Source organism: Bactrocera neohumeralis, chromosome 5 (genome assembly GCF_024586455.1).
Source record: "Bactrocera neohumeralis isolate Rockhampton chromosome 5, APGP_CSIRO_Bneo_wtdbg2-racon-allhic-juicebox.fasta_v2, whole genome shotgun sequence".
Lineage (NCBI taxonomy): Eukaryota > Metazoa > Arthropoda > Insecta > Diptera > Tephritidae > Bactrocera > Bactrocera neohumeralis.
In genome coordinates, this window is record NC_065922.1 from 53,238,292 (window position 1) to 53,310,380 (window position 72,089).

General features: G+C 39.1%; 1 protein-coding gene across 1 annotated transcript; it reads left to right on the forward strand.

Annotated features, from left to right (window-relative positions):
- Positions 1–21,260: 21,260 nt before the first annotated feature.
- Positions 21,261–38,264, forward strand: LOC126759303 (uncharacterized). The gene is given in 2 exon segments (XM_050474038.1): positions 21,261–21,329; positions 37,731–38,264. Coding segments are annotated over 2 exon segments (603 nt in total).
- Positions 38,265–72,089: the final 33,825 nt, after the last annotated feature.

The following is a 72,089-nucleotide window of genomic DNA, read 5'->3' on the forward strand; positions in this document are numbered from 1 at the left end:
CGCTGAATTCTTTAGGTCCAATTACTCTCCAAAATCTCCACAAAATGTTCGGCATCAGCACAAGTTATGTCCGATTTCTGTCATTAATGCACCTACCATTACCAAAGCAGACGTTTTATATCAATTAAATATGTTAGAAAAACATACAATTATGGCCCAGATATGATTCCCTCATGCTTTCTTCGGAAATGCGCCAAATATATGTATGCATATACCAATCCTTAACAAAACTATTTAATTCATCTCTTATGCAAGGCTATTTCCATCCATATAGAAAAATTAATGTAGGGGTGGATTCGTATTTATTATAAGAAACGTGTTTATTTTACAAAAATGCTCTTATTTTATTTTACACAAAATGTTCTTAAAAATGTTTTAGTTTCGACTGGCACCGTGCTCGTCTGCGTATCGACTGACCGTCGTTTTCAAAGTCTTCGTTACCCGTTTCTTTGTCGCTACTCGTTGTCTGTTGCAGTCAGTGTTGCATGTTACTGTCCGTACGTTCGGCCACTTCTAGTCTGTCCTTTCTTCGTTCCCACATTAATTCTATTGAAAACTATAGGGGAATAGCAAAGTTGTCTGCAATACCTAAACTTTTTAAGCAATTATAACAGACGACATAACCTTCGGGATCTCTCCACTAATTTCTTGTTCTCAGCACGTTTTCGTAAAGGGAAATCTACAATAATCTAATTTGCTTGAATTTGTATCACATGTATCAACGTGCTTTAGGGAGAATAAGAATACTGATGTTATATATACAACTTTTAGTAAAGCTTTTGATAAAGTAAACCATTCAATTCTTTTCAACCAAAATTTCTAAAATGGGTTGCTTCTTATCTTAGTAATAGAATGCAACAAGTCACATTTAACGATACTTTTTCTGACATATTCAATGTTCCATCAGGCGTTCCTCAAGGTAGCCATCTTAGTCCAATTCTGTTCTTGTTATTTATTAATGACATATCATCTGTTGTTAAGTTTTCAAAGGTTTTATTATATGCTGACGATTTTTAAACGTATACTTCAAACCGCGAAAGATGTCAGTTGCAAACAGACTTAAACAACCTAATTTCTTGGTGTGTTAGTAATGACATGCCATTGAACCTTAAAAAATGCAAAACGATGTGCTTTTCACGTAGAGCTGTAGACCCTACCTCATACGCAATAAAAAAAACTTTAGGTTGGAGCAAGTACGCAGTTTTGTTGATCTGGGAGTAACTATGGACCCCAAACTCAATTTTAATCTTCACGCATCTTCCACGGTTTTTAAAGCTAAAGACGCTCTTAGTTTTGTTAAACGTTGATCTAAAGAATTTAGAGATCCGCTTACCACAAAAACTCGTTTTACATCTCTGGTGAGGCCTATATTAGAGTATGCTTCTGTGGTTTGGAACCCTAGTTACCAAGTCCATGCGGATAAGTTAGAGTCCGTTCAAAACCAATTTTTACTTTTTGCCTTAAATCATTTGCATTGGGATCACGATTTAAATCTTCCCCCTTACACTAACCGTTTAAAACTTAGAAATCTCCCGACACTCGCTAGTCGTAGGGAGATGCTTGGTATAATATTTCTTGTAAAACTCATGAATGGGTCAATCTGTAGCCCATATCTCTTATCTGATATTAATTTTAACGTTCCCGCTCGCTCTACCAAGCAGTTTAGACCCTTACTTTTAAAATTTTCTAGAACAAATTTTGAGTTAAACGAACCATTCCGCCGTATATGTCATGATTTCAATTCTCATTCCAGCACATTTGATCTAACAGACTCACTCTTTACCATTAAAAAATTATTTTATCTACTCACAACAAGTAACATAAACTTTAATCTAATTCTTAATTTTGGCTGTTGAATTTTTGTTTCTGTAGCTGAGCAACTTAAGATCGCAACGCTTAAAACTCTCTTGTTTTTTATGACTCGGCTAATTCCGCTCGTTCGCGGATTGCGCCCCTCGCGTCGTTTGCGCGGGAGGAGGGTAACCGTTGGGTATTATTATTATTTCAATGGTCCTCCCAATAAAATGGCGAAAAGAGCTAACTATGTGAACCAGTATAGAATAACAGGTTTTTGGGTTGTCCCACAAAAAGTTCTCAGTAATATTGGTTAATCAGAACCCCGTGAAAAGCAGTTTTATACCAGCATAATTAATAAAAAAAAACACTCATACTATCTGGATGAAAGCAAGCTCCCCAGCTTAAAAAGTATTTCATATAGCACCAGCTACGAGTAAACTAATACGAAGAAAACAAAATTTCATTATTAAGAAGCTTATGCATACAGCACTTAAAAAATTTAAAAATATATATGCACACTTCAATACCATATATGCCCCTAAATCAGTGCTCCTATTCGCATATGCGTTGTCAATTTCCAAACTTTCTATTATAAACTACGCCCCACCACACTAATAACACTAATATGAAAACTTAACACACACACACCGATGAATTTTCAAATAAATTGCGGCAAACGGCCGCCAAACCGCCGGTAACTAGTTTACCTGTGTGCGCCTGAATTTGAAGGCTCATTTAATTATTACAGGTCACTCATACGCCATGTACACCCAATACCGTGGAATTTCCTGAACTTAGCAAATGGCTTCCTGGCACACATAGCAACTGCACCACCACATATATTCGTGCGCGAGCGCATGTATATGTACACTAATGTATGTATGTATGTGTAGGGAACTCCCGCATATGCGCCGAAAGCTCGAGAAAGCTCGGGTCCTTGCGACTTGTAAAACATTTTGCACTTGAATTTGTATGCCGTTAATTGCCTTTCAGGCCACACATACACACACATAATTACGCATGTGTAGGTGCATGCGTCGTAACCTACTTTATGAAGTGCAGCGTGCAGCGTGCGGCATGTAGCATGCAGCGTGATTTATCGATTCTCACAGTGGCACCGTTAGCGCATAAAAACTTGAACGGCTGAGCGCCAAAAATAGTAAAAGCTAAGAATATAGTTAGTGACGGCACTTAAATGCGCGTGGCACGTAGCTTGTAAGGCATTAAAGTCATTTTGCGGCAATTATGTGGATAGGTTACTGCCTTGGCAAATGTTTGCGTATTAAATTTGGAATTTTAACACTTTAGTGAGATTCATTGAAATCATTTTTGGCATAGTTAATGGTATTTTAGAAGAGTGAAGCCTTTATAATTATGTGTGGTATGTTGATTACTGGTGAGTCTATAAAGTCTTTGACCCTTTTTAGTTTAAAAGACATTGAAGTCCGCGTGAGACGTCTTAGTACAATCACTACCAGGAATAGTCGGTGTTTTTTATCTACTCAGATTTTTTAAACTAGAAAAAGTTCGTATGTCGATAAATTTTGAGGCAGTAGAAGTGCTTACCTTTCATTGCAAACATAATTTCAAAACATAATAGAGAGAAGCCAATAAGTTTGAGTTGAATCGAGTCTCAAGCATCTCTTATATCGGGTGATTTTTTAAGAGCTTGATAACTTTAAAAAAAAAAAAAACGCATAAAATTTGCAACATCTCATCGGTTCTTTATTTGAACCGTTAGATTGGTTCATGACATTTACTTTTTGAAGATAATTTCATTTAAATGTTGACCGCGGCTGCGTCTTAGGTGGTCCATTCGGAAAGTCCAATTTTGGGCAACTTTTTCGAGCATTTCGGCCGGAATAGCCCGAATTTCTTCGGAAATGTTGTCTTCCAAAGCTGGAATAGTTGCTGGCTTATTTCTGTAGACTTTAGACTTGACGTAGCCCCACAAAAAATAGTCTAAAGGCGTTAAATCGCATGATCTTGGTGGCCAACTTACGGGTCCATTTCTTGAGATGAATTGTTCTCCGAAGTTTTCCCTCAAAATGGCCATAGAATCGCGAGCTGTGTGGCATGTAGCGCCATCTTGTTGAAACCACATGTCAACCAAGTTCAGTTCTTCCATTTTTGGCAACAAAAAGTTTGTTAGCATCGAACGATAGCGATCGCCATTCACCGTAACGTTGCGTCCAACAGCATCTTTGAAAAAATACGGTCCAATGATTCCACCAGCGTACAAACCACACCAAACAGTGCATTTTTCGGGATGCATGGGCAGTTGGCCACCAAGATCATGCGATTTAACGCCTTTAGACTATTTTTTGTGGGGCTACGTCAAGTCTAAAATCTACAGAAATAAGCCAGCAACTATTCCAGCTTTGGAAGACAACATTTCCGAAGAAATTCGGGCTATTCCGGCCGAAATGCTCGAAAAAGTTGCCCAAAATTGGACTTTCCGAATGGACCACCAAGACGCAGCCGCGGTCAACATTTAAATGAAATTATCTTCAAAAAGTAAATGTCATGAACCAATCTAACGTTTCAAATAAAGAACCGATGAGATTTTGCAAATTTTATGCGTTTTTTTTTTAAAAAAGTTATCAAGCTCTTAAAAAATCACCCGATATTATCTTTTCTGCACTCACTATGAAAGGACGATAGAGATACTCTGCAAGGTATCTGCTTTAAGATAAATCCTTGTGTTAAATATAACCTTTTTTAAGAACTCAAGGGACCTGTCCGGTCAAGTTATTGTCTATGCAAATAATTTTGCTGTCATGGTTAAAGGCGAAGTCCTAGATACCACTAACGAGTTAGCTCGAAGGTAACTCAATGTGGTAACTAGCTGGACGGTCGACATCAACCTGTCAAAAAGATGAAATACTTGACTCAGGTCTTGAGACTATTATGGAAGCCCAATGATGAAGGGGTGACGATGACTTTGGTTGCCTTATATTCTTGTTGTTGCCTGATATTGTTATCCCATCAAAAATTGTGCTTTAGGTTAACGAAACTGTGGTTGAGTCAGTAATAACCTTTAGTGTATTTGTCTGGTTAAAAGGGCTTGGAAAATCACACTCGCTAAACATCTAGAAATCTTCGAACGAGTCTTATTAGTATCACTATGCACCACGTGCAACACCGACGATGGCATCCCTAGACATAGCCTGCTGATGTATTGCTGTGAAGCGAAGGTTACTATCAGAATGCGGGAAAGCGGATAAGGGACAAGAGCTCAAGCAGAGACATTTCGACATCCTCTCTTTCTTCCACTGCATCGCTGATAACTTGGACCACTACGCCGCGGAAACCACTCCCAGCAGCATCTTCTTCACGCACACACCTCGAAAGGATATGTGGGTGCTGTTGCTGAAGAAGAAGTGCAAAGAACTTTTTCACGGATAAATCGTAGCTCAAGGTGAAGGTTGGAGGATGGATCCTTTATGGGGAACTCTCAATCAGCTTTTGTTTCAGACTGCTAGACCACTGTAGCATCATTCGTGCAGAGTCGAGGTAACGGCAGATGTACTTCTCCGAATTGCGACTTCATTTAATAAGGTATGCATCGGCTCTGATAGCAACGCTACTATAGAGGCCTTGAGCTCGCCGACAGTAAGGTCAAAGGTAGTTACTGGGTGCATAACGTCACTAGCAGTTGTATTAAGCTACTTCTATGTTAAATTTATTGTTGTAGCAGCAAAAAACATTTCTGGAGCAAATTCGAGGACTGGTGCCCAGTTGACGGTCCTTGGTTGGATAAAATTCTCAATGTGGTAACAAGCTGGACGTTACGGTTACCGACTGTCCTGAAAATGGATGTTATTCGCTATGTTAAACTTGTCTGTGTGCCTGATCGAAGCGGAATCGCCGGCAATTGTAAAGCCGATGAGCCTGCAAAAACATGCACTCAACTCCAAATTACATCAGGACGGTAAAGAGCAGAGGTTGTACTGTCTTCGCGCATGCTGGCGCTGGATCGATGGTGATCTGCCAGCAGCAATTGTGAGATTGCGAAAGCGTTCTGACCTACAATGGAACGTAAAAGTTCCATTGAACTGCTAGCTAATCATAACAAGACTCACATCGGTGCAACGATAGATGTTTTAACTGAACAGTGTTCTATTTGCATTAATATTTGCATACACGCTGTTAGGCTAAAGATTTCAGAAAACCCAATTTGTCATTGCTAAAATAAGAAAGGAGGATGGGGTCATGTGTAGAAGTTCACGCAAGTGAGGAAAGTTCTCTGATCGCCATTCACTTGGGAGTGGCCAGAAACGATTCTTTTACATATGACTCAAGCAGCTCACGACCAAGTATCGTCTTTGACCAAGTATCCTCTGGTTAGCCTAAGAACATCCGTTCGAAGGTGAGCTAAAGTGAGAAGGCGAAACATCCCCTGCATAGGGTTGTGCGCTGGGTTTGGGACCCGCCACGTAAAAAGCCTACCCCAATGAACAGTAACAACCAGCCTCGGATAAGAGACCCCCCTTTTGATGACGACCACGGCAAACGAAATAAGGACTACGATTTAAGGGCATGCACCTGGAATGTCCGGTCCCTTAATTGGGAAGGTGCCGCTGCCCAGCTGGTTGATGTCCTCGTGAAAATAAAGGCTGACATCACCGCCGTCCAAGAAATGCGATGGACGGGACAAGGACAAAGACGAGTAGGTCCTTGTGACATTTACTACAGTGGCCATATAAAGGAGCGCAAGTTTGGTGTGGGATTCGTGGTGGGAGAGAGACTCCGTCGCCGAGTACTATCATTCACTCCGGTGAATGAACGTCTAGCCACAATCCGCATCAAAGCGAGGTTCTTCAACATATCGCTGATCTGCGCCCACGCTCCGACGGATGAGAAGGACGATGTGACCAAAGATGCCTTTTATGAGTGCTTGGAACGCACTTATGAGAGATGCCCCCGCCACGATGTCAAAATCGTGCTTGGCGACTTTAACGCCAGGGTGGGCAAAGAAGGTATCTTTGGCACTATGGTCGGTAAATTCAGCCTCCACGAGGAAACATCCCCTAATGGGTTGAGGCTGATCGACTTCGCCGGGGCCCGAAATATGGTTATCTGTAGTACTAAATTCCAGCACAAAAAAATTCATCAAGCTACCTGGCTGTCTCCGGATCGAAAAACTACCATCCAGATCGATCATGTTGTGATAGACGGAAGACACGTCTCCAGTGTTTTAGATGTGCGTGCGCTCCGAGGTCCTAACATCGACTCGGACCACTATCTTGTTGCAGCCAAGATTCGCACCCGACTCTGTGCAGCAAAAAACGCACGCCAACAAACACAAGGAAGGTTCCACGTCGAAAAGCTGCAATCACAACAGACTGCCGAACGATTTTCTACTCGGCTTGCACTCCTGCTCTCTGAGAGCACTCATCAACAACTCGGTATAAGGGAACTGTGGGACGGCATTTCAAACTCCTTACGTACAGCTGCATCCGAAACCCTTGGTTTTCGGAAAGTGCAAAAGAACAACTGGTACGACGAGGAGTGCCGCGCCGCAGCGGAGAGAAAACAGGCTGCCTACCTCGCAACGTTACGATCGACCACAACACGTGCGGGATGGGATAGATACCGAGAATTGAAGAGGGAAGCGAGACGCATCTGCAGACAGAAAAAGAAAGGGGCCGAAATGCGTGAGTATGAAGAGCTTGATAAGCTGGCCGACAGGGGTAATGCTCGAAAATTCTACGAAAAAATGCGGCGGCTTACAGAAGGTTTCAAGACCGGAGCATACTCTTGTAGAACCCCCAAAGGTGATCTAGTGACCGATGCCCAGAGCATACTTAAATTATGGAGGGAACACTTCTCCAGCCTGCTGAATGGCAGTGAATGCACAACGCCAGGAGAAGGCGAACCCGATTCCCCAATCGATGACGATGGAGCAGACGTCCCATTGCCCGACCATGAAGAAGTTCGAATAGCAATTACCCGCCTGAAGAACAACAAAGCGGCGGGGGCCGATGGATTACCGGCCGAGCTATTCAAACACGGCGGCGAAGAACTGATAAGGAGCATGCATCAGCTTCTTTGTAAAATATGGTCGGACGAAAGCATGCCCAACGATTGGAATTTAAGTGTGCTATGCCCAATCCATAAAAAAGGAGACCCCACAATCTGCGCCAACTACCGTGGGATTAGCCTCCTCAACATCGCATATAAGGTTCTATCGAGCGTATTGAGTGAAAGATTAAAGCCCACCGTCAACAAACTGATTGGACCTTATCAGTGTGGCTTCAGACCTGGAAAATCAACAACCGACCAGATATTCACCATGCGCCAAATCTTGGAAAAGACCCGTGAAAGGAGAATCGACACACACCACCTCTTCGTCGATTTCAAAGCTGCTTTCGACAGCACGAAAAGGAGCTGCCTCTATGCCGCGATGTCTGAATTTGGTATCCCCGCAAAACTAATACGGCTGTGTAAACTGACGCTGAGCAACACGAAGAGCTCCGTCAGAATCGGGAAGGACCTCTCCGAGCCGTTCGATACCAAACGAGGTTTCAGACAAGGCGATTCCCTATCGTGTGACTTTTTCAACCTGCTTCTGGAGAAAATAGTTCGAGCTGCAGAACTTAGTAGAGAAGGTACCATCTTTTATAAGAGTGTACAGCTTTTGGCGTATGCTGATGATATTGATATTATCGGCCTTAACACCCGCGCCGTTAGTTCTGCTTTCTCCAGACTAGACAAGGAAGCAAAACAAATGGGTCTGGCAGTGAACGAGGGCAAGACGAAATATCTCCTGTCATCAAACAAACAGTCGTCGCACTCGCGACTTGGCACTCACATCACTGTTGACAGTCATAACTTTGAAGTTGTAGATAATTTCGTCTATTTAGGAACCAGTATTAACACCACCAACAATGTCAGCCTGGAAATCCAACGCAGGATTGCTCTTGCCAACAGGTGCTACTTCGGACTGAGTAGGCAATTGAAAAGTAAAGTCCTCTCTCGACGAACAAAAGCCAAACTCTATAAGTCGCTCATAATTCCCGTCCTGCTATATGGTGCAGAGGCTTGGACGATGTCAACAACTGATGAGTCGTCGTTGCGAGTTTTCGAGAGAAAAGTTCTGCGAAAGATTTATGGTCCTTTGCGCGTTGGCCACGGCGAATATCGCATTCGATGGAACGATGAGCTGTACGAGATATACGACGACATTGACATAGTTCAGCGAATTAAAAGACAGCGGCTACGCTGGCTAGGTCATGTTGTCCGAATGGACGAAAACACTCCAGCTCTGAAAGTATTCGACGCAGTACGCGCCGGGGGAAGCAGAGGAAGAGGAAGACCTCCACTCCGTTGGAAGGACCAAGTGGAGAAGGACCTGGCTACGCTTGGAATATCCAATTAGCGCCACGTAGAGAAAAGAAGAAACGACTGGCGCGCTGTTGTTAACTCGGCTATAATCGCGTAAGCGGTGTCTACGCCAATTAAGAAGAAGAAACTAAGAAATATGAGGTGGAAACATCTATAGACTTTCGCCTTCATTGTCCAGCTTTGAAGTATCTCAGTTGCCATACTTTTTACAATTATCGACTCAGGCAGGCTTTAGGCATCTTATCGATATCTGACGGTCTTTTTGATCCATACCTGAGAGTTCTGGGCACCATAACGTATAGGCGTCTCTATCGTTCCATGTGAGATTATTCGTGGCCTCATATTTATCTAATCTAACCAAAGCTAACCAAAGCTGTCAATGAAGTATGCCAGCCAAATCGCGTTACGGCTGATTGATACATAGTAGCGCAAACTATTGACGTTATTTGATTATAAGAGTTTAGGGGCAATTTGCAGAGGCGCTCGAACAAATCAGTCATTTAAAAGTAAATCATAAATAATTGATATATTGGCTATTTAAGTGATAAATATATATACCTCTGAAGAACAATATTTCGACTAACAAGTTAACCTCATAGTCCAGACGGATTTATAGACGGATATGCATTAATAGCCTCAGCTCGTCACGCTGATCATGTACATATATATTTTCAATGATGTCCGATGTCCCTTTTCTGGTTGTTAGAAACTTCCTTACGAACTAATTTACCTTGTTCAGTGTAAAAATGCTATCTAGTTGCTTCAAATTAGCGAATAAGAAACGCTAGATTTCAATATTTACATTAGAGGTGAGGTTTTATGAGTCTTCCTTAACAAAGCACTAGTTTTTCACGAGATCTAATACATATATTCCATTTATGATGCTTAAAGTTCTCATATACTATGAAAGCGCTTTATAGATATTCAATAAAACCATAAATTCACACTAAGCTTGTGAAAGCGCGCTAAGCTACGTGACGTCCAATGCAATTCTAATAAACCTGGCGCGATTTAAAGTGCAACGGTGTCTATTTGCATAAACAAAATCCATATATATTGCTAAATACGCATTTGTGACGCCGTCATAAGCTTTAAACGCCATCGCGCTTTCGCATTTGCACGGTGTCTGCAGCACGAAATCGCAATAATATTGACTATCATCGACTATTTAGCTGTCAATCGCTGCTGCAGACATGTCGAAACTACAAGTCGGATATTGCATGCATTTTCCTAACTATTTTATTTGCCGTTATTATTATTTTTTATTCATACTAAACTTCAGCGCTGATCACATAGCATTCGCAGCAAATATTTCCAGACAAGCGCACGAGCATTTGCATGCAGAGCCCGACATGCCGAGGCGCTGCTGACTTCTGGCTGCTGGTTACGTGCCGACAACAAGGAATAGAAAATATTTTGAATAGTTGGTGCATTTCATGGCAGCTATGTGCCTGATAACGGTATGCCTGCAATATAGTTGCGCCGCCGAGCGCTAAGTGCACTCGGCCTGGAACTGGAGCTGGAGCCGGGTTCGCAAGAATGCGCTCAAATGCAGCAGAAATGGCTGCGAGATGCACACACGCATACACACATGTGTGTACATATGATTATCCGCCCGCGTATTAGTTTACAGATTGGCAGATTGCGCACCATTGGCAGTCATGCGCTTATTTAGGGGTAAACAACCGACATGCCGGCAATATGTGGATGCCACATAACTCGCACAAACAAGAAACAAAACTGCCGCACTGTGGCACATAACCGCGCGTCGACTATGGGTATCTGGGTAATGGCGGCAGTTGGATAGACAGCGAGACAGCCACACACAAGCAGCCGCGAGTTATTCGCCGAGTTGTAAGCTTTCGAAAAATTTTGTATCGAACTATGTTTCGAAATTCAGTCGTTGTTATTGTTATGGATTTCATGTCGCATTGCTCACCGGTTGTATGCATCACGTTGCAGTATCACGTCCGTAGTAAAAGAAACTTGCAAATGTATGCTCGTTTTCACTCACGAAAAAAATTCCAGGCTCCATGCAACTTGTTTGGCGTGTTTGAGTAGACTTTAAGTATAGACGCAACAAAAACAAATGCGTTAGTTGAGTTATTTATTTATTTTACTGATTACTGCACGTGAAAACCTGGTCAATATCTTACTCTCTAAGTGATATTAGAAAATAAAAAGTTTAAGAGAGAAAATATATAGGTTACCTTTTATGGAAACTAAGGACTAAGGACTTAAGTAATATGAATCTATCTTAAAATTAATAATTTTGCTTTATGGAAACTCTTAGAAACCTTTCATATTAAAACTCTTAAAAACTACAATGGAACCTGTCTTCAACACAAACCTAATATTTCTGAGAGAAATATTTGCTGATTGTTGGACGTTCTCTATCGTCTGAAAAATTGGTGAATGAGCCAAAATTTCCATTAAATACTTTCGGAAAACATTTATAATTTGAAAAAGGTATACTAAGTTTGCCACAAAATTTCTAACATCCGGAAGGAAACTTCCAAACTCCGAATGAGTAGATAAGGATAAATGATCATATGATGGCTTGAATCGATTTAACTACATCGGTCTGCCTGTCTGTCTGTACTTACACGAGCTAGTCCTTCAGTTTTGTGATGTCGTTCTTAAATTTCACATACCACCTTTTGCTGCTAATAAGCTGCCCATGTTTTGGAACCTCCAATATCGGAACACTATTGCAAATTGGTGTCATACAAACTGATATGGTGACCTGGATGTAATAAAATGACACCGTGATTGCTAGCGGTTTTCGCAGACACAACAACGAACAGTAACCCGACCAGACTTCGGACGTAACAAACTTCATAAACGCACTGACCGCCCTTTTCAGTGGAACCATGAACACCTGCACCGATTCTGTCCCAGTGAAGAGGATCAAACCAATCTAGAGTATCTCTTGCACAACTTCATTATACTGGATACTGTAGCAGGTTAAACTCCGACTTAACCAGAATTGACCTCAAAATACCAAATATTTAATCAGCATACAATTAGTCCGCGCATGACTCTAACCTCCTCTTTGCCTACCAGCGAACCGAATCTAACACCCCTCTTCCTATGGTCCGAACCCGTCGCTAGATTTCCAGAGTTCACCGTTACATGTCATCGGATGACAACTAACCGAAATCATACCACTAAAGCGAGGACTAGATAACTGCTACAAGAACAACAAAAACTGCTTAAGTAAACTCATGATGTGCATAAACTCCTAAGATCTGGCGTTGTTTCACTATTTCTGGAGAAGTAGTAGAGAATTTAACAACAAAGAAATACTTAGCAAAACTTTGATTTTCTTTCTCTGCATTAAAAACTAGATTTATACGGTTTGGAGTTTTCATTCTTTACTCGGAATAAGTTAAACTTCAGCTAATCTCCAACAAAAATGAACCGTTTGAAAATCATTTGCCAGTTTTCACCCTCTCGAACTACATTAACCTCGGTTTCATTGCCTCTTGACGCTGTAATTAGTTACTTACCTACTTAGAAACTAGTAAAACTTCACTGATATAAAATTTCGAAAAGTCCATCCGCTTGTACAAGAAGTTTGAGCCTTTCTCCTGTCACCAGTGCATAAGACTGGCTGCTAAGCGGAAGATACGCAAAGTTAACTGTGCAAAGCAAGAAAGGTAATTTGCCAAACACAGTCGTATTAGCCGAGCGAAAAGTTGTGAAAAAGACGAAAAAATTACGCTTAGCACCGTTTTTGGAAAACTTTCTGCTGTAACGCAAGCTAACTACCAGAACGACTAGATGCCTGACTTGAAACGTATCCGGCGCACGCACGCGCTCAGACAAGTGTCGCTTTAGCCGAGACTGACTAATGACAGTCAAAGCGATTGCAGCGCAACTCCGCTCCCTCCCGCCCCGAAAGCCCGAAGCCCGCCGGCCGCGCATTTACGGAAATTGCGTTAAATTTATAGGCAAAACTTTCTGAAGTCAAAACAAAATCCGAAAACTAACTTCGAGAATTTCGGCGTAGTGAGAATGTTAAAACTCTAAACTGACTAAATGCGCCCCGCGAAAACGGTCAAATCACGGCTGAGTAGCGCAATGACCGCGTTTATAGCCGCCCGCTACTCCCCCACTGCTCCAAATCAGTCCTTCGCCCGCTGCGTTAACGTCTGGCATATTGTGCGGCAAATTGGCGCTTCGACGCGAAACTTTGCCCATCCGAAAAAGTAGATAATCTCAATGGCAGCCAAGCGGCCTCTTCGTTACGCGTCAAATATTGCGTTTCAATTGCTCTCGAGCGCGGCTGAAATAGGCGCGCAGCAGAAATTCAAATAAACGAGGCATCAAATTAAGACTTACCCGTGTAAAAGACGCCTGAAGTTTGTTGAGACGCGAAGTTGCACCTTTTCACCTGCAAGTAATTGGAGAGCAATGAGTAAAGGTTTATACATAAGTAATTAAAATTTCAATTCTCTTTTCTTTATACCGTTATCTGGTAAAAGACCTTAGCAATTTATGATAGAATAAAATTAAAATAAAGCAAAACATTTATTGCTAAAATTGTAAACAGTTAATATTTGGGTTCAAGTGTCTACGGCGACTAGCACAAGTGAGAGTTAACTGTGATTTATCGATAAATAAAAGCGTTGCATTTGGCTTTTTTCACCTCGGCTGGCCTTCAATGGCAACGCATCAAAGCATTGTAATGTGAAGCCGTCTAAGATTGTTTTGTAGTATTAAAGCAAGTTCTTTTCGTTTAACTCAATTATCCGACACAAGCAAATCGAATTGCACATTTTGAACCTTTTTGTTGTCGCTTAAAATGCAGACAGCTGGCCGACGTCTGGCGCTCATATGGCATATTGACCGCAAGCAGTCGTCTGAAAGGTGTCTGTTCGATTGTGCGTTCAGTCTTACAGGGTTAGATGTTGAATAAATTTCGAATATTCATTTGCAATTCGATAGTTAGCCTTTGTGAGATAAATGTAGTACAAATATATTTGTAATAGAAGAGAAGAAAATATATAAAAAAACTTAGGGTTTAGTTGAGGTAAGGTAATCTCTTCTCAGCGGATGAAGATTTTAATTGGCGTAATACCACTGGCTCTTCTCCCAAGAAACAGCTTAACCAAAAGGGTAAACTTCACGAAGAAATTCAAGGTTACCATTAGCAGTAAGACTGAATGGAATGGTTCCACTCTCTAACTACTGTTAAGTAATAGTACAATCGAGTGGTACACCTACGGCTCGAAAACGTCGGCGGGAATTTGTGCAAGAGTCGCAAAACTACGCACCAAACTCTCCATACTTATGTGAAGTTTTCCAAGCATTTTCCAAGCGGAAGTCTTTGCCATAAGTCGGCGCGTGGAACAAACCTCCAACGCAACTATCACAATGCACGTATATTCATACTAAGCGACAGTCAAGCGGGACTTAAATTAATCTCTGCCTACGAGATCAAATCGCTTCATGTGCAGGGGTGTAGAGAACGTCTGCACAGTCTAAAAGAACGTAACCAAGTGCATCTTATCTGGGTGTCCGGTCACAAAGTTATAGTTGGGAACGAACTGACCGATGAACTCGCCTGAAACCTCAGTAGGTTTTAATATGTATGTAATTCACCTCCCTGGGGACAAACCCAGGCTACTTGTCGCATTCTACACTGACCACTGAAAGCTCAAGAAGCACTTATATAACATAGACCTAGCTTCTTGTGCAAATTTCCGGTTAAGTACCGTATAAACCGACAGTCATTGAACAAACCACATAATATTTTTTCATTGTGTTGTAAATGTCAAATTTTTTTTACCGAAAAGTAATGATTTGGAGGATGGAGTCTTGTGTAGAAGTTCACGCAAGTGAGAAAATTTCTCTGATCGACACTTGGGAGTGGCCAGAAACGATTCTTTTACATATGGCGCAAGCAATTAACGACTTCCGGTCTTTAACCAAGTATCCTCTGGGTAGCCAAAGAACATCCACTTGAAGGCGAGCTAAAGTGAGAAGACGAAACACCCCCTACACAGGGTTATGCGCTGGGTTTGGAACGCCGCCAATGAAAGTCAAAAAAATCTCCGCCTCCAACCGACTGGTGCGCTGTAATGAGTAGAAGAAAAGCAATATTTGTGGAAAGCATTGATTTTTTTGTTTTCATTTGAAGAAAAGTGCTGCAGATCAGTGATCAAGCTCTATCAGAAGTAACATGCAAAAGATGGTTTTAACGGATCCAACATAATGATTTTGATGTGAAAAATGAAGAACGTTGACAACCACCAAAAACGTTTGAAGACGCCGAACTGCAAGCAACAATAGATGAAGATAATACTCTGAGTCAAACGCAAACGACAGCCGTGTTAAACATTGCACAACAAACAATTTCAGACCGTGTGAAAGCTATGGGAAAGATTCAAAAGTGTGGAAAATGGATGCCACATGAACTGAATGAGAGACAAATGAAAAACCGAAAAGCACCTGTGAAATTTTGTTTCAAAGGCACGAAAGAAAATCAATTTTGCTTCGAATTGTCTCTAGCGATTAAAAATGGATTTATTTTAAGAATCCTAAAGGGAGAAAATCATGGGTTAATCCGAGACAACCATCAACATCGACTTCAGAAACAGATCGATTCGGTAAGAAGGCAATGCTTCGTGTTTGGCGGGATCAGAAGGGTGTGGTATATCATGAGCGTCTGAAACCTGATAAAACTGTTAATAATAATCGATACATACAACAATGGATTAATTTTAACCATGCTTTGATCGAAAAACGACCAGAATGGGTCAGAAGAGACGGGAAGGTAGTTTTGTTACAGGACAATGCACCTGCACACAAAGCAAAATCAGTACAGGACACAATCAAAATACTTGGCTGGGAGCTGCTACCTCATTCGCCAGACTTTGCCCCTTTCGATTACCATTTGTTTTCATCGATGGGACACGCATTTCCTGAGCAGCACTTTGATTCTCACCCAGATGTCAAAAATTGGCTGTCTGATTGGTTTGCTTCAAAAGGCGAACATTTCAATTGCCATTTCGTGAGAATACCTTGTCCAATCAAAAAGGTTTTCAATACAAGGACTTGAGTTCGATCGGTCAGATGCTATATGATATCGACGATTTTTACACTGAGCAGATTCTGTATGAGGAAAGAGCATGAAGAATTTCAGTTCGATGTCTCAAAAACTTAAGGATTAGCTCACTTATATACAGAGACAGACCTCGGTTAAGGTATAGTGATGACAAAATAGCAAGGAGTGTGATTTTTTACGCTTTCAGCATATTCGCCATATACGGGTTCCAACGACTTTCAGCTATAGTCGAAACATATAGTCATGATCTAAAGTAAAATAAACACTGTGTATTTTAGAAGATGACCAGGAAAATAATCAAAAAAAGAAATGCAAACAGAAACCCCAAATGCTTATTTGAATCTGCAAAACCCTACCACCGATCGAAACTCATAGAAAATATTAATGTTGAGAGTAGATGGAAGCAATTCAGCCAACTGTATGTAAATACTTTCGGCAACGAAAAGACAGACGACAAAATAAAGCTATCAGCCTTTTTAGACGTAACCGAGGCGAAGTTAATACCAGGCCCGCTCGGAGCGATCAGAAAAGAACTTTATTATATATTTATTTTGAAAAAGAGCAGATGGAATTAAATAACAAGCTGAAGGAAAACAAAGCAAATATGGTCAAGTATGACAGTAACCGAACCAAGAACCCATTAAATAGGTACAGAAATGGCAGTATGTACAGACTTACAGCTTTTAAAACGAGACACTGCAAGATGTAAGAGAATACAAAAACTGTTTTCCATTTTTATTGTGAATATCTATCACAAATTTGACACAAAATACTTAGAACACATCAGGCATCAAACCTTAAATGGCTGTCCACAAAAGGCAGGATATAAAATTGGTTTCATTGAGAGCACCAAATGATTTGAGCGCAACGATAGTACATTGAATAGTGCAGAAATAACACATTCAGCGCTCAATGAGCCCAGAGTGGCAGAACTCCTACCTACCTGCCTACCTAACTACATGGTTGTCTTTTACAAAGTTTAAGATGTTAGGATGGAAACTCATTTTCCACACTCCTTATGACATGTGTTACCATCACTATAGATAATGCAAAAAGACTAGAAAACGTTGGTTTTATTTTCAACTGAAAAAATTTCCAAAGCCGGAAAGTAAATAATCAAATCCACTTAAAATAATTTAGTATATATTTCATTATATTTCAAGTGACGCAATTTTTCAATTTTAGCAAGTAAATTCACAATGTAATTTTTAAAAGTGATAAGAAAATATTTTCGAAAGCATGCATTCGTCCATTCAACGAATTACCGTCTTTATTGGTGAAGTAAAAGCTCAAACGTAAATTGCATTGTCCCCACCGCAGTAAACCCACATGGAAGCACCCAAATCCATCCGCCAGCACACAAACAAAAATACACACATATACACACATGCTTATGAGCGAATATAGGGCTTGCAGCAGCTACCGCATGTAAGCAGAATTCCAATCGAGGAAATTCAATTTGCCGCTTGAAACTGTCCGTCCATGCGTCAGTGGGTTTATCCAATAGGTGCTGTAAACGTAGGGAATCCCAGCATATTGTCACACGAATGTCGCCAATATTGTAATTGTTTTGAGGATATTTGTCGAAAAGCAGCACAAAATGTTTTACATGTGTGTTCTCATATATTTAACAATGTATGTGTGCTTGTGTGTGTGGCAGAAAGCCAAATTGAGTGGAGAAGCATAAGCCAAAAATTTTTCGTTTTCAAGTTATCACCGATTGTATGGCTGTTTGTGTGTATGGGTGTGTATTGGTTTTGTATACATATGTGGGTATATATGTATGTGTGTCTATATGTATGTGTGTATTAACGCTTAAGTATGCCACGATGAGGGGATTCATGCCTTATGAAGCATATAATTTACAAAACACAAACACACACACACATATATATATTGGCAACGGATGTAAGAAATATTGCCGCCGGGGAGAAATGGAGTTGAAAACTGCTGAGCACCGAACGAAACGCCATGTGTATATGTGTGCGTGATGGTGTGAGTGACATGTACGCCTGCAGACATTTCGACAGACGGTGAATGTACACTTATACGATTACTGACAGGAAGGAGCTCACACGTTTTGTGGAAAACGAAAATTTTTCGGCGACAATCAAGTGGCTATAATAACAACAACAAGAACAACAACAATGTGGCGCACAACACACGACATGCCGTTGAATTGGCAACTTGAGTGGTTTGAGTGCTTCAGTGTGAGTGAGTAGCCATTTACACACACACACGCGCGCACATATACGCACACTAACAGCTGCATTTGTATAAGCGGCGGCAAACGATTTTCAAACTGTGTGACTTTTGCGTTTTTGTTGTCATTGATTTTTCGCCATTGATTGCATTATGCTTGCGCTGCCGCAGGGCAAGCCAAGGAACGCACATAGGCAACATACGCAATGACTGACTGAACTGTTTATATATCTGTAAATCGGAACATATGTAACGTTTAATATAAATGTATACAAGTATATGCTGCAGAGAAGTATAGAGCGATAGCGTTGTGCGGTCATGTGCTCAACCACAGCACACATACACACACGCAGCATTGATTTTTTGCATGTTTATGAATCAGGTGTGCCTGTGGGTCATTCCTGGAACAAAGAGGGTTAAGGAAGTGCCATAAATGTTTCTTCCACTTTGAAAATTACTGAAATGGAGAAGAAAATTTAAGGATTTCAGATAACAAACAGATTGGCATAACCCTTTGTACTTAATAATTATTATTTATTTTTGGGTCAAATTCCACTATAAAAGACTAAGAACATTATTCAATTGGTAGTAGAGTGAAAAAAAAATGTCTCAGTCCAATCAACGATTTTGTGAAATCCTTTGAAACTGTCGCCTTCCGCATGTAATCTCCGATTTAAACAATATGTTCCGAGATAATATGGCTGCCTTTGTATGGTAGCTATAAGGTATAGTGATCCGATTTAAAAATTTTCTTCGAAGACTATACATAGTGTTGCCTTAGGTAATAATTCACGCCGAATTTTGTGAAGATATCTCATGGAATAAAAGCATTTTCATACAAACACTTGATTCCGACTGTGCAGTTTGTATGGCAGCTATATGCTATAGTAATCCGATCTGAACAATTTCTTCAGAGATTGTACCATTGCTTTTGGTATTAGTCTATGCCAAATTTTATTAAGATATCTTCTCAAATAAAAAAGCTTTCCATATAAGGACTTAAGTTGGATCATTCAGTTTGTATGGCAGCTATATGCTATAATGGTACAATATCTTCGACTGCATAGCTGATAACTTGAACCACTGCGCCGCAAAGCCTCTCATCATCTTCTCCTCGCACATATGTACCTCTGAGAGATATGTAGTTTCAGTGGAGTTGCTGGAGAAGTGGCGCAGTGGACTTTGTAAGGGATGGATTGGAACTCAAGAGGAAAGTTGGACTCTTGTTTCAGACAGTGAGCTTAAAGCTAGTCACGGGATCCAATTAGCAATAGCTTTAAGCTACTTTCATATAATACTTGTCTAGGTTCCTTGCCACAGTGGAATCGTCGGCCAATTCATTCCATCAGGATGCGAACGAGCAGGAGTTCTCCTATCTGCGTGCCATCGGGTGCTGGGTCTATGAGCTCTGCGAGAGCTTAACAACATTGAACAGAAATCAGCACAGGCGTCTCTAGCTGTTCAATTATTCGCAGCCTCACGATAAATCAGCCTATTTACCTCACCTTAAGTAGTGAGAGAAAATAAATTTGGCTTTCTATAAATGAGATACGCGAGCATAATAAATTAGGTGTCCCGGCTTTCTAATGAAACAAAAAGGAATAGATTTCGAATCAATGTCCACGTAAAAAAATGCCTTGAGTTCTTATACACATTAGGTGCGCACAGATTTAACTAGATTTTCAAAACAAATAAAAAAAAATTTAACACAATAGGCTCATACCATTCATGTTCAATAAAGGAAATAAATAAATAAATCAAATATTCTGCTTTTTATATGAAAAAAAATCTTTAACATAGATAATAGTACCCGTCTAAGCTGAACTCGTAAAAAAATTTTGATTTCTATTAAGAAAAAATTTCGAAATTCTAATAAATTTTCATCCAACTCACTGCACTGTGCGACTACTTGACCAACTCCACAATTTAAGGGATCAAATCAAAGTTGTTTGCATCAAACTTCTTAAAAAAAACTTCTTATACCCCCAAAATACAATAGATTGTTGCTTTTAGGCATTCAATGGACGCCGTGACGTATGAGAAATGTACCAGATCGAATTTGGTTTCCGTAACATGCGTAACTACTTTAGATGATATTTCTGACCGCTTTTCAGTGGAAACATTCGGTGAAAATGTGAAAAGGCCCATGCCATAAACACACATTCGAAGAAGCAAAAGCAACAACGCATTGAAATGTTTAAAGTTAAGGCAAAGTGTGCTGATACTGAAATTTGTTAGAAACCACAAAATGTTGAGGTGAGAGGTGCCTGCAATTGACACTATATACACAATATAGAATTCAACATAAACTCTTATATAAGCCAGAGAAAAAAGAACAACGTTGAGGTTGATTTGGTCGAGAGCTTTTGTGACGACGCACCAAATCAACCCACCAAGGAACTGAATATGATGACAGCTGTAGACTTAGCAAAACAAGGGCGATGTTTGGTAACACTGTGGAACATTTTTGGGATTATTGTCTGGGGGGTGAGACGTAGTTTTTTTTTTTTTTTTTTGCCAGAATGTTACAACTAAGCGAAAAAACATCAAGATAAGGGAAAAATTTAAAAGGCCATAAAAAACAACTGACACGAACGCCAAGCCCTTTGAGGGTTTTACTATACTGACCTACTACCATCACCCTGAGTTGAAATTTCTCACCCCCCAGAATAGCTGTTGTACTGTGTAATTTGAATTTATGAATTTTCGCATAATGCGTCAAAGCTATAGCGGAACATGGCCGACCTCGAAATGCATCTTTGCTAGAGATTCCAGATTATATTTTGCCACACCTCCATTAGCAACTAAGAGCTTTAGAGATTCTAACAAGAAGAAAATGGCGCGAGATAAGTCACATATTGAAAATGAATTTTGTGGTTGTCAGGAGAATGGCAACCATCATATGGTAAGATGCTAAATTAGAAAGAGCATTGTGAGATGGAAAACCCACATATAAAGCAATTTTATAAAGCTTCTTAGCACAAAACAGTTCTCAGCATTTTTTATGGTTCTTATAATATTATTTACTGAGCAACCATTTTCGTATTATTTGAAAAAAAAAAATCATAATACAGAACATCATACAGGAAATATGTTTCAACAGCAAGACAAGAGAGTAAACTTGCCTGAGCATGGGCTGTAAACTAGAGAGTACGCTTTAAATTTATGTGCAGAATGTGTCATGGCGTTCCAAAGGACAAAAATAACAATACTACACTATACTATTCTTCACCACTTCCATTTTCCAGGAACTAAAAATTGTGCAAAATTTTATTTGAAACCAGTTAAAAAGGATACAAAAGAAGCTTCATATATGGGTACCACACGTGTTAACACAATTTAATCAGCAAATCATTTCTGAATCACAAAAAAATCGATCAATATAGCGTAGTCACTGGTGATGAAAATTGGATCACTTACAACAAATTCCACGGAAAATGGTCGTGGTCGAATCGCTGTGATCTGATGGTCAGAAAGGTTTTCTATAATCGGTGGATTGCCGAGGAAATATCCACTTTTAGTTCGTACCTGTATTGTCAACAATTAGAAAGTTTGTAGAAAAAATCGACCAGGTAGGCCTATGAAAATGGATTGTCACAATTTATTTTCAAACAGGACTATGGGTTTCTATGAGAATGACTTATGAAATTACCATCAAAATGACAAAATTTTATCAAAAAAAAAAGTGAACAATCTAATAGATTCTTATAATGGATTTCTTTTAACGGCCTCTTATACTAAGCACAACCTTAAATTTTTTCGAAACTCTATACAATTGTAAACAACTCAAACCTCTTTCCTAATGGAGATGTATGTAGCTACGCTAACCCAAATTACCTAGATTAGATTAAGTTAGGTTGTAGGGTTGTTCCAAAACCGATGGATCTTTGTAGGACTTCGATAATTGTCTTTGGTCTTATTGAAAAAGATTGATCAAGGGTTTTGAGAACCCCACAAATGTATTAAGGTGGTTACTATTAACCCAGTCACTTCGATAGGTAATTCAAAGGTATTTCTAACTAGATATTTCAATCTTAGTCCGGTAAAAAAACCGGGAATTAAAGAAGAAAGTGATAAGATGTTTCCACCAAGTCTTGATTCATACAGCTTTGGCAAATCGTCCCATGAAATATTTAGTCGCACAACGTGTGTCCAGTCAGAACTCTTACAATTGCGGCGAAATTTACTTTGCTAAATGCAAGAAGTTCGATTTATTTTGAACCAGAAAAATCTCGCAGTCGCAGCAGTTCTGGTTGTTGACCAGCACTTGCTGAGCTCACTGGAAATCCAACACTAAGACATCGGAAAGCCGATGCGCCTCCAATAGGATTGAAGTAAGAGTGCTCCCCCAGTAAGCACATCAGATTTGTAGCTTCCGGTGATTCTACTGTGACCGCACAAAAGAAGTTATTGCTTATGAGGTCATGCACTTCTTGACTACTTTTGAGCACACATCCATAACGCTCAAAGTACAACTATTTAAAGGACGCTGCACTTCGGAGCAGTATATCTGCCGATACATTGATGGCAATCACCTACGCTTGAAAGACGCTATAGTGATCTGGTAGCTTGAAACTGAAGAGTTCCGCGACCGAAAAAGATTCTGCTGCAACTTTGACTCTGGCTCAAAGTCCCAAAATGGGACCAATTTAAAATACACCTTATAAATAATATTACACATTGTTTTTTAAGGGTATTAATTTAAGGTGGACCACATTTATCAATCACCTGTAACCTCCTTTAGTATTTCTTGACAATTGATTTTAAATTGGTTTTTAAAAATAAGTAAAAATCGATTAATATAAGTGCGACCATCCCAAAACCAGATTATGTCCAAGACTTCGACAATAATCGACGAGCTTCTTTCCTATAATGTTATATTGGTTGAAAATTACTTAATTCTTCAGATATTATACTTTCAGAACAAAATTAAAAAATCCCTGCAATTTAAAAATAGTAAAATTACCGAAAATTTAAGAAGCGAAATACCAGATCTCAATCAAGCTTCCTTAAATTTAAATTTTCGAGCTTTAACTTTGTTAAAAGAAACCAAGCATATATTCACCCCATAAAACTTCAGTACTACGAAAAAAGAGTGAGTTAAGCTAGCTTTGCCAAAGCCCTACTTTTGGCTTATGCATTTTTAATACACACTATCAATTTATCAATTCACAGACACTACGAAACCAGTTCAATACATGGAACAAAAGAAAGCAGAAAGTTGGACGCAGTGCTCCATAACAGGGAGCAGCGCTCATAATACACAGGAAATTTATTCATAAAGCATAAGCCGAGACAAAAATATGTATATATAAATCTATGAAAGAGTGTGTATATGTAAACAGTTTGGCCAGCGTTGGAAGCAGAAATATATTCCATTCGCTTTGTGATTTTAAGCAACTTATTTCACACTTGTATTTCAATAGGCACTTGCACACTTGCGCTCTCTACTGTATGTGTGGGCAATAGAGATTTTGCGCTTGAAGCAAATGCACACACTTACATACATAGAGATGCGCTTGGTCACTATTTCACCAAAGCAGACAAACGCAATTTCAATTCATCGCATTGTCCACAGGCATCAATGGTCAAATGCGAAAGCCGAGTGGGTGCCCTCAGGCATTGAAGCCGACTCGAACGTTAAGTGCTGCGATATTGCCCTGCACCAATCGACATCACATGCAACGTCCGTATGAGCATATTCGTAGAAAGGCAGATTCGTACCTTCCATTAGACCATACATGTGGAGTGTTACAGGCACACGCTACTCATAGCTGCACTTTTCGGCGCTCGCAGCCGCTGCTAGTGTCGTCCATAGTTCATCGTCCATAAACACATTTGCCAAAATGGCGCAAAGAGCTATGCAGACCATTTGGCGACCCAAATATCAATTCGACATCCATTGCAATCAAAGTGCAGAGTTTGACTTCACGAATAGCCATATTTTAATGATCCTTTCTTGTGTGGTACTCAAGGCTTTATTGGTAGTTTTTGATTGTGAATCTAAGCCAGCAGAGTATTGGGGAATTCTTATGCCCGGTTTCACAGTCCATACTTACGTTGTGCCCACATAAAATTTTAGCCAAGCATTGTTTCGGACTGAGTAGTCATTTGGGTTTCACAGTCAATGCTTAATTTCTAGAAAATTTTAAAAAGATATATGGCAACCTTATGGGCAACATATGTTCTACAAATGTCATCCATAAAAATATGATTGAAATATTTAAATTATACGAGTAACAGACAATATATAAAAGGAAATTTATATCGAAAATGGATGAAAACAACAAAGAAAAACGCCAAATTTTACCACCAGCGAGTCGGAGCACCTATTGGAACAGCTGCGAATCCCAATCCGACTTCATATTTTTTCACAAAAAATAACTTCTTATTTCTTATTATTCTTCTTTTGACAAATAACTGGAAATACAAAACATTTAAAATCAAATCGGCTGTTACTTAAGCACTGCTTAAGTCTCCCATTTTCAGTAGTTAAGCATAACTTAAGTCTGGACTGTAAAACACTATTTTCCTTTTTTATCTTCAACACAACTTAAGTATGGACTGTGAAACCGGGCATTAAACGCTCAGAAGTGTTTTTTTTTTGCTAATTAATGAGTTATAGAATTTTAGTTGAGTCTGTAAGATAACGAAATCAACGAGTAATGCAGCATTCGGTGGATATGGAGAAGACCATTTCAAATAACACATGCACAAAAGTTATCACAAAATCCGATAGCTGACAGTCTGCGGAGATAAGTAAGGCTGTAATAATGATTCAGGTCCCTCAAGAGCTAGAAACCCTCATGAGTTATTGGTGATTATGATGCCAGAATTGCTGATGAATTAGTTCTTGAAATTCGACGATTAACAGTTAGAGATCTTACTAACATCGTTGGAATGTCGGAAAGATAAGTGAAAACCATTTTGAAAAATCAGTTGAGCCTAAGAAAAGTAAAAGCACGATTGATTCCAAAATCACAAAATTTTTTTGAAAAACAGCGTCGCGGTAACGACTGTGAAACAATGTTTTCCGAATACCAGAATATCGAGAAACATATTATTAGTGGCGACGAGCTTTGAATTTTTGCTTACAACCCAGAAACAGACGATCAATCGGCGGAATACCGTGACAAAGGTGAGCCGAAGCCGAAAAAAACACGTTAAAACAGGTCAAAAATCAAGGTTATGTTGACAGTTCTCTTCGCTTATCGAGGTGTGGTGCACTCCGAACTCCTTCCGCCTGGCCAAACTGTCAACAAGGAATACTATTTGAGTGTTGTGCGTCCTTAGTGCAAAGCTATTCGTAAAAAGAGCCCGGAATTATGGACCTATAACTTTCGCACCATGATAATGAACCGTCGGATACTGCATTGATTCTTCGTGAGTTTTTCGCCAAATTTTCAACCAATATCGTTCCGCAACCACCGTATTCGGGTGATTTAGCTTCGCGTTCTTCTGGCCATAAGGAGAAACAGATGGTAAGTATTTAGTGCCAAGTCCGAACTGTTTATGCATTCATAGCAACATTCCCATCAAGGCCTCCGAGCTACTAGCCAATCACTATCGAAGTTTATGATCTGGCGTTGATTTAATGGAACACAATTCGTTTCTTAATGACTAAAGGTGGTCATTCTTGACCCACTATATTCTTTAGATGCTCCAATTGTTCACAGTTTAAGTTCGAATTAAGAGTTTTGGTCGTGGCGGAGCAACTCTTAATAAATGATACCTTCCCAAATACATAACAAAATCTTCCTGACTGTCAATGCTGACCTGGCCACTGTTTTTACCGTCTCACTCTGATGCCTTTAACCAAAATTATTACGTGGAAACAGACAAGTTCACGCATGCGAACAATGAGTAACTCTCTAGAACTGATGTCAATTTTTTTTCTTCCTAATAAACAAAATATAAGCACTTCTTCTTTAATTTTATTGAGCTAGCTCTAACCGACATATGGTATGTGCTAAAAAACCAACCAGTCAGTTAGTTTAACATAACTTTAATGGGCTTACTCATACGCCTCGTGTATCGCGGTGATTCATATGTCCGGTTAGGTTAGGTTAGGTTTGGTTAAGAAGTCGCTTCTAACAGGGGTATAACTTGGATAGCTTAGAACGATGGTCCGTTGTGTTACCTCCTACTTTCCTCCAACTTCCGAGATGTTTCAGCCAAGTAAAGTCTGGGTAATGGCGAAAAAAGTACCTCGATGTTTCTGCTTCACCTTCATCCATACAATATTGACAACTTAGGCCCACAAAGATTTTTAGCCTTACCGCATGAATGCCTGTTCTCCTGCCTTCTACTTTAGGCCAAAAAGATACTGCAGCCACACAGGAGCGGTTGTCGATTAGCCCCTGCTAAGCGTAAGCGAGGTTCATTGGTCCAGTGCTAGAACGTAAATTACTAATGGAGATCCAACAACTTAACAGACATTTCAATCGTCTTCGCTAAAAACTGCGTAGCAAAATCAGCGGGACAGGCTACAGGACAATTTACATATAGAACCTTCGGGCATAGCTCGATGGGTAATGGCGGTTGAGCAAACACCGGCTACATTACCTCACTTTTCAACTGGAAAGAAAGTGCAAAGTATAAATAGGAAAAGATGGCATCACTATAAATATCTATGCTGATGGCTCGAAAATGAACGATAGTGTTGGTGCGGGATATACTGCCCAGAGTTAGGCGTAAGGCAACCTTCTAAGTTACCGAACCACTGCAGTATATTTCAAGCTGAGGTCTTTGCTATTGCGGAAGTCGCGGAGTTGGCCTCGAATGCACCTGCAGGCAATTCCAAAATCAAAATCTAAGTAAACAACTTCTCTTCTACTGGGTTCCAGGCCATAAAGGCATCGAGGGCAATCAAATAGTGGACGAGATTGCCAAGAATGGTATACGCCTAAGGCACGAAAACGTGATCAATATTGGGAAACCTATGCATCGTCGTATGGACGTCCTCGACAGAAACGTGGTAAAGAAAATCAAAACCAGTTGGAACGAGCTATCAGGGTGCAAGACTGCAAAAGTCATATGCAAAACGCTATATCGGAAGTAAACAAAATTCCAAATGGCAATAGATAGAAAAGGCTGTAGGAGCATGATCGGACTGGTCACTGTCTGGTACGCCCGCAGAATGGAGCTGACAGATCGAGAAGACTGCAGAAAATGTCTAGAGCAATGCAATAGGGAAATAACGAAGCACCACTTTTACACTTGTTTCATATTATTAAGACTACGCTGTAAGCATCTGGGGTCCCCATGGCATGATACACTGACGGAGGCAACGATAGTGAGGCCGCAGAGTCTGTTAAAATTCGCGTCGCAGGCATCCTAAAGGATGACTACTTCTCTTGGACCTAGGAACTGAACTCCATCTGGTATCGCAAAGGACCAAAACTGGTCTATGCGTGGCTTATTGACTACCGGTTTAACTTAACCTATCAAATGTATTCCCATGCATACTATCCGTTCCTTCGATGACTTAGAGCTTAAGCGTGTAGCAAACAAACACTCGTTTAAAATAAACGATTTGAAATAAAATATTCATAAAGTTTTTAATTAACTACCGTCTAAATCCCTTCAAACATTAAACAAAGTGCAGCATATTTTAAAGAAACAATTTTACTAGTCACTTTTGGTGAAATTCCATCCGAGTTGAACGTTCTTTTGCCACTCGCTTCCAAAAAAAAAATATATAAATAATTTTTTAGTTTAAAAAAGTAACAAAATTTTCAAACAACGGAATGCACTAAAATTAATAGAAGCATACTATGGACTAAGTCCGCAACCCAACCAATTAGGAGAGAGCGTCCAAAAACACATTCATAAGCACCACATTCATTTTTATTAAACAGTGTTTGCAAGCTACATTGTTGCTGCTGGCGTCACAAAAGATGCGTTGGTCTTTTATAAATGTCGCCACCGGATACGTTGGTCCTCATGCTTTGGTGACTTCAGCAAAGTGAATGCAAAAACTTCTTGGCTCTTTCCGCACTCGACACTACCGAAGTTTTGCTTGATTTTTATTTGGCAGCAAATTTGTGTAGTAATAAAAATCGAACATGCAAGTCGGCCAATTGCCCGACATAAACTGAAACGTGCGACATATATGTACTAACTACATATAAATATATTACCACATCTCTATAGAGTATTATGCATGCAGCTGCGATAGTCGAAAGGAAAGTGTGCGCCCAGGCGACACAAAAGTAGACACGCAGACTTCAATGAATCGATGAGTGAAGTGAACGACATAAAATGCGAATGCTCTCTAAGTTTCGTGTAAGCAAAAGTGAACATCGTCATAAAACCCCGACAACGTCTAACACACATTTCTGCAGTCTTAAAATTAATTGTAGTTTTTCTTTTCCCGTCTTCCGTGCGTAAAAAGCGGAGGTAATATTTTTAGTTGATGGCATTACTGCGAAAAACTTCACACAAAAGTCATAAAAATTCACAGAAATTATGATAATTACACTACGCAGTTGTTGGAGTAGATATTTTCATACAAAATGGCTGTTCTAATGAAAAACAGTACTTTTGCGCTTCTATGCTTTCATTGCGTCGCAAATTTTGTATTATTATAGCGTGTTTGAAAATGTAAGGATGTGAACTACCAACTCACTTTGCAGTGCCTTCCTCTATAGATTTCAAGGTAGCTGAACACTAGTTGGGTTGGTTTGAACTAATGAAACTATGGGTTTCTACATTAGCATGAATTTGAGTCAAGAGCTTGCTCTAACCTACGCAGAATGATATGGTTCCTTTAAATAATATATTTTTTGTAATTTATAAATGCGAAAGCTTTTAGTTCTCATAAAATATTTCGTAATGGTAATTTTTGAAAAACACTTATTTAAGTCAGAAAATCCAAGACTTGATTTATCAGAACCCAATGGATGGGTTTAAGCCACAAGGCATTTTCGGTCCCTCCCAATCGTTGTGAGTGGTGCTGTACGGCACTTCTCAAGTGGGTTTCTAGAGGCCTCAAGCTGCTGTCACCTCCAACACTAGGCCGCCTTAGGAAGTAAAGGAGGGCTTATCGCGCTATTAGGCTCCAGAGCGGCGGACTTCTGTTTTCCCTTTGAAAGCATAAATCCGGCAGATCATCGTAATGAGCGAAACAGGTGTAACAAAAAACAACAACAACAAAGACACTCCTCAAGTGGGTTCTTAGAGGTCTTATGCAGGCTGTCACCTTCTAATCCAGGATGTTAAGCGACTCCCATACCCATTGGATCCATATTCGTTGGATGATTGGCAGCCAGGATATTAATTCGGCTAAACGGTGGCCTTACCGCTTTATGGGGCTCTATTGCGGTGGACTTCTAAGTTCCCCTTTAAAAGCAATAAACCCGGATCGGGGTGATGAGCGAAAAAGGGTGGACCAAAAACAACAACACAACTGACAACGTCAACTCCGGTACAGGTAAAAGCGTGCCGGAAAACAAACGCAAGTTTGGCTTCCTTGACGCCTTATCGCCAAACGAGCGTGCGTTGTTTGAGAACCATGCCAGAGACCAGTATATGTAGTATACTATCATGCAGTGCAGGACCACGTACCAAACATTCCATACCTGTCGGACGTTTCCTAGCATTTTCGAAACAGAAATTTAGCTACAAGCCGTTGTGTAGAGATAAATCTCCAACGAAGCTTTGGCCATGAAAGTAGCGTCATGCTCAGCGATAGTCTAGCGGTACTTCAGGAGATCCTTCGCTGTTGATGCAGGAGTGCACGACTGAATAAGCTAGCAGTTCACAACCAAGTACATCTCATCTGGATGGCAGGTGTGTAGTCAGGAATGAACTAGTTGACGAGCTTGCTCGCACTGCAACTACTACTACAGGAGGGCAGAACTGAAACTCTATAGTGCGATTGATAAAAACGAGCAGCTCCTCAAGGAGGGAAGAGTGGCAAGAAAAGTATTGACATCAACTCATAGGAATGCGCTATGCTAAGATGCTAATGGATTAATGATTGTAACCTTACTAGGTTTAAAAGCGTAATCAATCACCCGAGAGGTAAATCTCCGCCACTTGTGGCATTTTACACACTATTTAACACTGACATGAATTGGAAATGCACCACTGCTGTCTTTAGACGGAGAGTTAGGGTCCTTGGATCTATTGATTAGAAGTACCTATTTAACAAGGGTATAGTCTCTACCGGTTCAACGACATGGAATTGGAAACTCCCAAGCACCTGATGCGAGACTTTAGAACTTCACTCCAAATAACAATCAATAAATACTTAATCTCAAAATATCCTATACATTGCTTCATTTCGCAAAAGTACTTACACAATATGCTCTTGTAATTTCCATATGATCATTAAGTAACCAAACCATTACACATATATTAAATTTAAACCGCTTAAGCAACATGTTAAGATATTAAACCGAGAGTTACTGCATGTGGCTAAGCCAAAAATACCAGCTGTGGTCTTGCTTTAACACACTCACAGCTTTCGAACAATCGAGTGTATATACGGGCATATCCGGCAGACATTTGCGTAAACTCGTCCCGCTTAAGTACTTGTGCATTTGAATGGCAACTTAATTACTCATCAATACCGTTGAGCCGGACATAATGGCCATTCATAGTGATGAGCTGCGCCATGCAATAATGCAGATGCAAAGCAACTCTGTTGTTTCCCAAATTAGACCATGTATTGTTTAGCTGCCATTAAACAAGTTGAAGGTAGCGGCAGTGGCACTAACGGCAGAAACTAAGAATGTTGATAATACGGTATGCCAAGGCGCTAGTTACATACATAGTTATATTTTGCTGGTATTTAATGATTGTTTGATACTTGGACCGAGTTTAGTAGGTATGTATAACTAAGCATACTTGAGTCGCAGCAAATAACTATGGAAAACGATGGGTGTGGTGAAGACTTAGGTGACGATGTTTAACAATATCAAAGTTATAGATGTAAAGGTTGTAATGCCAGTAGGAAAATTTAAGGATCGCTGTAGACTTATCTTCTTCTTCTTTATTGACGTAGGGAGTACTATCTGGCCACTGTCTGATGGCAACAGACGCCCGCAAGATAGGACTGACAGATTAAGAAGACTGCAGGAAATATATAGAGCGAGGCACCAGGGAAACAATGGAGCATCTCTTGTGCACTTGTCTCGCATCGACAAGATTACGCTGTAAGCACCTTCGGTCCCCACAGTGTGATATACTGAAAGAGGTATCGATAGTGAGGCCGCAGAGTCGGTAAAACTCGCGTCAAGCGAAGACATTCTAAACGATGGCTACTCCTCTTGAACTTAGCAAGTGAACTCCATCTGGTATAGCAAAGGAACAAACTGGTCCATGCGTGGCTCATTGGCGTAACATATTAACTTCATCTAACCTTTATTGACGTAGACACCGCTTGCGTGGTTACAGCCGAGTTTAAAATAGCGTGTCAGTCCTTCTTTCTTTCTTCTATCTGGCGCCAATTGCAGATTAGAAGTGAAGCCAGGTTCCTTTCCATCTGGTCTTTCCAATGGAATGGAATTCTTCCTCTTCGTTTGCTTCCCCAGCGAGTACTGGGTCGAATACTCTCAGAGCAGGAGTGATTTCATCCATTCTTTCGACATGACCTAGCCAGCATAGCCGCTGTCTCTTAATTCGCTGAACTACAAGTATGTCAATGTCGTCTCGTACAGCTTATCGTTCCATCGACTGACAAAGAACCATAAATTTCTCGAAAACTCATAACACCGACTCATCAGATATTGTCATCTTCTATGCCTATACACCATGTAGCAGGACGGGGAATTTGGTCTTTGTTCGTTGATAAATGACTTTTCTTCTCAATTGCCCACTCGGCCCGAAATAGCACTTGTTGACAAGGGTTATTCTGCGTTGGTTCCCAAATATACGAAACTATCTACAACTTCAAAGTTATGACTGTCAACAGTGACGTAGGAGCCAGTCGCGAATGCCATGACTGTTTGTTTGATAATAGCAGATATTTTGTTCTTCACAACCTGACCCGACGCGGTTGTTATAACCAATGATATCGATGTCATCGGCGTAGATATCTGGCATTCAGGACGACAGACTAGGTAATGTGAAATAGATATCCTTCTTTAACCAACCAATAAATGTATCGATGTCAAATCTTCCTTACAGGCGAAGACACTGACGAAAACTTTCAGAAAAGAACGTGTGTCTTTAAACGATTCACAATTACAACGAAGCTAAATAAGAGATTTATAATCAGACACTTTCTCATTTTCTGTCGAAAACGTAAGATTTTCCATAGTCTAAGTAGCTTTCTGATTCTAGTGAAATTATGTTTCGCAGCCAAACGGATCATTACCACTGTTGAAAATAGGGCTTAAGTGCTTAGATAAAAAAGAAACCTCCATTCTTATTAATGGTAACATTTCCTATAAGTCCGTAATACTACAAACTTTGCAGATATCATGCAATGAATATTCTTTACCAGAAATTACTTTGGAATTCTCTCGATTCTAAAGTCGAGGAATGTACTAAAAGACTCTCAGGCATACTAACGGGGGCCTCCGTAGGATCTATCACTACAAAAATGAAGCTTAAAGCTCGACTGGATTTGAGAGACCCTCCTAATTCTGGTTGAATTGCCGTTTCAAATGAACTAAAATAGGTTAGGTTATTCTGGTAGGTTCATATATAGGAGTTCAAATGCCAGAACGATCAGGAGTAGTCGTCCATATATATAAAACGGACAACCAAAATTGGATAAGCCCTTACATAATCAAAAAAACTTCTATAGAGATCTCTCAAAAAGATATATACCAAATAAATTTTAACCCGTCAGCCAGATATTGACTGGGAACTCATTAGACGGCTTTGTTGACAATACCTGCACCCATCAACTCCAGCGGTTAGTAGGCGCCTCAACAGCAGCAAATAGAACATAATGAACCGCCTGCTTGCTACGTGCTCGACATATATTCAACTCTGCTTGCACATTTAATTACTTAAGCACATATGCGCACGTGTGTCGTGCTCGGTTACACGTGTACCTCCACTCTACGCGTCTGCATTTAACCAAACCCAAGCATCTCCATTTCCACTTGATGTCACTTCACTAGCTCGCTGCGCGCCTACCAACTTGCGTGCGGAAGCATATTAATCTCTCACAAAAAGCTCCTCACTGCCGCTTGTTGCAGCACATTATCCACTAATGCCTGCTGCATGAGCATAGACTACAAAGCGGGACATAATCTACACTTTGTATCTGCCAGGCAAATCCTGCCAATGCACTTTATCACTGGTGCCCATGGACTGGGCAGGCGGCTAGTGTCGTGCCGGCTAAAAGCCATGTTTTGGCCAACGAATGACCAGCAACATTAACATTATCATCGATAAATGGATTTGCTGAAATATTTTCTAGCAACAACAACAAATCCGTAAGCGCACATATGTAGTTACGCAGTCGAATTCACGTATGTATGTGTTTATGTGCTTACGTAAGTGCACAGAAAATTTAGAACTTTACACCTACCAGCCTATTGAACTGCCTCAGACCGAGACCGAGCATGGTATACACACATACACTCATGCGTGTCGATAGCTGCAGCAGTTGCTTTTGAGGCATTGAGCGCGCGGCTGTTTGACCTCACTCTGCCGGCACTACATTATCGATTGCTGATCTTTTTGGATTAGTACGGCGATACAAAGTGGCTTGTATGCGCTGGCTGGTGCGGAAACTGGCGTACGGGCGAAGGGGAGATGGCAGCAGTCAAAACGAAAGCTAATGGCAACATATATCGCCTGGTAAGCCGTTTATAACAAGCCACTTCCCAAGCACAACGAAATTTGTCCCTCGAAATTTATGCGCTGGAAGAAGTCATTTTTGTCTGCTGTTGATATTGTTGTTGCAGTTGTTATTATTGTTGTTGCTTTCGTTGAACAACTAACTTAATTTCGGTAGCCATTGTTGATAGCGCTGCCCATAACATTTATCGCTGGATTTGCGCTGTCGCGCCAATTCAAATATCTACAACAATGCAATAAACAATCGAGAGCCGAAGCAAATAAATGGGCGACTTATTGAGTCGCCTACGCTCTAAGGACAAAACAAAAAATGCCTTCCAACCTTCGTTGATTTTACTTGAGGGTGATTCTTAAATGTAGAAAAAGGCCTATGCATCATCTGTACTAAACATTAAACTCCGTTTCGGCATTTCTTCTTCGTACAAGAAACTTTAACATATAAATGTTGAATTAAGATGTGCCGCTAAATTTGACCCCTGATATATGTATGTACATGCCCCCAGAATTCTTCTTCTTCTTTATTGGCGTAGACACCGCTTATGCAGTTATAGCTGAGTTTACACTAGCGCGCCAGTCGTTCTTCATTTACTCTGTTTGGTGCCAATTGGACATTTCAAGTGTAGCCAGGAATGTTTTCCTCTTCCTCTACTCCCTCAGACGGATACTGCGTCGAATACTTTCAGAGCTGGGGTGTTTTCGTCCATCCGGACGACATGACCTAGCCAGCATAGTTGCTGTCGTCATATATCTCGTACAAGTCATCATTATATCGACTGCGGTATTCGCAGTTGCCAATGCGCAAAGGACCATAAATCTTTCGCAGAATTTTTCTTTTGAAAACTCGTAACGCCGACTCACCAGATATTCTCATCGTCCAAGCCTCTGCACTATGCAGCAAGACAGGGATGATGAGAGACTTGTAGAGTTGGGACCCCTCAGAATTACAGTTCGAAATTATGTCCCTAACAAAGGACGTTCCATGAGCTTTTTTTCCTCCTGGGGCAAGCCTGAACTTTGTTGGTTTGACTAGGTTCACGGTCTCGATGAATTGGGTTGGTTGATTATGCCCACATTATTACCACAAAAGAGACAAGCTTAGACATCGAAACTGTAAAGTCCATTGTGATAGCATTAAACCATCTCTTGTGGATATAATGGTCCTTATAAAAGATATAACCTTCAGAGAACGAGGCCGATAGGATCAAGGAACATCAAAAATATAATACTCTTCCCAAATGCATTTCTAATATCATAAAAGAGTTCGAGATAGTTGCGTTGTTTTGAACACTAAGCCAAACTTCGTAGAGTTATCTAGTCACTTACAAAACGTTTCAACACAAGAACTCCATTTGGTATGTCGAAGTATTGTTTTAGAAATTTCCGAAAAATATCTTGTCAATTAAAAAAAATTTCCCAACAAGAGCGTGATTTTGATCGTTCAGCCTGTTAGTATTAATGAGTAGCTGGTTGCGGAGGAAAATACATAGGAAAATTTTGATATCGTTATCTGAAAAACTGAGGGACTAGTTCGCGTACATGGCTAAATCCACTCAGCTCGTAACCCTGATAATTTATATACTATATATTTTATAAGGTATCCATGGTTTCCTTCTGGGTATTGCAAACTTAATATACCCTGCCCGAGGTATAAATATTTCTTGATTGTTCGTCGGTGGACCAACTTCTGAGCGTATATTCAAAACAAAAAAGGAAAATTCAACTCGTGTCCTTGTTAAAATGCACTTCGAAAAAGCTGCAGAAAGAATAATAAGGAGGTTAGCTGGTAAATACCGGTACTACTGTCCAGAAGTGTAGTTGCATCACAAGACTAAGGAGTTCACGTAATTTCTGCCAGACGACGACTGACCAGAGGGTCTTTGGATCCTTCTTCAACTCACTTTAACTGCAGAGTTGGCGCTGTAGATCAGCTATCAGAGTTTTACTAATACCTGCAAATTATGCTTGAAACAATTAAGCCAAAAGGCTCATTTAATCAAGTTCAGTAATCCACAAGTGGCGTTTGACATAGAAGTCCTTAGTTTTATTACAGATTTTGAGAACGCTTTCCATGGGAATAGTTTTTTCTAAAAACTGTTGGGTGAATAAACAGTCGGACAATTCATGAGTATCGAAAAGTCTTATAAGAAGTTTATCCTCCTCGAGGAACTCCGTTGTTTGCCAGCCTAGAGCACAAATATCGAACACGAATTTTTTTGAATCCCTCAGTGTTTAGTTTTCACGACTTAGGTTAAGTTATGTCCAGCAAGCATCAATCGTCTGATTTAATTGAAAACTAGCCGAATCGATGAGCGAATGAAAGCGAAACCGACCGATGATTTGATGTAAACTTTTAGTACCACCCTAACACATTACTGTTCACTGTGTTTATCGGCAATTTGTCTGCTCCTTAGCAATGTGGGCAAATACATAAATAAATTTTGATCTTAAGTCATCGCCTTATGCGTGTTTATCCCCCATAATGCTTAGATATCGTATGCCACGCTTCTAATACAATAAGCGATTATATAGTGTCACACGTATGCTTCTTATATACTTATGACCTTTTTCCTTAAGCATATACGCCCTCAGCTTTTTAGTAACCTAACTGTGAGCATTATTAGTAAGCGCGTTGAAATTTATCTCTTTTTTGTTTCTTCTCACCCTCGTCTTCATTACTCGAGTGCCGCCTTCTACGCGCCAGCGCTATCCTTCACTCTCAAACTTTTCACTTTGGTTAGCTTTTATTTCGCTTTATCTGCTTCCGCTAACTGTTTCATATTTTTCTCTCTTTACCCACCACTTGACACTTCGTACTTAATCGCTTTGAGTCTTTTTTTTGTGCTTTCTAAATTATAAGCCAAATTGTTTTTTTTATTATCAGACAGCATTATCCCTTTGTGGCACGTGTTGTTTTTGTATTTTTTCTATTCTGTTGTTGTTGTTTGCTGTTTTTAACCTTCATGTTGTTGTTGTTACTGTCAGTATACATAGTTGTCCTTAATGTGCATTTAGGCGGCTCAAATTTGTGTCCGTTTAGTGGTCAATTTAGTGGTGCCGAACAGCAGTTAAATAAATCCTAGAAAATATGTTTGCACTTATACACTTGGCATATGCATGTCTGGGCAAATAGATGGGCTTACGTATATTTGAGGTTATACCCAGTAAACCAAAATTTGTTACATTCGATGGTAAAGCTATCAAACTTCATAGAGTTGAGGGTGACAGGGTTTTATGGTAGGGAGAAGTTTTGAGCAGGTCATTTGAAAAGTCTTCGACTGACCATTCCAGCTTTGTGGTACGATTTGTCTTTTGCTTCAAAATAGGCCTCATTTCCGGCAATTATCTCTTCATTCGACGAAAATTTCTTCCTAGCGAGCAATCTTTGGCGACCTGAGAACAGCAAATAGTCGCTGGGGACCAAATCTGTAAAGCGATGGATGTGGAAGCAATTTGAAGCACATTTCAAGGGTTTTTGCCACTGTTTTCACTGACTTGAGCAACAAGAGCGGGCGCCGGATGAAGTCGAGCAAAAGCGCAGGCAAAAGCGAGTTACAAGGCGGCGGTCGGAATATGTAACCGTCTCGAAGGCAAATCCAGCATTAAGGAGGACGTGTTGAAACGGCTGGTTTGGGCCAGAAAGAAGGTGAAGAACGGCCGGACATACTCCGTTACTTGTAACTGGTGTAATGCCTCGGATCCATCGTATGCTAATCGCATGTCGGCTGGAAAGAGGCAGCGTTTGACGGAGAGCAAACCGAAGACGCCCTTGAGAAAGCGCAAGTGCAGAGACGTAGCTGAGAAGCTAGACGTCAAGCAAGCGGACGATATAACGACAACGTCCAAGGCAGCGACGGCAGCGAAACGACATTTGGCCGTCGCGCTCATAGACCGCAGTAACCCCCTGGGACAAATGTCATAAGAGCGATGAAAAATAATGGAAATAAAGCTATTGAAAGCCTTCCTTGCGAGAATGGTCGCTGAACCAAGGGCACCCATGCCGTCATTTAATGGAGCAGGATGGCTTAGCGGAGTCAAAATCTTGAAATGTAATGCCGACTCGACGCATGGATAACTGAAGCATCAAGCCGGGGACTTTTCAATTACCCTGTTAAAAGAATTTGCCCCTCGGCAGAAAATGTTTAGTATCAGAGGTCTATATCAAGCACGGTTAAAATATGGAAGAGAATTCACTTGTGAAGATTCTTTGCGAAATAATTTAGATTTTTCGGAATATACAAATATCTACACCGAATTTCAATCGAACATAGCGGTAAATTATCCGATATGATTATACAAAATTATTCATGGCAGGTTAACTAGAGAGTTGGAGGAACTTTGGGCATTTGCTAAGTCAGACACGATTTGAAAAGATAATTAGTACAATAGTTTAAAAGACTTTGTCCGTGACAACTAAGAAAACATGAAAAGTTTTTCAAAGAAACTCAAACTAGAACCAACTCACGAAATCATTAACTGTAGACTACTCAAAGGCTTCGAAAGAGCTTTTCTTCGAGATAAAATTAACAAGCTATATAAACTTTGTAAAGGAAATAATCTCAAAGTAATATAAAAAGTTATTTGCCACGGTTTTTGACATTTGCAACCATCAAAATTAATTTTGCAGCACCCAAGATAACGTAAGCTTCATTTAGGAAGTAAAAACAATGTTGATAAATCTAAAAACAAAAAAAAAAAAACAATTGACATTTTTATCTTCCATATGAAGAATGTAAACGTCACACTAAATGGTTCTAATATAGCTTTTACCAAAAGAAGCAGCTTTCACTAAATTTCGAAGAGAACTTTTGCTCAAACATTTTTCTTTCAAAGATTTACAGAGAACTGCACATTTTGCTCATTGGATTACAGCTTACACTTTTCCTTACACAAACAATTACATATTTTCGGCTAACACACAAAGTGGTTTATGTGCTTAGCTGGTGATTGCTTAGCTTTGGCATGTTTATAATTTTTTATGTGGTTTTCCAGTAGTTAATGGAACTTTTAAAATGCACAAAAGCAAAATAAATTGAAAAGCAATTGCAAAGAAGATAGTGAAGAGTTAATCTATGGTCATTAAATAAACATGTGGAAAAGTAATTAATTTTCACATAAAGACTGAAAAGAAATTTACTACGAATGTAGATTAGAGGTCAAATGTAATATGCTTTTCTAACAGCCATCGAATCCTTATTACTATAATATGAGGTCCAGTAAAACGAAACAGATTAATTTGGCATTAAATTGAACGTTTTACTTTGCACACTTAGAAATGATTCGATTTAAGTCACCGAAGAAAAATTTTATATAAATTAAAATTAATTTTATGCCGTTTTTTTTCTCCGCTCAAACCATATCAGTGACGTAAAAACAGTGTAGGAAGTTTTTTAGTACGAAATCTTGTCTTTCTACCGACATATTTTCAATGCGAGATACAGATATCTAAAGCCATATATGGAATAAAATGGTTTTCGTTTAACTAGACTCCTGAAGCCTCCCCGAGGGTGCCGACTGGTAGCAGATACCACAGTATCACGACGATGGCAGGGACAGGCTGGTAACAATTCCAGTTGGGAGGTATCTAGCTAAGATCTGACTTCTTTTCTGGGCTTCGAAATATGGAATCTTACTGCGATTTGTGCTTAATCAAGATGTCATGCGATTCGTGGAGGACAAACCTGGCTGGGATCCTTAAATAGCTCAGTATTGATCGGAGATTGCGGATACCTGGCGTCCTCCGTAATAAGATAACCTTACTTGCGTTTCGGCGGCTATTCGCGAGCGGATATACTTCCCCCTACACATGTGGGTCAAAAATATAAACCAATATAAAACCATGGTTATCGTACAGTAACCATAATAACCTGATACACAGACATTTTGCGTCGATGTAGAACCGATTTCGTATATAACCATGCAGAAAGTAACCCTGAGCACAGAGTAATCTGGAGCTACGCAATACTAGTATTAAGACAGAAGTTTTGAAAAATTCGTACAATCACTTCAAAATTGCATTAAAAGAAGTGAGAAGTGTATAAAGCAAAAAAGCTTTTCAGTGGAAGCTCTACTCTTTTTCTCTTGTAAGCAACTTAATTAAGCGCAGCTGCTAATCATCAAAGAAACCAAACCTAATAAAACAACCGAGTACAGAGCTTGCGCATTGCTAATTAGATTTGAACTGCTGCAGCCGAGTATCACTGGATCATCTGCATGCCACTGCATTTTAATCAAACTCTGTTGAAATTTTTTAAAAATGTAGACATATGATTGAAGCTTGTGTTGAACTGAATCTCTCGAGAATTTGTTTGACATTCTGATGCTGCGTGCCTTTTCAGCCGAAAATTTCTGCTCTATTTCTATTTATTTTCGCTTATCTCCTTAGCTTTCACTCTTTTTTTGGCCTGTTCTGCTCGTTTTTGGTACAAAAAGCAAATAGCTGCTGGACATTGATTGCTTGGTTTGCGTTCCAGCAAGTTTATGTAGGATATATGCGACATACATACATGTACGTCTAAGTCCGGGCGTTGTATTGACGTCTGCGAAATGGAATTACCGCTGCTGTTTGGTGTGTGATGTTTGTGCCGCTTGTTGCATCTGGTCAACGCTTTGAGCTGCCGAGCGATATGTGTTGATTGCTTGTTTTTTTTTGTTTCGACAGATGCTATCGGCATTATACTCAATTTGTGCGCATATGCATGTGTGCTAAAGTAATAGCATTTGCCATTTGTTTCTCATTTTTCTTCAGCTAAGTCGAAACGCGCGCTCTTTTGTATACCCTGTACAGGGTATGATAGGTTTACCACGAAGTTTGTGACATCCAGAAGGAAACGTCGGAGACCCCATCAAAGTATAATATTCGAGTATATAAATTGCGTGACGAGCTGAGTCGATTTAGCCCTGACCGCCCGACTGTCCGTCTTTCGGTATGCAAGCGAACTAGTCCCTCAATTTGTGCGATATGGTTCTGAAATTTTGCACACGTTCTTTTCTCCTCAAGAAATTACTCTCTTGTTGGAACCGCCGATATCGGACCACTATAGCATATAGCTGCCATACAAACTGAACGATTAAAGTCGAGTACTTGTATGGAAAACTTTTTTATTTGTCGAGATATCTTCATTAAAATTGGCATGTGCTGTTTCTGAAAGCAACGGTGCAGTCTCCGAAGAAGATGTTAAAATCGGATCACTATAGCATATAGCTGTTATACAAACTGAGCAATCGGAAACAAATGCTTATATTGAAAACTTTCTCATTTGATCTTCTCTAAACTCAACACGTATAATTCCGTAATGCAGTGAGGACAATCTTTGGAGAAATTGTACAAAACGGACCACTATAACATATAGCTTCCATACAAACAGAGACATCGGAATTAAGTTCTTGTAAGGAGTCTCTGGTATTTCTGAAGGGTATTAAAGCTTAGGTGCAACAGAAGCTATAGTTCTTTCCGTTTTCTTTTTCTCTTTTTCTCTTCGGTTTCTCATTTTCTTCACTCCGGTTTCCATTTAAAGCCTTCTGCTTTCTTTAACTGCAGTTATTCACTTTCGTTTTTTTTCGTTTGTCGTTTTGTATTCCCCGCGTATCGTTTCTCCACATGCTTGCTATCTTAATTTCAATCTTACATATACTCGCTCTCTTTCTTCTGCCTCTCTTTGGCCGACAGTTCAAGTATGCACTTTTGCGTATGAAATGAAAATGACTATTTGGACAGGAAGCGTTGGTCTATTGCGTTTCACAATTGCTTGTTGTTGTTGTTGTTGTTTTTCTTTCTTCATTTTGCCAGCATATGCAGCGGCCTGTGCACACAAAGCTGAAAATAGTTTGGTCCATAAAAAAGTGTGTTTCAGACATGTTATATCTGCACTTGTTTCCTCGCTCTTTGAAATTGTTCGCTTTTGTGTGTGTGCGCACTTTTGTTGTCGTTAGTGTTGTTTCTGTTTTTCTGCCATTTTCATTTCTTTATCTCGCAGCAATTGTTTCGGCGTGTTGCTCAAAACCCATTTGGTAGATTGTCTTACTCGAAACGGAAATTGTCGCAAGTCCTTAATGAAACTTTCATGAACTTCCGTTGTAGTTGCTGAAGTGTTGTTATTGTCCTCCTGTTTTTTTGCTGCTGTTGTTGTTAGAGCATGTTTTTTTAGCTCGCTTCAGCTCGGCGTGTTGTTTGTGTGGTCGTGCTTATGCTATTCTATTTGTGCGTTTGTATTGTCTTTTCGCCATTTTTATGTTTCCGGAATTTTGTTTTTGTTTTTTTTTCTAGTTTTTGCTTTCACTTTTCTTTTTATTTTCATAGCTGAACTTTTCCGCTTCATCGGTATCGTTTCCAAATTGGAGCTTTCGTAAGTTGCTTCCACCGTTTTGTAGGAGCTTACCGGTTATTCTCACTTTTAAAGGAAATGAAGATCTTGAAACTGCACAAATTTAGGAGAAAGAACAAATAACATAGTGGGCTAATAGTTTGAAAACTTTACAAGTAAGAAGTAAATGCGGGTGCAACCGAAAATGTTATACTCTTCCAATCAGCCTTTCAGCTAGCTTTAATTCGGACCACTATCTTGTTGCTGTAAAGGATACGCACCAGCTTCTATGCATCAAAAAGCGGATATCAAAAAAACACAAGCAAGGTTCGACGCAGAGAAGCTGCAATCGCAACAGATTTTCACAGCAGACTTTCACAACAGATCACTAAAGATTTTCTACTCGACTTGCACTCCTGCTCTTTGAGAGCACTCGTCAGAAACTCCGTATTAGGGAACTGTGGAACGGCATTTCAATCTCCTTACGTACAGCTGCAAATGAAATCATTGGTTTTCAGCAGGTACGATGAAGAGTGCCGTGCCGACGTGCAAACGGACTGTCCACAAAGTCGCAACATTACAATCGACCACAACACCGAGAGCTGAAGAGGGAAGCGGGACGCATTTGTGGGCAAAAGGAGAGAGAGGTCGAAATGCGTGAGTACGAAGAGCTTGACAAGCTGGCCGAGGGGTACTGCTCGAAAATTCTACGTAAAGATGCGGAGACTAACAGACGGTTTCAAGACCGGAGCATATTCTTGTAGATCCACCAGGGGTGATCTAGTGACTGATGTCCAGAGCATATTGAAATTATAAGGGAGCTGGTGAACCCGATTCCCCAAACGATGAAGACCAAGCGAACATTCCGTTCCCCGACCATGAAGAAGTTCGAATAGCTATTACCCGTCTGAAGAACAACAAAGCCGGGAGGCGATGGATTTCCCGCCGAGCTATTACGAGCTTTTATACGGCGGCGAAGAACTGATGAGAAGCATACATCAGCTTCTTTGTAGATTATGGTCGGACGAAAGCATGTCTGACGTTTGGAATTTAAATGTGATCCCACAATTTGTGCCAACTACCATGAAATAAGCCTCCTAAACATGGCATACGGTTCTATCGAGCGTACTGTGTGAAAGATTAAAGCCCACCGTCAACAAAGATTGAACCTTATCAATGTGGCTTTAGACCCGTAGAAGACCCTGTGAAATGAAGATCGACACACACCTCTTCGTCGATTTTAAAACCGCCTTCGGCAGCACGAAAACGAACTGCCTCTATGGCGCTATGTCTAAACTTGGTATCCCCGCAAAGCTAATCTGACTGTGTAAGCTGAAGTTGAGTAACACCTAAAGCTCCGTCAAAATCGATAAGGACCTCTCCGAATCTTTCGATACCAAGAAAAATTTCAGACAAGCGGACTACCTATCGTGCATCTTCTTCCACCCATTTCTGGAGAAAATGTAACGAGCTACAGAACTACGAGTAAATAGAGAAGGTAGCTGAATAAGGAAACAGCAAACGGGCCTGGTAAATAGAGAAGATACTTCCTGTTGACAACGTCTGATTGTGAAACGAAGCAAATGGGCCTGGTAGTGAATGAGAGCAAGACGAAGAATACTTTGGGTCCGGCACACTGCAACTCCACCATCAAACAAACAGTAGTCGCACTCCCCGTGGTACCAGGTTAAAGTCACTCGTCACTGTTGACTGGAGTGGCCAGGATCTTAGTCGCCTCTACTTCACTGTTGACAGTCACACCATCGAAGTCGTAGATAATTTCGTCTATCTTGGAACCAGCGTAAACACCACCAACAATGTCAGCCTAGAAATCCAACGCAGGATAACTCTTGCCAACACGTGCTGCTTCGAACTGAATATATAGATATACGATGATATTGACATAATTCAGCGAATTAAGAAACAGCGGCTACGCTAGCTAGGTCATGCTGCCCGTATGGATGAAAGCACTCCAGCTCTGTGAGGATTCGATTCAGTACCCGCCGGGGAAAGCGGAGAAAGAAGAAGAATTCCACTCCGTTGGAAACTTGGTTATAACCGCGGTGTCTACGCCGTGTTCAGTGTTTTAAATTAAATACCCATAGTACTAACTGTATTTTCGAACATTTTTGTTGACTTTATGAAATACTAACCTACAATTTCTGTAAGCCAATATCAAAGTCTTAAAAACATACAAAGACTCAATAAAGACTCAAATGCAACACTACAGCCGCACCAACACACTAACACAGAGGAATAACAATAATCTCCAGTGGGAGCAATTACACTAAAAACAATGGGATAATCTATTGGCGTAGCGGCAATTAAAGTAAGCCAACGCCGTCGACACAAATTGAGTCAAACGAAAGTGTCAGCCGGCAAAGGACACCGGCGCTTAGAGGAGAGAGGAGTGCGCGACGCCGACTGCATGGCATGTGTAACTTTTTTAACTGTTATTGTTTTAAAAGCTACCACATGTGGCAACATGAATTAGCCAAATAGTAAATAAATGCACTCACAACAACCACAACAACTGCATACGTGCCACACTGGGCCGTTTGGTGGGTGTGGGTGGCATCAGCGGCTGTCAACTTGTGGCACTAAAGTAAAAGCCACAATGTAGCAAACAAAGTGGGCCTTTGTGCAACACACATACCACCATGTATGTGTGTATATATGTTGTTGCGGCATAACAAAGAGCGGAAGTGGTCCCTTCTGCGTCTTCCGGTTGCATGCAACACCGCCCTGCGGACTCTTGTCGCTTGAGAGCATAAAAAGAACAAAACGAAACCTGAAAATCCGCTGACGGCTGTCGGCGGCTTTCTTTTAAGCGCAACGTTGAATGCAAGCGATAGTGAAAGCCGCAACAGCAACAACAACAACACAATGCCGTTTCAAGCTTCGTTAAACGCGGTGAATAGGCGCGCCAGCACACACATACATGCGCGAACTGATATGTGCCTGCTTGCCTCATGTGTATGCATGGGCTGTATATGTGCGCGTGTGTGTGTTGGAGCCATATTCCCGTTGGATATGTTTCCCATGCACATTGCACTCGTTAAAGTTGTTGTTTGCCATTGTTATGGCTGCCAACTTGCCAACATAATTGTTGCAAGCGCCAACAAAACTAAATAACAACAACAACAATAATAATAACGGTATATTGTTGTAACTTAGCCAAAAGTTTTGTGAGGACAAAGTTTTGCACTCGCCTCAAAGTGTTTGCTCGTTGCAGCCATTGTCGTTGTTGTTGTTGGTCTTGTTGTTGTTATTCCCACTCGGTTGGCAAGTTGCTACAGTGCAGTGGCTTTTTTCCTAACTGCTTACCGCTACTGCTTTTGTCGTTGCTGCCACTCCAAATGTTTATGTGCTCACACACACACACATACTTATTTAAGTAAGCACATTGATTATAGTAAACGGCAACTTTTTCTTGCTCCAACACTTGCCATCAAAGAGTGGCAACACGAAGAAGCATATAAAGAGGAGTAGTGGCAAGCTTGGCAATAAGAATAAGAATAAGTTGGTGAAGCGGAGGGGAATAAATGGTAATCCTTTGCCATAAAGGCGCTGCCAGCCACAATGTCTTTCGCCACTCACACACATGCACATGTCTCTCCTTGCAACACGCGCCACCACAGCCACAAAGTCGAACTATAACTTTCAAGTGTCGCGCTACAAAATCCACTAACAAACTGTTTACTTGGCCAACAACACTTCCACGAATTTCGAAAACTGCTAGACAGTCAAACGGTAGCTATTGGCGTTGCCGTTGTTGTTGTTGCTGACACTTAACTTGACAAAGTCTGCCATTAGCGTTAATTATTTGCAATTCATTGTGTTGGTTTAATTGAAATACCCAAATGGAGCCGAGGACCAGCGCACGTCCAATGGCGGACTAACGGGGCGTTATGTACAACAATAACCAATATTACAATTCAACGCATAAAGGACATGGCAAAGCGGTATAGTAGTCCTCGGTCGCCAGCCATCCTCAATTTTGGCTGCCTTAATGTTATTGAGCAAGTGTCTGAAGTTTTCAATTAATTTGATAAACGGTCAACATAATCAATTTTTGTGGGAAGAGAGGGTAGAAAGCTGAGAGAGTGGCATGTAAAGTGTTCTAGTATAATATTCTAGGGCATGTGGAGTGACAATTTCAATCAGAAACTCTAAAAACGAATACTTTTCCACCAAGCATAAATTTCAGTGCATTTTTTGCTCGTAATAAAATTATACCAGATCGCTGTGCTGTTAAACAAATGCGAGTTCCGTTAGCTTAACGGTTGCTTGTAAAGATTAATAGATATAGTGAGGAAATACAGTTATCTGAATGTGGAGTTTCAGTGACTAAATCAAGCCTGCTGGTTCATACATCCGTGCCACCTCATATGTCTTTACAATATATCGTGGAAACAAGTAAGAATGCGCTCGGTTCTGATGTAATCTTGAGACCCAACATTCATTATTGGATAATATTCGACCGTAAAGACCACGTCCAAAACTTGGCGCATTTTACGTCAAAATCTTGTGCAGCTTGTGCAGGCCCTCTAAGGGCTCTTGAAAAGTTCCAAAAAGATCCGACGTTTTCGAGCCTAATTTTTTTCAGCGATGGGGCCCATTTCTATCTCAATGGGTATGTAAACAAGCAAAATTGCCACATTTGGGTCGAAGATCAACCTAAAGAGATTCAAGATCTGCCATTTTATCCTTAAACAAATAGGTTTAGTGTGGTTTATGAGCCAGTAAAATCATCGGTCCACATTTCTTCAAAATGATGCTAGTGAGGACATAACTGTCAATGACGACCATTATCGCCTAAAATTGAAGCTCGTGATCTCGACGACATTTGGTTTCAACAAGACAGCGCCATTTCCCACACATCGCATCAATCAATGAATTTACTGAGAGAATACTTCGGTTAGTAGATAATTCTACGCTTTGGGCCGGTCGATTGGCCACCAAGATCGTGTGAATGGCAATAAACATTCCCCATTAAATTTCGAAGTTTCTGTGTTTTTTTCTTTAAAAGAAATCTCGAAATGGATATTCATATTTCATTTCTAACAGTAGGTCATACTTATAATCACTTAATCTTATTTCCATAATATTATTATATTAGCGGTTGGGGCTTAGACCGATTTCATTCATATTTAGGTAATGATTCAAACAACACTTAATTGAATTAAAATATAGCACATTTTGACCTAAATAAACTCCTCCTCCTTGACTGGAAAGCCCGAAATTACTTTATCAGATATATAGAGGCTGGAAGTAGTATTGACCGCATTTCGACAACATTTGACGGGAGATGGCATATCCTAAATGCACTAGTTCTTCAAAATTTGATTCCGATAGCTTTACTATAGATAACCGTCTAATTAAAAAGTCTCCCTAAAAAGTTTGTTACCGGCGAAAACATCAAAAAAGTAGACAAAATAATTTAGTGCGTATGACCATTAAGTGAAGTTGTTCGAGATAGCATAAAATAAGTATTTGCGTAGATATGTGACAATGGATGAAACATGACTCCGCCGTTTCACTCCGAAGTCTAATCGACAGTCATCCGAAAGGACTGCATACGATGAACCCGCTTCAAAGCGTGGAGAAACCCAACAGTCGGCTGGTAAAGTTATGGTGTTTTGTTTTGGAATGCGCACGCAATAATTTTTATTGACTACCTTGAAAAGGAAGAACCATCAACAGTGACTATTACGCAGCGTTATTGGACCATTTGAAGAACGTAAGACTGCGTTTGAAGCAAAATTAAGGGCTGTTTCATCAAGGCAGTACACCGTGTCACAAGTCAGTGAAAACATTTATCAAAAATTAATGAATTGGGCTTCGAATTGCCCCAGCATTCACCGTATTCTCCACAAGCAACTATTTCCCGTTCTTATAGCTCAAAAGAGTGCTCGCTGGGAAGAAATTTTCGTCAAATGAAGAGGTGTTCGTCGAAACTGAGGCCTATTTTGTGGCAAAGGACAAATCGTACTACAGCAAGTAAGGAAGGGCTAAGTTCGGATGTCACCGAACATTTTATACTCTCGCATGATAAAGTGATAATTGAGATTTCATTATCCGTCATTTCCATATTTTTCAAATACCGTATTTGTGTAAAGTTTTATTCCGCTATCATCATTGCTTCCTAATGTATATGTACTATATTATACAGAGAAGGTATCAGATGGAATTCAAAATAGCGTTATATTAGAAGAAGGCGTGGTTGTGAACCGATTTCACCCATATTTCGTACATGTTATCAGGGTGTTAAGAAAATATTATATACCGAATTTCATTGAAAATGGTTTAGTAGTTCCTGAGATATGGTTTTTGGTCCATAAGTGGGCGACGCCACACCCATTTTCAATTTAAAAAAAAAGCCTGGGTGCGGCTTCCTTCTGCCATTTTTTCCGTAAAATTTAGTGTTTCTGACATTTTCTGTTAGTCGGTTAACGCACTTTTAGTGATTTTGAACATAACCTTTGTATGGGAGGTGGGCGTGGCTATTATCCGATTTCTTCCATTTTTGAACTGTGTATGGAAATGCCTGAAGGAAACGACTCTATAGAGTTTGGTTGACATAGCTATAGTAGTTTCTGAGATATGTACAAAAAACTTAGTAGGGGGCGGGGCCACGCCCACTTTTCCAAAAAAATTACGTCCAAATATGCCCCTCCCTAATGCGATCATTTGTGCCAAATTTCACTTTAATATCTTTATTTATGGCTTAGTTATGACACTTTATAGGTTTTCGGTTTTCGCCATTTTGTGGGCGTGGCAGTGGGCCGATTTTGCCCATCTTCGAACTTAACCTTCTAATGGAGCCAAGAAATACGTGTACCGAGTTTCATCGTGATATCTCAATTTTTACTCAAGTTACAGCTTGCACGGACGGACGGACGGACAGACGGACGGACGGACAGACAGACATCCGGATTTCAACTCTACTCGTCACCCTGATCACTTTGGTATATATAACCTATATCTGACTCTTTTAGTTTTAGGACTTACAAACAACCGTTATGTGAACAAAACTATAATACTCTCCTTAGCAACTTTGTTGCGAGAGTATAAAAATTGTATATAAAAGTTGTAGGGTCGCTTTAATCGGTTTATTACTCTTGAAGGGAATTATATTGAATAAAAAAGACCTTTGCCAAAGACTGAAAAAAAAATGTGTTTAACTACGGTAGGACGATGACATTTCAATTGACCTGTTATATCGTAATCTAAAAGAATTAGCTGGATTTCAAAATTGTTATATATGATAAATAGGCGTGGTTAGTGCCCGATTTAGCCCATTTTCCCACTTCCCACCTTCCCACTTTAAATAAGAATATCAATACAATAGACAATGTAGAAAATTAGATGAAATTGGTTGATTTTTTAACCTTAATATGGGCGATCGAACGCCAACTTTTTGAACGTTTTTTCAACTACAAACGCCACTTTCTACTGAAATTCATTGTCCCCAATTACAGTGTGTTATGGCAACTTGCGACTTAGTTATAGTACTTTATAGGTTTTCGGTCCTCACTTGTGAGTCAGGAAATACGTTTACTAAATTTCATCAAGATACTTCAATAATTCCAGTTGCATGTTAATAATATACAGAGTGAAATTCAACCTGTTATATAGGGGAAACTGGGGTACCTTTGACTTTGGGGCACATTTGACTATGGCATTTTCGAAGGCCAGTAAAATCAATCGCATTTATAAATTGGGAATGGTGCAGTAATTGATTTTATTCAATATGTTGAAGTTTACCAGTTAGTGTTTATACATTTTGGTGAAGCAACACGTGTTTTTCTCTTTTCTCTGCGTTCTGTGTTATTTTGTGGCAGTGATATGCAAGACATTTGTGAAGTCAATTGAACACCATTATAAAGTGCTAAGTGAACTTAACTGGTATTATTATCAATAATTTTGAAAAGATTTGGAAATTTAAGAATAAAAGAATTGAAAAGGTAAGAAAATTGAAAATTCATTTGGGTTGGGGTACATTTGACATTTTTGAATCTGTCTCTGTTTTGACTAAGTAATGAATGCACTTTTTTCAATTTAGTGTTGATATTCAGCAGGAAAATGGTACGCAATTAAAAAAAAGACTAATCGGTGTGCCATAAATGAAGATAATATTAGAAAGGCAATAACGGATATCAGAAATGGGACTGAAACGCAAACTACAGCTGCCATCAAATACGGAATAAATAGAACAACTCTAATCATGCGTTTAAAACATAAGGCACCTTCTTTCAGATCTTTCAGATTCTGGCAATGATAGCAGCTCTGATGATTATTTTAAATTTCAATCGAAATTCACATCTCGCCAGACATTTAATAAGCAACAAGAAACCGATATTTGTGATTACGTCAAGAAATGTGCTTTTTATTCTTACGGCTTAACTTATCAAACTTTAAAAAAGTTTGCATATGATTACGCTAAAGCTAAAAATTTGGTTACTCCAACTGCCTGGGAAAAATCCAAAGAAGCTGGAGAAGATTGGCTTTACGGATTTCTTAAAAGAAATGATTCTATATCTCTTCGTAAACCTGAAAAGATCAGTTTGGCAAGATTACGCGGTTTTACTAAATCAGCAGTGGAAAGTTTTTTCAAAAACCTTACTACGTTGTTTGAAAAGTACTCATGTCAGCCAAAAGATATCTATAATTTGGACGAATCTGGTTTAACTACCGTGCTGGGGCCTATTAAGGTAAGATAGGCTTATAAATTTAGTCGTATTTTTAGCCTGGTTGAAAATACACGTTAATGACTTTAAATAACATATTTCTTCTCTAGATTTGTGCTGCAAAAGGACAACGTTCTGTTTCTCAAGCATGTTCCGCTGAGCGCGGCAGCTTGGTTACAATCGTTGGCATAGTTAACGCTTGCGGAAATCGTTTGCCTCCGGCTTATATATTTCCTCGTGTACGTTTCAGTGAAAGATTCGGAAATGGATGCATGCCCGGTTCGTTGATATTGAATACAAAATCCGGATGGATGATTTCCGAACTCTTTGAAAATGTGCTGAAACACATTAAAAACTTTACGAACTGTTCAGTTGAAAACCCAATTCTAATTCCGCTTGATAATCATGCGTCACATTGCAGTTTGGAAAGCATTAACTATTGCGCCGAGGCTGGAATTGTATTACTTTCTTTTCCTCCACATACATCCCATCGTCTACAACCCTTGGATGTATCAGTTTTCGGACCCTTTAAGCAATTTTGTCGCAAAGCCTTTAACGATTTTTTAACCACAAATCCTGGAAAACAAATCAGTATATATGATATCGGCACCTTAACTCAACAACCATTTCAAAGAGCATTTTCCCCAGAAAACATAATGAACGGATTCAAAGTAACAGGAATTTGTCCTCTCAATACGCAGGTTTTTCAAGATGAAACATTTGCGCTGGAGTCTGTAACAGATGAGGAAGTTGAACGCGTTCATCCTGATAGATCAGATGATATGAATTCATCACAAAATGCTACAAAAAATCCACAAAGCAACCTATATTATAACTCACCATGTACTACGCCAGAATCAGTTAGGCCTATATCGCAACTGCATGCATCCACGAAATCTTCGAGAAGTGGAAGTGGAAAAAAGAAGGATTGAGCAGCTTACTACTATAAAGAAAAATTTTAAAACCGCCAAGCGCACTCTCAAGTTTTCACAGAAGAGAACACAGCAGGCTAAAAAGAAGAAACTAAAAAGAAAACCTCAACTGAAAATCGAATCTTCAGACGAAAGTACGGGTAACATTAGCTACGCTGACACAATTAACTCTAATGGATTCCCTCCTGATGATGAAGGTTACCTTGAATCCCGGGCAGATGATTTAGAGACACACAAAATAACTGATGATGATAATTTGACTGTGGGAGACTACGTTCTGGTAAAATTCCAAGAAAACATCAAAAAAACCGTTTTCTATGTAGGTCGAATAATAGAAACGTTTGGCAACTGCACTTATAACATTCAATTGAAGATTTGGCTATAATTATGCGCAGTGAAATAGAGCTGAAGTTGCCAGTTCCTGAAAATCCTGCTTCAACTTCACGGTGTCGTACAAAATACATTTTTAAACTGGACTTAAAGTATTTTATAAAATAATTTTTTATCAAAACTTATAATTCATTTCCTTTAAATTTTTCTTTTCTTTTAATTCAAAACTTGTAACTGAAATATTTTTTGCTTTCCAAAATTAAAATAAAATGAGTTTATATACAAAATGCTGTTTTATTTTAATTTAATGTAGGTGTCAAATGCTGCCCCTAAAGTCAAATGTACCCCGTGACAGGGGCACATTTGACAAAATGGCTTTTTTTTAAAACTGTAAATTAAAGTGTAAAAGGGAGTCGCTGAAAAAAAAACTCCGGCAATATTATAAAGCTGAATAATTGCTCTAAAGCAGGTAACAACTTATTTTATGATAATTCAAACACATTTCGAGAAATTTTATTTCAAAAAAAAAGGTGTCAAAGGTACCCCAGATTCCCCTAGTGCTAAGGAATTCTTTTAAAACTGATTTTACTAGTTCTAACAAGAAATTATGGAGGATGGGGTCATGTGTAGAAGTTCACGCAAGTGAGGAAAGTTATCTGATCGCCATTCACTTGGGAGTGGCCAGAAACGATTCTTTTACATATGGCGAAAGCAGCTCACGACTTCCGGTCTTTGACCAAGTATCCTCTGGGTGGCCTAAGAAGATCCGTTTGAAGGCGAGCTGAAGTGAGAAGGCGAAACATTCTCTACATAGGGCTGTGCGCTAGGTTTGGGACCCGCCACGTAAAAAACACCCCCAATGAAAGGAAACAACAATCCTCGGATGAGTAACCCTCCTTTTGATGACGACTATGGCAAACGAAATAAGGAAAAAAAAAACAAGAATTTATTTTATGAAAACAATTCAAGCTGCAGAGCTGAATACAGAAAATACAATCTTCTACAAGAGTGTAAAATAGGGCGGTTCAAAAAAAATTTTGAATTTTTTTTCAACTCTTACCCCGTCAAATGTTAGTGATTGACAAACAAAAAATCCTCCCTCAAGCCAGGCTACAGCGCCTATGTGATGGTTATTTTTGAGAAACGATAATTATCTTGTGAAATTTTGGTTTGAATGAAAAAACGAAAATTCCTATGTTAAATGTATGGGAACCTAAAAAAAATAGCGACCCCTTAGAGCTAATCTACAGCGCCTGGCTTGAGGGATGATTTTTTGTTTATCATTCACTAACATTTGAGGGCGTAAGACTTGAAAAAAAATTCAAAATTATTGTTTGAAGCACCCTAGTGTACAACTGCTGGCGTATGCCGATGATATCGATATCATTGGACTCAACTATCGCACCGTTAGTTCTGCTTTCGCCTGGTTGGACAAAGAAGCAATGCAAATGGAACTTCGTGAAGGTCATCCAAAATCTTAATGACAATAAAAGATCATAGGGTGACCTATTGTAGGAATATTTCACTGTAAGAAAAACTTTGTTCACGTTGGATTCCAAACAATTTGTCAATCCTTAAAAAAAATCTCGTGTCGATTGGTCGAGCGAAATGTTAAAAATACGATAGATGCGCTTTGAAACACGTAATAGTTGACGAATCGTGGATTTACGAAAATAAACTGCAGTCGAATGTATGGCTGTTTCAAAATTAACTAGTTATACGATTAGAAAAACTCAGAACGGCAACTTCTATGTGGTACACAACCATTTGATTGTCGGTTGTCTTTTAAGAAATCTGGAAATCAACCACCGATGATGGATCTCTCCTCATCATCACAATGCGAGCTGTCACAAATCGACTGAAACAACTGTATTTTGGAGAACGTTAAACATCGATTCAATTAGTTATTCGCCGTAGTAATGATATGGCACCGGATTACTACTTTTTAGTCTCCTTCGTAAAAAATAAACCAAGAGGTCAACGTTTTTCAGCACCTGAAGAGGCGGTTAATGCGTTCAGAATGCATGTTGTGGAGAAACCACAATCGGAGTGGCAAAAGTTCCACATGTCTAAGTGAATCTGAATGAAGAATATTTTGAAAACAATAAAGCGATTTTCACTGAATAAAATTTGTTTTTGTTCTCTAACCTATGTGTTTTTTGTGAAAAGGTGTGTGCCTTCGATCATTACCTGAAAAATATATCCAAGAAAGTCATGTCATGACTACCGGTCTAGCCGGTTTCGTAGATTTTTTTCTCGGCGACACTGAAAACAGCGTTTCAAAAAAACTCATTTAAAATTTTGGGATCGGATTACACTAACTTTACAAACTCTTACAAATATTCGCATATCTCCGAATCTATGGTATTTCCGAATCAGCTCCAAATGTTTCATCTTCTTCAAAGTAATCCCCTCCCGCTGCAATACACTTATGCCAACGAGTTTTCAAGTCATCATGGCACTTGGAAAAATCCTCCGTCGTGATGGCCATCAAAGCCTTTTTCGATTCAGCTTTAATATCCTCAATTGAGTCAAAACGGTGTCCAGAAGTTACAAGAAGGTAAATTAGGCGAATGCGGTGGTTGCGGCACGATATTAGTTGAAAATGTGGCGAAATGATCACGAATAACCAATGCAGTATGAGATGGTGCCTTCGCACTCCTTTGTTCAATAAGTTCAGACATAGTACAAATAGAAGAATTCACATTTAGAGCCTCACAAAACGACGCGCATCTCAAATACTAATGAATACTTAGACGTGAAATTTAGCACAGGTTTCACTAACAGTACTACCAACTTACAGAAAAAATTTACCCGCTCGAAAAACACGCGAAGTATAAATTAAAAAAAAAAACAGTATCTGACAATACTTTGGATACCGGACCACATTTTTACCTCTAAAGGAAACTTCTTCCAAGAGTTCAAAATTCAAAAACTGCACATACTATGAGTACATATGTACTGTATTCACAACATCAAAAAAGTGAAAAAAAGCCTAACTATTTCATTAGGCCTTTAGGTCACTGTTTCAGCGTCAATTCAGCGTAGAATCCTAGAAAATGGTTGTTCCAGCCACTACAAGATTACAAAGCCTTTCGTCAGCAAAACGAAATTGAAGACAAGATAGAAATTTGCCTAAACTTTTATTCAAATGGTGCCAAGTTTTTGGACAAAAGAAATTGAAAAAAAATACGAAAGACAAAAAAAATTTTGTCAAGTGAGAGGCTCCAAAATAAATGCAACCAAAACACCATAAAGTTCGAAGTTGGAAAAGTTTTTGATTGAGGTTGCTTTAGCTAGAGTGTTCTACCAAATCTGGTAATAATCGAAGACAAAATGACGAGAGAAAAAATGGGCTATGGTACAAGATAACCTTATACAAGTATAAGGAAAGAATATTGCGATCAAAAATCAGTCGAGGACATGACATTCTAAGCTTCTTAGGCACTTATATTGGTCTACTATGATGCATGTTTGAGGACTACAGGAGTTATACTTGTACAATCATGAAATATATATGTGTAGAAAAAAGTTATCAGACAATCATTGAAGCGTTAAAGTCTGACCACAGCGCTAAAATTAAGTAAAATGAAGTAAGTAAAGTAAAGCTCCTTTTGCTTTAGCATACTAGTTTGATATCAAAACAAAAATTTTAAACAGCAATTTTTCAAGTTTGCCACCTTTAGGTGATTGGGATATTTAATATAACTAAGATTATATTATTTGCTATTCCAAGAAAGGGTAAATCGTTTAATCGCTTTGCTGTTATTCAAGTTACGCTGTTGGTTGTAATTGCGAATCACGAAAAAGACGAAGCTTAAATATTTTTAACACTTCAGACGGAAGAAACAAGTGCTTGGCAAACAAAACAAACGGCCTAAGCTTAGCGCGAAACCCACAAACAAACCACAATTGGGCGAATAAGGCAAAATGTCAGCAACAACAATAACACAAGCATTGGTAAACCGTGCAAATAGCTAAATTCTAATAAAATAATCGAATATGACAGTGAGCAAGCAAGAGTAATATGCAAATTATGATTGTTGCTCATATTTTATGCACTCGAACACGCACACACACTTCAGGACCGCCACACTTGTACGAGTATAATATGCGCCAGCCATTACTTAACCGCTAACACTTCTGGATAACCGCGTAACGGCACTTCAAATACACCTACAACAAGAACAGCAACAAACAACCATAATTTGTATATTAAAACATAAGCGTGAATTGCCTAAAATACATCAACAACAACAGCAACAATAACAACAGCAATAAGGATTGAGGAGTTTGCCGCAAAAATGAGTGTAAGTGCGAACGGCAAGCCACAGCAAAGCAATCAATTCACACCGAGCGCCAAGCGACCGAGCGAGCGAGCGCCGGGTAATCAGTGTTGCTTGCAGCATTACTTAATACTGTGGAGAGCAGCAAAATCGATTTTGGCAGCTGCGTTGGTGTAAGTTTGAGTGTATGTGTGGGTGTGTTGGTGAGTGGTTGGAAATTTTACAGTGGTTTTACGAGTGAGTCGGCCGCACTCCTCGCGTAGCCGTGTGTGTGTGTGTGTGCGTGAGTGTGGTAAACTCCACAGCCAGCCTCATTACCAACGCCCTTGTCGTATAATTTTCAGCATAATTTGCGTTTTTATGACAAATGATTTTGCCAGCAAATATTTATGAATTCATAAATTTTGCTAAATGCGAAAATTCGAAAATGCGAAAATTCAAAAAGTGGTTGCGCTGCGGCACCGCCATATCCGGCCGGTATGCTACGATGATTGGTGCGGTGAGACGCAAATAATTTTCAATGTAAAATTAATCGGGGATTCATGGCATAAAATAAACGAGTGTGGCAATGACAAAAGAGCTGCCATAGAATAAAGATGAGTACCATATGGCTTTATGCCTGGGCTGTGTGTGTGTGTGTGTAAGCGCAATTGGAGCGCGTCGAAAGCTTTCGAGCATATTTACTTAGGTTTCACGCACCGCTTCGCTTCGCATACAATACGGCCTTACGCCAATTCATGCCAGCGGTGCCTTAGAACTTCTATTCAATGAATATTTCAAAAGTCGCGCCTCATCGCACAAACATAACAAACTGAAAGGGGAGCAGCGATGATGCACAGTGTAAATTTTTTGAGCAAATATATAAATAAAGTTCAGTTTAAAATATTGAGAAATTGCAAAAACTAAGCATGAAGTTGGATTTGGATCGTAGTAGAAGGAAGACAAGCTGATCAGCTGTGCCGACGAACGGCGATCTCCTTGTATAAGGCAACGGTAGCTAAAATTAGAGTGATCTGGAAGGGAGCTGGACTGGAAGCTAGAACTAAGGGTATGCCATCGCAGTCGAGTCAGCTTTACTGCGGAACCCTCCACCACTGAAGAGATAGAGGAATATCTGCGTTACTACAATCCGTCTCTCCCAACTCGCAACTGGAGAGTGATAATGCTCGCGAGAAGCGTTGAACTATATCAACAAGTGTCGATTCTTCCGTACTTAAAGTCTACCGATCCTCTCCCCGTCGCAAAGGTGTCATCAGTTATGGTTTTAAGAGGTTAGTTATGAGGATCCTCCCGATTAACGCCAGTTCGGATGTCCCACAGCCTTCAGAAGCAGTAAATTCGAATACAGTAAAAGTTGGAGACTGATTGTTGACTGACGATTTTGCCTTCAATCTCTGGCGGTTATTCGAGGAAGATCGTGTCGAGAGTCTTGCTAGAGGATAAGGATCTGTCAGATTGATCTCCAGCACTCGAAAGCAGCAACCGTCAATCTTCTACTTCAGGCTCAAACAGGCATGGAAGTGGAATCGTCCCATTCGGAGACAGCAAGAGTTGAAGGCTGACTGTTGACTAACAATTTTGCCTTCAATACCTGGCGGATATTCGAGTAGGGTCATTTAGAGTCTTGCTAGAAGGGGAAGATCCTTTAGATTGATCTCCAGCAACCGAAAGCAGTAACCGCCATTATTTTGCTTCGCCTCGGAAGGGATGAAGTCTATGTCATTCTAATCCAAGAGCCGTGGCTGAGTAGCATCTCTGGACTAAGAAAAAGGAGCCAAAAGCCACATAAAACATATCTTACCATGAAAATCTACAAGACAACATTTGATAAGTCGACGTTACAAGTTTTTGAGAAAAAAGTTCTGCGGAAAATTTATTGTCCTTTGGCAACGGCGAATACCGCAGTCGATGGAAAAATGAGATGTACAAAATACCACATTGACGTAGCTCAGCGAATTAAGACACAACGGCTACGCTGACTAGGTCATGTCGTTCGAATGGACGAAAACACTCCGGCTCTGAGAGTCGACGCAGTACCCGCCGGAAGACGCAGGGGAAGAGGAAGGTCTCCACTCCGTTGAAAAAATTAGGTGGAGAAGGACTAATGAAGAAGAAGAAGTAGTAGTGAAAAGGCCTCATTCGGACGAATTTATTATATTACTTAGAAATTTTGCAAAGTGTGGTCAAACCTTGAATAAATAAATAGAGTAACTAGTGGAACACCTAATATACCTCCTCTGAATATCTTTAAGACCCTGTTGCGCCAAACATTCTGCATCCTAATGCATCCAATATCGGATTACTTCGTAGTCTTTGGATAAGACAACAAGTAACCGTCACAACAGGGATGATGGCATCAAGACAACCGCAGAAAAATTACATTACACCATCAAAATACCACTGTGCGGCCACGTAAAATAATAAATACAAAAATAACAACAGCAATATGCTGTAAAACATACAACATTTACAAATAACGAGCAGCAATAAAAAGCCAATAAACACAATTGTACAAGTTATAAACAAGCTGTTAGACAAAAAGCCCAAACAAATCGGCCGAGCAGCTCAAAACAAGGGGCGGAGCGGTAAGCGGCAGAGACAGTTAGTTCAGCAGAAGCAACGAGGCGGCAATTGCCTAATGACAAACTAAATAGTATAATTCAAAAATCTCTATGATATATTTATTTATGTTAGCCGAGCAAAAATAACAAGCTGATATTGCAAATAATATTTATGTAAATGTTCGAATAACAAGATGGCTTTGTTTGCCGAAATGTTGGAACATCTGTTGCGTTTCTGTCGCTCATCCCTACTTCCGTTAACCCTGTGGGCGTGCGGTGACCTTTGAGCGCTCCATTTACTTTGCACAGCACAATTAGTGCCTTACTTTGCCTTTTAATGTCGGTTTGGTGCAAAGTTGACATTCTGCGCGGGGATAAGGTGCTCCATTTTGTTTGTACTTACGCACACACGACTATTGTTCGCTTTGTTGGCGCTATTAAAAGCTGTCTCACACACATACACATGCGCTTTATGCCCATTCAGACGTAATAAATTGATGTGCCCTTATCAATTTCCATTCCATTTGGCAATTACTTGTACGATGGTCAGCGCGCACAGGCGATGCCATAATTTTATACTTTACAGTTAGATATTTACTGAAGGAATATATAATTCATAAATATGTAAGAATTTATTAGAGATTTTTTTAAATATCTATCGGCTATTCAGAGGCTATTCGATATAACACAAGATTATCCGATTGACTTCAAGGCGTACTGGATATCAGGAGTTTCGGCAAGAACTTTTGGGTTCTCAAAGAACGATAATAATATCTAACGATTTTTATTAGCGAAAAAGTTTTCTTTGTCTCTCATTCTTCTAGAAAGAGTTTATTTTCCTTTCCCACACCACCAAACAAATTTGTTTACTATATTTTTAATATTTATTGGCCATTCAAATGATGCCAAAAGCTGGTAGAACCCAAGATTACCCGATTGACATGTAGGCATACTGAATACCAAGGATCTACTGATTTCTCAAAAAACGCTAATAACATTAATGCTTTCTATATGAATTTATTTTTTAAAATGAGACGGTGCTACTCACGTTTTTCTAAAAATAATATGAAGATATTCATCCTTCTTTTCCCCGATCATCAAAGACACTTATTTCCATACTACACACCTCGGTAAATTAAGAAAAGTTATGACGCGCCTTTAACAAGCTTGTCTGTGAGAGCTTAACCTCACAGAAAATGTGTGTTTATTTATTTATTATCAGATTAACAGGGTCACCCATCACCAGATTCATGTCTTCTTTTCTTTATTTTATCTAGAAAGGGCTTATTGCTGGTAAAATTTTATAAATAATTCCAATTAAGTTAACTTGAGCATATCTTCTCGAAGAACTAAAGGTGGATAGAAAAAACCTCTAACCACTGGTCAGTCTGTTATAATTGGCAGCGACGTGGAGCATCAATAAGACGTACAACGAACAAGTGAGAAAAAATTTCACCAAATAACTAACATAGATGTGCTTTAAGCGCTATTTGTATGTCTATATGCGTATATGTATATTCTCCTTTGCGAACGACCTCATTGTGCTCTGTTCAGGGTTCAATCTTAATCGCCTATCCCGGCACATAGAAAGCACTCTTGAAATCTCCGCCAACTGGACAGATGGTCACAGGCTAACTGTTGATACGGAGAAAATGGAAATCTTTCTCTTCACAACATGAACAAAAACTTCGCAATTCAATCACTCACTCTTAAGACGTAGAATTATTGCAGTCTCGAGCTCTGTCAAATATCTTGGACCTATCCTATATAAAAACTAAGCTGTAGAGAACACTTTGAGATAGTCATTGCTCCAAAGTGGAGTTTATAATCCCACATAGCTTATTAGCTTTATATAACATTATCGAAAATGTGCCGGATGAAACCCCTGGAACTAACTGTTAGAGTGAATCTGCTTTCTGGGTATTGGGTGTAATGAAAACTATCTCAACAAAGCCACTGAAAGTTATCCCCGACATACAGCCAATACGGATTCAAGTAAGGTATGAGGCAATATTTACTGTTAATGATTTTACGCCATTGCAACCAGGCCAGGCGTCACTACGGGTTGGGTATTATACTCGATCTTTTTATAGATCTCGTGTTAGGCTGCCAATGTGACTGAGAAAAGTAGACGATGAACTAAGCACTTAGTTTTCATTCCTCAAGAGAAGATAGAAAAAATGTAATCGATAATTCCAACAGCGGAACCTTCATATTCACTAGCGGATCAAATGGTGAATCAGGCACAGGGGCGAACTTTTTCCGTATTAATCTTTCAGGTTGCAAATGTAGGCAAAATAAAGTGTGTTACGTGGAATTCTACTCTAAACATCAATCGTATAAAACAGTCGAGCTGACCCGTTCGGAGGACCTGGAGACACAAATCCTCTAAGCTGCCCCAAGGTTTCAAACACAAACTTTCAGTTCCTTCAAGGATTCTATGATGGAGGGAATGCTAGAGGAATAGATCAGGTCTTGGAACACAAGCAGCCAACGACAGAACAAAAAATTCCTACTTATAGGCACTCATGCGCCTAACTGATTAAGTGGATTGGTTCCAAAGTCACTTAATTTTTCCAAAAACAGCCTCGAGTTAACGTCTGTAAAACAACAGCAATCCGACTCCGAGGATATCAGGAAACATATTATTACTGGGGATGAGTCTTGGATATATGCTTACGACCCGGTCAGACGAATATCGTAGCAACCATAAGCCGAAACCGAAAAACCCATGTTTTCTTCGATTAAAGAGGTGTGGTGCACTCCGAACTGTCAACTAGGAATAATATTTGAGTGTTATGCGTCGTTTGTGAAAAGCTATTCGTAAAACGGGGCCGGAGTTATGAGCCGACAGCTCTTGTTTTTTTGCACAACGATAATACACCGTCGCATACTGATTTTCCGCAACCATTCATCTGATTTAGCTCCGTGTGAGTGGTGGCTATTCAACAAACTCAAACCACCGTTTCGGGGAAATCGTTTTGAGTCAATTAAAGATATTAAACGTGAAGCGCTTTGCTCATTGAATGCTACTCAGAAAATTGATTTTAACAATTGATTCGAGGATGGAATAAAAGTTATCCCAGGTGTATTGGGGCCAAGGGACGAAATAAATTTTGAAGAATAAGTTAAGAGTTTTAGAATTATGAATAAAGTCTTACTATATCTTGCCCCACTGTAATCTAACCCACCATCTTTACACATTTATTTATATTACTTATATACTTCTTATATATTTATATTACATATATACTTCTCTATAACCAAACATAAGTATTTTTCCAAACTAACTGCTGTCACTTTTTATTCCGTAGTCAAAACTGAATTTTATCTGATTTGAGTTTCTTTGTCATAATGTGAATCACTGTCGTCTTCATTTTTTATATCTTGGCGCTATCGCCGAGTAAAAATCTTGTTCAAGAGTAATGAAATAGAAATTTCAAATGTGTCAAGATATGGCCGAAGCATATTTAAATTTATTTCGATTTTCTTACGGATTTATGGAAGTACAAGAAAACACAAAAAAGTGTGTGAAAATGTGTGTATATAATGCATATACAAAATATATATTTAAGCAAATAAATTATATGAAAAAGCAATGCTTTCAAGCCTTGAATCCCCACGCTTATCCCTTGGACATAAGAATTTATGTACTATTATATTGTATATACTACTGTTTGTACATATTTCAAAAAAAGAAAAGAAATACATAGACGTAAACACGTGTATAAATCAGTCCCTTTCATTTAAAGTCCCGACGGCAGCTTGGGCATAGATTTAACCGCCGCGTTTAAAAAGTAATAAATTAATAAATGAATAAGCCATGTGACATCTTGTCAAATTTTGTACGCTTTACGCGCCCACAAGACGCTGCAGACACGAAGCATTCAAAAAGTGTAGTTGACAACAAAGGAATGTGGTAGGTACTTAAGCGCCGCATGTGCGCCAAGGCGTATACGTAACCCGTAACAATATAACTCATTGAGATGGAGGCAATATGGCAAGAATTAATATCAAATGGCTACAGTCAAGCATTATTTTTTTGTTCCTTCTCAAAAGCGTTCTCATTAGCTTTGTCGCTATCGCTGTCATCTTGACATTGTCACTCAATTTACGAAATTCTGACAGAGTTAATTTGTATATCGCTGTTTATTGCGATTGTGTCGGAATTTCGTATTACAAAGACAATGATTTTATGATTACTTGGCGGAGAGTTGCACAAGTTTTTAGAATATTTTACTCATATACTGGAGAGAGCTAGAATCCAATTTCTTTAAGTAATGACCACTTAACCCTAAGCCGAGTTGAATCATTTGAGATTTTTGCTAACTTGACAGGACTCATTATCTTAAAGTACATTTTCTTAACTCGAGAGATTGGTGGTTAAATACCACCTTTAAATGATTCATTATTAATATCTGTGTGGTAATGTCATTGGCGTGAAGAACTTTATTTCTTTAGGTACTAAACTTTCACTTAAAATCCCCAAACTACTACTCAGTAACTAGCGTAAAACAAAACAAGGTCTATAAACACTATAAAACGCCACTCGTGTGAATATTTTATACCTCAGAGTAATAAGTGGGTATTTTAACTTTGTGAACATAATTACTGTCCGGAATAACATGGAATATACAAGTTATGTATCTGACATCAGGTAAGTCTCTTGAGAGCTAGGTGAGCTTACTATTAAGTTGTTTTAAGCTCATGGAATCTTGATATACACGTAACTTGTTAATGAAGTATCTACGCCTGTGATCAAAAAGTCAGGTATAATTGTCATTTGAAATTTCCGGTCATCAGGAAGACGGAGAAATTTTTCTGTTTGTCCAAAGGTTGTGCTTTTACCAATTTTTACCATGGTTGATTTAGTTGTCAAAGGATATGCTTCAAAGTTTGCTTGCAAAACAAATTTAGGGCGCGGACTCAGTGAAAATGTTGCGGAAGGCCTTTGGTAATCAAACTAAGGTACAAAAAATACGTTTCTATTGTAAGTGTAACGAGATCAAAGTGACCGGGAACACGTTAAATGCCATACTTTTGTTGGACGATCATCAACCTATACCAAACAGGGTCACGTCCAAAAATATCAAACATTCTATGTTTTAAAATCATCAATTTACAATTAGAAATGTCACTGAAGCCACTTTGAACACTTTTTTCTGTCTTAAATGCGTCAAGTCATCATTGGCGCTCAACTCTCTCAAATGCGCCACATCATACTACATATATTGGGCCTTTGCGACTTTCTCGTTAAAGACTCAACTCATGTCGACCCGTAACCACTGTATTTGCTTGATTTTGGCTCTGAAGACTATGTCAGAAAAGTACTATTCCTACTGTTTCGAGAACTGTACTGAGTGCATAAACGGTTAGCCCCAATGGTTCTCCTCAATGAGCTTAAAACTGGCTGAGCAAAAGACAGAAGTCATAAGTGCAGGAAAGTACATGCGAACGGGTATACAAGTTATTAGAGCCAAACCATAGAAGCCAAAAGAGGAGAGAGAGTTAAAAGCTTAATATGGCAGCAGCGGCGGCAGATTTCACTTAAAGAACGGTGGACCTACAGCCAGATCCATTCCTGGATCGACAGGCGACATGGGGATCTGGATTTCCACCTAACCCAAATATTAAGTTGACATGGTTGCTTTAGAACCAACCTGTACAGATTTCATCATGACATTTGTCCGAATTGTCCGACGTGTTCAGGGTGCATGTATGCTTCTATTGCCCTCTATTTTTAAGTCGAAGGGAAAAACTTCAAACTATAGTCGGTGGTCACTTCACGGTGGAAAATTTAGAACTGGAAAGCTGTTAGAGATGCGGCAGTCTCAATCATGACAAAACTCAGACATATGAGCAGATTAGGCGTCCGTCAGCAGGTGCCAGAGAGGAGACTTAAACGTCTTATCACTCCACGAAAGAATACTTAATCAGGTGCTTCCGTGGGAGAGTCTTGAAGTCCGCACTCCGGCTTCTGATGCTTCCCCCTATTTAAAAAAAGAAATCAATTGCGAATTCTTTGTAATTTTGTAGGCCAAGCTTCATCATGTCTTTCTTGGGTTCGTCAATCCATCTCGATCGTGGATTTAGTGGTGAATTCTGTGGCCCCTGCAATTTTCTTCCGCGCACTCTTATTGTCTTTACTCGTTACATGGCCGAACCATTTTAGTTAATGCGCTTTGATAAATCGTATAACATTTTGACCTTACATGGCTAGTCTAGCCCACCATTCCGACTTATATGCTACTCGTCATTATTTTTTATTGCTCCAAGAGCAGTATGATGGTTTCGTATAGACCCAACTTACAACTCCTATTGAGAAGCTTTGATTTGAATAGCTGTAACGGGTGATCAAAATAAATTCATTTTGTTTGACAGATTACGTGCAAGTCGTTTCACGTCATGTTATTTTTGTTCAGTAAAATTGAAAGCGTACAAAATACGGCTTGTGCCAAAACTGAAGCCGCTAGACCTTCTCAAGCATTATCGCTTTGCTTTATTGGCTCTTGAAAAGTTGAAGATCCGATGTTTTCGAGCTAAATTTTGTTCAGCGATGAGGCTCATTTCTTGCTCAATGGGTCGATTCAATAGGTCGATTCAGGAGCGGGTCGTTCGCCAGTTACCAGCTCGAACGAGTTATCGAAAATTGGACTCAAGGGATGGGCGCGACAAACATTTGAAGGAGATAATCTCAAAAAATAAAGAACGTTCTTTCAAATGATAATAAAAATTCCTCACTAAAATTGAAGTTTCTGTGTTTTTTCTTTAAAAAGCTTACCTTGGGTCCCCTAACAATGGAATCCCCTTTGAAATTTTCGATTTTTAAATAGGACAAATTTCGTTGAGTGAGAGGGAACGCTATAAAATTATTAACCCAACGAGTGCCTATACAGAATGGTGTTATCGTACCAACAAGAATCAAAATGGAAGTAGATCACGATAACCATACTTTATGTAAAAAATTCAGTTGATATCAACCAGATGTATTGTATTTTTGATATACCTCAAATCGCGAATCGATATTATAAAAACGAAAACATTTATAAATCAGTTAAAACTGAGCGAATTTCTATATTAAAACAGAGTAAATTATTTTCAAAACTACCCTGCGCACCCAAAGTCCGACTCCACCCGAACATAGTGCTACCTTACTCCGTGTTAATGTGCTCCTGTACACATTTTATGCGTACATTATAATGATACGCAGCATCACTTCGTGATGTCAAATGATATTTGCGGCGAAGTTTATGACATGAAAAGCGACATTTTGCTGCGTCTGTCTTCAGCACATTTATTTTGGCATTTTTACGATAACAAATTTCCATACATACATACACATTTATATACGGCTTTTAGGATCATTTTGTTGGTGTGCTTTGAGGTTTTTTATTTTCGTCATTAATTAAACCGTGTTTCGGGTAAGTTTCGTTGGTTTCATTTTGTTGTTACGTATTTCGCTTACATTAGCTCGAGACCTAACTTTGTCGGTAAATACTTTTGTCATGAAAAAATTCTTTGGAAAAATTTCATATTTTGGGAATTTGAAATATCGTACCGGCTCTATTAGTATGCTGCCTTTTTAAAGGTAACTAACCTCACTTACCCGCGTTACTTCTTCATGGAACAACTTGGCTAAGTAAATAAATTAGTTTATTGCTTGTCAACTTATTTTAATGATAAAGTATATATGTATACGGTACTTGTTTGTTTAGGCAAACAATTTTAATTGTCGTGCTATTTCGGCGATGATTTTTATTAGCCTTTTCTGGGAATCAGTTATATAACTGCGCATTAATATTACGCTGCATATCAAATTCAATGGTCAGTTATGTTTATTGCGCCACTCTACATAAAATTTTTATAACTGTTTATATGAGTTTAATACAAGTACCGTTATATTTTTGGTATTTCTTGGACTGTATTATAAACATTAATAAAAGTTGAGCTTAGTTTAGATGATTGTATAAGTACAATCATATATAGGGCTAAGGGACGAATCCGCTGGAGAAGAGGAGCAGTGAGTTGAAACTTAGAGAGAAAGTTGGAAAGTCCATAGTTTTTACCCGACCGCAAGAGCGTCTTTCAGGAGAAAGTGGCTGGCATCATAGTAGCAGTAATGTATTGCTGCGAAATGCAGCCTCTTTCATGGAGATGAGCATTTACATCGACAGCAGAGCGTTAATTTGAACTATGCTGGCTGTGCGCTCAATGTTGGTAAGGAGCGTCCGACATCACTGCCGATAGCGTCGTGGTACTTCATTATCAGACTCATTTGGTTGCCTGTTCATAGCGGAATCGCTGACAACTGCAAAGTCAATGATCTTACAAGAGAGCGAAACCTTGTTCCAAGTACATCGGATTGGAAAGAATTGGGTCGCCGTTGTCCTCTTGCATTCCAGCGCTGGAGATCATAGCATGTGCTGGTCAACGACTAGATCCATTGATTTTCTTGATCTCGATAAGGTTCATTTTGCCGTTGGTGTTTTACTAGACACAGCTTAGTAGGCAGGAATGCAGTCGAACGTTAACTGTCAAAGTTGTATGGAGCAAGGTGAGGGGAATCATCGACGTGCTTTCTTCTTCAATGACAATTGCTAATAACCTGTAACCTAGAAAAAATTGGATGTTTTTTTCATAACCGACCGTTTAAATGTAGGTTGCCTTTTATATTTCGGGATTTGGCAACCCTAGTGTTACAATCTGGCCACTCAGAACCTTATCGTAAAGTTTAACAGTTTTGATGTTCTAAAAACTCAGAATCTTTTGATATATGGATGCTATTTGTGTTTTTTACAGTAATTTAAAATATTCATCTCGACCGAAAATTAGAATTAAGTCGCGAACATTTTCGGGTGATTATTTTTTACAACTTTCGACGTGGATTAAATCTACAAGAGTGCACAGATGAACTTAATTAAATTTTTTACGATAAAGCTTCACCTAAGACCAGTATTTAGCGAGGGAATAGAGAATTCAATCGTGGTCGTAGATCACTCCACGACGAATTACGGGAAGATCGTCCAAAATCAGTTGTTGTTCCGGAAACTATTGTTGCTGTGAGCAAAATGAAAATGAAAGACCATAGTTTGACCTTGTGATTGAGATAACTATAGGCATTAGTCGGACCAGCATACATTCAATATTGCATGAATATTTGACAGAGAAAAAAATATTGTTCACTTTGAAACCCAAACAGTTTGTCGATCGTTAAAAAAATGCTCGTGTTGATTAGACAAGAGAAATATAAAAAAATACGTTAGAGGTGCTTCGAAACACGTGATAGGTGATGAATCTTGGATTTATGTATGATCTCGAAAGTTAACAATGGTCGACTCTCTGGGTGTTTCCAGATGAGCCGAATCCAACAAAAATTGTTCGAGCACGAGTCACTTCCAAGCGAATGGTTACCTGTTTTTTTAGAAAAACTGAATAAATCGCAATCATACCAGCGGAACAACGCAGATCAGCACACAACCATTTCACAGTATAGTCCTGACTTGGTACCGAACGACTTAAATTTTCTCCCGTTCGTAAAAAATAAACTAAGCGATCAACGCTTCCCGACACTTGAAGAGGCGGTTGATGCGTTCAGAATGCATATTTTGAAGAAGCCAATCAAAAGTGCTTCGATAGTTGGTTCAAACGTATGCAAAAGTTTGTGGATCATAATAGAGAATAGTTCTTTAATCGCGAAATATGAAAGACAAGCCCCTTATTGTAACAATCAGTGGATCACATGATTAGTTCAATAAATTTTCTGCATATAACCGAATAAACATGATAAAATAGAAAACGAGAAAGTAAAATCGATGGACTTTAGAAATATGACCAACCGAGACAAATTTCGACTCTTGCTGTACGACTCTGAAGGCTTAGGAAGCACTTATCACATTTTGCGACAAAGACTCCGAAGGCTTAGGAAGCACTTATCACAGTTTTGCGACAAGGAACAGGAAACTCCAGAACCCCAAGTATTATTCTAGATTGCCCAAACCTAAACAAATAATATAATCTGTAACAAATTTGTAATAGTAAACATACTTATGGCCATGTTAGGTTCGTCTTAAGAGTATAAATAAAGAGTACACATTTCGGTGCAGCTCAAAATATATTCTAACGAAAAAATTCATTCGTGCACAGGGATCACATCAAGTCAGTCGCGCCCAGCGAACTTCTGGAATTGTTCAGAGTGCTGAACCTTTGTGACCATATGTGATATAGAAGAGGACACAATAAACCATAGGTCGCAGTGCATAGCCTCAATCACTTTCTATTTATCTATCTAAAATCGATGGATTGATTTTAGGACCAAATTCAATTTATTGCCGTTTGACTTCTAGTCTACAGGCAACGACCTACATTTTTAAATAAATTTATATTTTTTATATCTAGGTAGATATTGACACCTTGTTTAGCTCGTTAGATCTATGTATGCATCCCCGTGCTAAGTTTAGCTTTGCAGTTTAAGCAAAACCCAAAATATTTTTGGCTCAAACATGACTTTTTTAAGCTCAAAACTTATTTTTGATTATAATGAAGTTTTAGAAGAAATTCAAAATTAAATCTTCTTTGTTAAATAAAAAATAAATAATAATATTCTGGAGAAACCACGTCATATAAAAATAATTAAATTTTCGCAAACGCGGTCCATGGCGAAACCTTAAAAATGTAATCGCATTAAGCCATGGGCGAAAACACTCGCCCATCCACAATAATAGGTCCATTCACAGTCGGGAAAAATGAATAGTAAATGAGGCAGTAAGTAAGCTTACGGTAAGGCTGAGATTGACCGCAGTTGCTGCAGTGCCGCGTCCTTGCGCAATTATCTACATACTAGTTGTTTTACTCTGTTATTGCATGCTGGGCATATACAAAAACCTGGCTGCAGGTGTGGACTGATACAAGGACACTGCCAACTTAATACTCCCGAAGCGCATTAAACGGCGTTACATTCCATCACTTGTCTTAATGCAAGCAATTTAAATGTGTAGCACATAAGTAAATACAAGTATACTATATATGGAATTGGGTATATACATATATATTTCTATATGTTCTTATATGGCAAGCGAGTGCGTGAGGCCCAACGGCATCTGCGTGCTCTTTGTGTTTACTCAGCATTATGTAATTTTTGCTGAAATCGCACTCAACGCAAATATTTATTCTTTCGATTTTAATGATTTATGGGTGATTAATTAAAATTTCATTACGGGATTTCGTACAAAACGAACAAAACGAATGAATGCCAAGGCGAAAGGATGTAGCGAAAAGTATGGTATATGCCCGTGAATGGGCGGTGAGTTGGAGGCAAGCAAATAAAAGGGTAAATAAATGAGGCGTAAAATAATTTGGAAAACGCATAAAAGAAAGGGAGTTGCCAGCTGATGGACTGTGAGTTGCATGACTGCGTGTGAGAATAGAGTTTAACGCATTGTGGGTGCCAAAGTTATCGCATGTTCGGGTTGTCTTTAAATGTGATATTTTGAAGAAATTATCTATCAATGCATCGAACTGTTAAAACGCCAGTTTAACAAACATTGGTTGTGGAAAAAACATGTATAATTTCTATATAAATTAAACAAATTTTACGCTTATATGTATATTTCTAATAAAAATTCATTTTTCAAAAATCAAAAAGATTTATGTTTAAAACGTCCATAATACAATATTTAATTAATTTTAATAATTTCTTTAAATGAAAAATTTTAAACAGCTGGCAACTCTTCCCTGGTAAAATTTTTGTTAAGTTTTTTCCATTTCAATTTCCATAATACAATATTTAATTAATTTTAATAATTTCTTTAAATGCAAAATTTTAAACAGCTGGCAACTCTTCCTTGGTAAAATTTTTGATAAATATGTTTATTTCAATGTCCATAGTACAATATTCTATTTATTTTAATAATTTTTTTTTTAAGGAAAATTTTAAACAGGTGGCAACTCTTCTTAAAAATATGCCAAGTTGTAAGCATTCGTAAACCCCTTTCATTCGATACCTATATTGTAATCAGTTACTTAAATCATAATTTCTTTTCCTTATAAATTTATTTGCTTTAATGTAAATCGGAAAATAGGTGGCAACCCTGCTCTAAAACTTTCATTGGTTGTACATATTCCAACTTTTTATGAATTTCATGAACCTGATTTTATAACCCAACGAATTATGAAATTGGTGGCAACCTTTTTCTTAAATATTTACAACTGCAAAACTTTCTAATTATTATTTTTTTTTATACAAAATTTAATAATCATATTTACATATAATAATGCATATTATCAAAAATTATTATGTAATGAAACTTTTTAAATAAGTGGCAACCCGCTTCAAAAATATTATCAATTGTAATTTTTCTTTAACTCGAGTTTTGATGTTCATATAAAAATAAATCGTTTGCATTTGATTTAATGTTAATATTCAGTTAAAAATTTTAACAAGTGGCAACACTTCTCACAAAGAATTTCAGCTGTTAGCTTTTCAAAACTTTTTAGTTGTTAGGTTTTATTTGTTTTAGCTTTTATTTCATATTTATTATACAAATTTTCAAACAGGTGGCAACCTTCTAACCATTTTTATTTTAAACTAAACGATTTTTCACGGAAAATTTAAATCGGTTGAAAACTCACTATAGCGAGGATCTGTGCATTACGCGCGTGATGATAATTTGTTATGCAACATAATTTCGTTGCAATGAATGTGCTTTAAGTATTTGCATTTAAAACTATTCCACCAAAAAAATAATTTTGAAATTACTTTTAATTTATATTATTTCTTATTTGCCGCAAGAAATAAGA